This window comes from Squalius cephalus, assembly GCF_949319135.1.
Source record: "Squalius cephalus genome assembly, chromosome: 14".
Taxonomy (NCBI): Eukaryota; Metazoa; Chordata; class Actinopteri; order Cypriniformes; family Leuciscidae; genus Squalius; species Squalius cephalus.
The window spans coordinates 1,852,905-1,924,993 of NC_137135.1; the positions used below are offsets into that span (position 1 = coordinate 1,852,905).

General features: G+C 39.5%; 3 protein-coding genes and 2 long non-coding RNA genes across 12 annotated transcripts in view; 4 read left to right on the forward strand and 1 right to left on the reverse strand.

Moving 5' to 3' along the window:
- Positions 1-3,584, forward strand: part of commd5 (COMM domain containing 5) — a 12,390-nt gene extending 8,806 nt beyond the window's left edge. The window contains exons 3-7 of the mRNA XM_079892433.1: positions 742-770; positions 897-947; positions 1,021-1,110; positions 2,452-2,527; positions 3,132-3,584. Coding sequence (XP_079748559.1) covers positions 742-770; positions 897-947; positions 1,021-1,110; positions 2,452-2,527; positions 3,132-3,233 — 348 coding nt within the window. The 3' untranslated portion in view covers positions 3,234-3,584. The remainder of the gene's footprint in view (positions 1-741; positions 771-896; positions 948-1,020; positions 1,111-2,451; positions 2,528-3,131) is intronic.
- A 20,745-nt stretch (positions 3,585-24,329) lies between these two features.
- Positions 24,330-30,134, forward strand: LOC307170960 (G2/M phase-specific E3 ubiquitin-protein ligase-like). 6 transcript variants are annotated; one of them, XM_079892288.1, is made up of 10 exons: positions 24,882-24,993; positions 25,101-25,140; positions 25,326-25,374; positions 25,472-25,562; positions 25,700-25,761; positions 26,110-26,426; positions 26,502-26,683; positions 29,031-29,192; positions 29,358-29,572; positions 29,658-30,134. In XM_079892288.1, exons 7-10 carry the CDS (start codon positions 26,670-26,672, stop codon positions 29,891-29,893), a joined length of 627 nt encoding a protein of 208 aa, XP_079748414.1. In that variant the 5' UTR covers positions 24,882-24,993; positions 25,101-25,140; positions 25,326-25,374; positions 25,472-25,562; positions 25,700-25,761; positions 26,110-26,426; positions 26,502-26,669; the 3' UTR covers positions 29,894-30,134. The 6 variants fall into 6 exon arrangements, with proteins under 6 accessions (XP_079748412.1, XP_079748416.1, XP_079748413.1 ...); XM_079892290.1 differs by having other exon boundaries at positions 24,661-25,140; positions 25,472-25,524; positions 29,658-30,124; XM_079892291.1 differs by lacking the exon at positions 25,101-25,140 and having other exon boundaries at positions 24,925-24,993.
- A 465-nt stretch (positions 30,135-30,599) lies between these two features.
- On the reverse strand, positions 30,600-35,391 carry LOC307170858 (uncharacterized protein; the record flags this gene model as incomplete). Its single annotated transcript, XM_079892171.1, has 3 exons — positions 30,600-30,769; positions 30,884-31,102; positions 34,763-35,391. 3 exons carry the CDS (start codon positions 35,389-35,391, stop codon positions 30,682-30,684), a joined length of 936 nt encoding a protein of 311 aa, XP_079748297.1. The 3' UTR covers positions 30,600-30,681.
- A 6,806-nt stretch (positions 35,392-42,197) lies between these two features.
- LOC307171268 lies at positions 42,198-44,407 on the forward strand. The gene is made up of 3 exons (XR_013823521.1): positions 42,198-42,392; positions 43,703-43,882; positions 43,978-44,407. It is a non-coding gene; the product is annotated as an uncharacterized lncRNA (long non-coding RNA).
- Positions 44,408-44,939: 532 nt separating this feature from the next.
- On the forward strand, positions 44,940-46,447 carry LOC307171267. Of its 3 annotated transcripts, none has more exons than XR_013823519.1 (4): positions 44,952-45,009; positions 45,137-45,232; positions 45,417-45,820; positions 46,016-46,447. It is a non-coding gene; the product is annotated as an uncharacterized lncRNA (long non-coding RNA). The 3 variants fall into 3 exon arrangements; XR_013823520.1 differs by having other exon boundaries at positions 45,420-45,820; XR_013823518.1 differs by lacking the exon at positions 45,137-45,232 and having other exon boundaries at positions 44,940-45,009.
- The last annotated feature ends 25,642 nt before the right edge of the window (positions 46,448-72,089 follow it).

A 72,089-nucleotide genomic window follows, 5' to 3' on the forward strand; every position in this document is an offset into this window, starting at 1 on the left:
GATATTCTAGTCTCTGCATGGAAGGATTGTGTGTTTAATGAACCTGGAACACTTTAATAAGGTTTTATAGCCATTAACACTATCCTCAAATCATTAATCGAATCGCATTGAATTTTATTGTGAATCATCTCGAATTGAATCATTCTGAATTTTCAAAAAACCATTGAACCTGTGAATGAATGATGCCCTGTCTACCCAGAAATCATTTGTGACTCTAACGAGAGCAGTCTCAGTACTATGGTATGGTCTAAATCCTGACTGGAAATCCTCGCAGATATCATTTCTTTCTAAAAAGGAACATAGTAGTGAAGACACTGCCTTTTCTAGTATCTTTCTTTTCTGAGGCTTTTTTGTCCAGAGGCGAGAGACTACAGCCAGGTTGAGGAGCTCGCTCCGCATGTGTTCAAGCAAGTGCATTCTGGGAGTTGTCTTTCATCCTCATGAGCCAAAAATACATTTTCTGGCTTTTCTCAGTCTGGAAGGCTCCAACGTCTAGAATAATTTCACATTTCTACTACATAAATGACCCATTTTAAATACACATTCATCTTTCCAGCGGTGAAATATCCCTGAAAGTAAAATTGTGTTAAAATTGTGTTCATTTTTCTATAATAGTGTGTAGAACTGCTGAATTACTGCAATTACAGACTTGTGTTGTGATCATGATACTGTGTGTGAATATGAAAACTGATTTAAACGCATCAATTTAATCAAAATTAATTTGAATTGTCTTTGTTTCAGGTTTTCAATGATGATCTCAGAGCTCTTCGGTAAGAGATGTCTTCTACAGTAAAATGAATTAGTTTATGCTAGAAAAATTCAAATATAAAGTAATATTTTTTCCTTTTTTCGTATGTATCTGATACTTATCTGATGTATTTATCTGTTAATCACAGGATTTCTGAAGAGTTCCTCTCAGACGTGTCCAGTGTGGTCTTTGGAAACAGGTCAGAGCGAAACACACATTGACTGACTGTATTATCCTGGCCGGTTCTTGAATAACCGGTTCTCCTCCTCCAGGCTAACCCCAGTGAGTGTTCGACATCAAGAGCCGAGTCTGGCCAAGATGGAGGAGTTTAAATGGAGAGTTGATGTTGCCATTTCAACCAGGTACAGTAGTACTGATCATTTCATATAGACGTGAAGAACTGAAAAAACTGCATTTAAAGCAATTACTGTCCTTTTACAATTAGAGTTTAGCTAAAGCTTTCTTTAGTGGGCCGGAAGCCATATTCTTCATAACTCTGGGTTCCCAGACGTCCCAGCTGTCCTCCTATGGACCCCTTGTCAGTTGGTAAACACACTGATGTTTTGTGTTAGCTTAGGTGTAGGCAGAACGCTAGTTAGCAAGTTTTGTTAGCTTGTTTTTTTTAACAATGACTGGAGAAAATCCGCTTTTATCTTGATGTGTAAGGTCACTCACTGTCCAGGACCGCGATTGTTATTTAAAAAAGTACATTTTAATGGACGGAGCCAGATTGGCCGACCCGTACACGCTCGCTCACTGACGGAGGATCAGACAGGATTAACGTTCAAATTAGCCGAGTCTGTGCTGGTTTGTATTGGCCTCCTCCAGTTTTCCCTTAGATTAGCCTCCTGCTAACGCTGTGATGTAACTGTTACGCCGGCGCTAAAAGGGTCTATAGGGTCTAATATTCCAGACCTGGAGAATAACGGGGAAATGTTCCTGTATTTCTCTGTAGCTGAGAGGAACACTTAACCGCTGACTGAAAAGGTTAGTTCACCCAAAAATAAAAACTCTTGTCAGTAATTACTCTCCCTCATGTTGTTCCAACCCCGTAAGACCTTCGTTCATCTGTGGAACACAAATTAAGATATTTTTGATTAAATCTGAGAGCTGGATCTCTCCTCCATAGGCTTCTAAGGGACTGATACTTGATGACCCAGAAAATGCATTAAAGAGATCGTTAATATAGTCCAAGTGACTCCAGTGGCTCAATCTTAAGTTTATAAAGCGACGAGAATACTTTTTGTGCTAAAAACAAAACAAAAATAACGACTTTATTCCACTATTCATTTCCTTCTCTCTGGGCCCAGCGCTTCTGGGTTATACGTCACACGTAGGCTCACTATTGGCCGGCGCTGGTCGTGTGTGATGACGTATAACGCAGAAGCGCTGCGCAGTTACACTACGTGAAAAAACTCGAGGTCACGGTTATGCGCCAATGTTCAGTGTTCCCAACATTCTAGTCTTTCGGTCTTTAAATCTCGTCTTAAAGCGTATCTGTTCAGGCAGGCTTTAATGTGATTTAATGTTTGTTGCTGTACTGGTTTTACTGTTTAATGTCTGGTTAAATTACTTTTATGGATTTTGTGTCCTTGAGTGCCATGAAAGACGCCTATAATTAAAATGTATAATAATAATGTTTTTAATGTGAACAGAAGCAGATATGATTGATACTGGTGTGTGTGTGTGTGTGTGTGTTTCAGTTCTCTGGCTCGAGCTCTTCAGCCCTCGATCCTCATGCAGATCAAGCTCTCCGATGGACACGTGCATCGCTTCCAGGTCTTTATCATTATTATTACTGCATTATTCATTTATCTGAGATTTAACGCATCAAAAACAGATGCTCACACATTCTTAGCAGCTTTATTTTTATTTTCATATTGTCTGATGTGTAACAAAAAGAGTCGACTTTATTAGGTCTGCTTATTTTCTGTAAACTGTACTTTCCTCCAAAAAATACAGAACAGAACATTTAAAGTATACAAATTTGTCTCTTATGATATCTCAAAATAATTACAGGTGTTTTGCTGGATCAACATGAATACGTTGGTTGGCCATAAATAAACAGTTCTTCCATTTACGATCCCTCTTGGCAATATTGCAGTTTCATCCATTAAACACAATTATAGGATCTTCCAGAAGCATCAGCTGAACTCAGAACACCTGGAATTATGAACACAATCATGAGAGATGCTTTAATATACCGTAAAATAACTGTGTGCGTTATTCCAAGTGTTCTCAGTTCAGGTGATGTTTCTCTGTAGAAAACTGTGTGTGTGTGTGTGTGTGTGTGTGTGTGTGTGTGTGTGTGTGAGAGTGTGAGTGAGAGAGTGAGTGTGTGAGTGATTGATTGATTGATTGATTTTCTCTCTTTCTTTTCTAGGTTCCAGTTGCCAAGTTCCAGGAACTACGCTACAACGTTTCTCTAATTTTAAAGGAGATGAATGATATAGAGAAGAGAAGTATTCTCAAAATACAAGACTGATCGATCATTCAGATCAAATAATTAAAGTATGCTATTGCAAGACACGAGATCAGATGTTTTGTTTAACGTGTCCGTGTGTAAAAGATGATACTGGTGAATGTCTGCAGTGAGAAAAACACTTGATGAAAATCTGTCCGAATCTGTCTAGTCTTTTCTAATATTTGGTAAAATGTATGTAATATTTTGTATTTTTATGAACCGTTTGTGTGAATTATTATATTTTGTACTTGGTCAGCAAAGCTTAATTGTGTTAAACTGATTCTTGTTTGTCAGTGTTTGGACAAGAAACACAGTTTAACACATTCTGTTGATCTGTAAAAATAAAGACATCTCTGTCTCCAGATCTGCGTTAGATTCAGTGTGTGTGTGTGTCCGTGTTCAGCGTGTGTGTGTGTGTCCGTGTTCAGCGTGTGTGTGTCTACGAGGTGTGATTTGTGCACCTTTTGGCGATCGCTAAGCAAACTGAGAGGTGAACTAGCGTGTATACTCTCGGCAGCCGTCTGGCCAAAATCCCATAGTAATCAGGCGTTAGATATGAGCCGCTAGACGTCACGGTCACGTGTTGGAGCTGCGCTCAAAGTGTGCGGCGGCGGAGCTGAGGAAGGAGTTTGCCTCTACTTGGCCTCTATGGTGCTCAATGTTCCATTCGGCGACGAGAATGACAAGCACGACAGATAACAAAGGGTCAAATCGTGAGAATCTGTCTTGTAAACACATTCTCAGGCGGTGATGGTTCCACTGATTAACAAAAAGATTTAAGTCCCGGTTTATTCGAGGAAGGTAGATGTAAAGGAGTGCACAAAGATGCCTCTCATTGTTGCAATCTACTACTCCATCCTCCTTCCCCCTGTCAGAACCTCGAAACACCTCCATGAAGAGACAGGCGGCATTGTTCTGTCCACCTTGGTCACAGCGGACTCTTGATGGCACACCATACTTGTATAAAAGGCTCTGACATTTCTGGGTGCCTGCCGCTTTAAGACTCTTCTTCTGTGGTTACGGTAGAGGAAGTGTGTAGTTAGTGGCTGAGTCCCAATTCGCCTACTTATACTACGATCCATACTTTTGAGTGTGTAGCAAAAGAGTATGCACGTTCTGGGACATACTTCGATGACGTCATGCAACGTGAACGTGGTTGCCTAGTTACGCACACCGCGACTGTTAACAAAACATTTTACATTTCATTCATTCTTATATGTCCAATATAATTTTATTTATACCATGGGCTGTTTAAATACTCGATTCTGATTGGCTGGAAGGTGTGCAGTAAAACCGTTTAATGCACAGGTAGTTCCAGTCAGTTTGATTAAAGTTCGAAATTAATCCGCTACATTGGTAACCATAGTAACACAGATACACTTGCAAGCAGAGTGAGAGACGCATATGGAAACGTTTAGGTAGGCTAAATGGATGATTTTTGAATATCGTTTAATTTGTATCAGTGTTGCCTGTCATTCATAAATAATTGTAATAAATCCATTAAAGAATCATTAAGTTAGCTATATGCTTAAGCAACGAGGGGACTGTAGCTGCTAGACTTTAAAGAAGTAGGCGGCGAGCTACATAGGCCTACCGTGCACCCCCCCCACCTCCCAACAAAACCATACTTTTTTGAAAGGTCTGGATGTGTAGAATATGAATCTGAATGTTAACATTGAAAATTTTGGGTTGCACTACCTGTTTTAGCCCTGTGAATAGGGAAACCCTAAAAAACGATTTTAAGCGATTTTAACACATCGAGATTGTCCTAGTCAATCAGAACAGCTTTTAGGTGACCCAATACACACTCAAACTTAACATATGATGACTTAGGTCAAATACCTACCATGCTGCTTATTGGTAGGTGTCTAAAATTAACATAGGTAAGGCTTTATGTCGATATAATGAGCCCATTTCAAGGCCACGACCTAGATTCGCCTATCATGCACCCCAACCCCCTCCCCTTAAAAAAAATCATGCTTTTCTGAAAGGTCTGTATGTGTAGAATATGAATCTGAATGTTAACATTGACATTGTTGGGATACACTAACTGTTTTAGCCCTGTGAATAGGGAAACCCTAATAAACGATTTTAACACGTCGAGATTGGCCTAGTCAATCAGAACAGCTTTTAGGTGACCCAATACTCTTACTACACTAAATTGATAATTACTTTAAATAGTTGTTTTTAATTATTTTTAATTTAATATAGTTAAGGCCTTGTATGGATATAATCGATCAAGGACCATTTCCATAGCATCAGTTAATATGCTAACGTGCTAACATTCCAACATCCCAACATTCAAACTCCTCACCCTCCCCATCTTTATTTAATATAATTGACCCCTCTTACTACATTGATAGTTACTTTAAATAGTTGTTTTTAATTATTTTTAATTTAATATAGTTAAGGCCTTGTATGGATATAAAATAATATCCTTTATAAAATATATTATGGATATAATGCAAGATTAGCCAGAATGAAAGAAATACGTGACAAGAGATTAACTGAACCACTGGAATCTGCTCACAGAATGAATGTAACCTGTGAACTTATACCAGACACCATTACAGAAGGTGATGGATATCACAGAGAATGCTACCAAATATTTGATACAGAAAATAAATACAGTGGGGCAAAAAAGTAATTAGTCAGCCACCAATTGTGCAAGTTCTCCCACTTAAAAAGATGAGAGAGGCATGTAATTTTCATCATAGATACACTTCAACTATGAGAGACAAATTGAGAGAAAAAAAGTCCAGAAAATCACATTGTAGGATTTTTAAAGAATTTATTTGCAAATTATGGTGGAAAATAAGTATTTGGTCAATAACAAAAGTTAATCTCAATACTTTGTTATATACCCTTTGTTGGCAATGACAGAGGTCAAACGTTTTCTGTAAGTCTTCACAAGGTTTTCACACACTGTTGCTGGTATTTTGGCCCATTTCTCCATACAGATCTCCTCAGCAGTGATGTTTTGGGGCAGTCTCTGGGCAACACGGACTTTCAACTCCCTCCAAAGATTTTTTTATGGGGTTGAGATCTGGAGACTGGCTAGGCCACTCCAGGACCTTTAAATGCTTCTTACAAAACCACTCCTTTGTTGCCCGGGCGGTGTGTTTGGGATCATTGTCTTGCTGAAAGACCCAGCCACGTTTCATCTTCAATGCCCTTGATGATGGAAGGATGTTTTCACTCAAAATCTCACGATACATGGCCCCATTCATTCTTTCCTTTACATGGATCAGTCGTCCTGGTACCTTTGCAGAAAAACAGCCCCAAAGCATGATGTTTCCACCCCCATGCTTCACAGTAGGTATGGTGTTCTTTCTCCTCCAAACACGACTTGAGTTTTTACCAAAAAGTTCTATTTTGGTTTCATCTGACCATATGACATTCTCTCAATCCTCTTCTGGATCATCCAAATGCTCTCTAGCAAACTTCAGACTGGCCTGGACATGTACTGGCTTAAGCAGGGGGACACGTCTGGCACTGCAGGATTTGAGTCCCTGGCGGCGTAGTGTGTTACTGATGGTAGCCTTTGTTACTTTGGTCCCAGCTCTCTGCAGGTCATTCACTAGGTCCCCCCGTGTGGTTCTGGAATTTTTGCTCACCGTTCTTGTGATAATTTTGACCCCACGGGGTGAGATCTTGCGTGGAGCCCCAGATCGAGGGAGATTATCAGTGGTCTTGTATGTCTTCCATTTTCTAATATTTGCTCCCACAGTTGATTTCTTCACACCAAGCTGCTTACCTATTGCAGATTCCGTCTTCCCAGCCTGGTGCAGGTCTACAATTTTGTTTCTGGTGTCCTTTGACAGCTCTTTGGTCTTGGCCATAGTGGAGTTTGGAGTGTGACTGTTTGAGGTTGTGGACAGGTGTCTTTTATACTGATAACAAGTTCAAACAGGTGCCATTAATACAGGTAACGAGTGGAGGACAGAGGAGCCTCTTAAAGAAGAAGTTACAGGTCTGTGAGAACCAGAAATCTTGCTTGTTTGTAGGTGACCAAATACTTATTTTACAGAGGAATTTACCAATTAATTCATTAAAAATCCTACTATGTGATTTTCTGGATTTTTTTTCTCATTTTGTCTCTCATAGTTGAAGTGTACCTATGATGAAAATTACAGGCCTCTCTCATCTTTTTAAGTGGGAGAACTTGGACAATTGGTGGCTGACTAAATACTTTTTTGCCCCACTGTACCACAAATCCTGTAGAGTCCAATATACACAAAATTTAGAAAAATTGAGAAGTGCAAGCACAGAAAACAAGGCCAAACAAATCCAAATAGTAGAAGCTCACGGTGAGACATTTGGTGCTGTATCTCGAGTTATTGACAAGGAAATCATCGGCAGCAACAAAATGATGAAATTGACTGATCTGACCAAAATCTACATAGCTCATCTAGGATGCACAAACTTGCCTCAGCACCAAATGCCTCACCGTGAGCTTCTACTAGTTGGATTTGTTTGCTTGCACTTCTCCATTTTTCTAAATTTTGTGTATATTGGACTCTACAGGATTTGTGGTATTTAGCTTCTGTAGCAAATAGATCCTTTCCTCTAATTCTGCGAAGCAAATTTTCATCAAATTTTTGTTCTGCAACTTTGAGGACTGTTCTCCACCCATCACACTCAAACTCTCTTAACCCCTCATTCGTCCATATCCCTTTCTTTTGTACCTTCTTCCGTGTAATTGAGTTGCAGAATATACAGTCAGGTGTGAAGAGCACCTTGTCACCAGTTGAGGCCCTCTGACTTTGCCTTGAACTTGCTGCTAATAGTTCAGGCTTCTGGTCGAGTCTTTTGAGATTCATGGTGAATCTTTGGTAGCATTCTCTGTGATATCCATCACCTTCTGTAATAGTGTCTGGTATAAGTTCACAGGTTACAGTCATTCTGTGAGCAGATTCCAGTGGTTCAGCTAATCTCTTGTCACGTATTTCTTTCATTCTGGCTAATCTTGCATCAGAATCTACGTTTGCCCATAATTGCAAGAGTGGTCTATATACAAGACCAGGGACATGCACAATGCATCTGGACTTTGGTTTTGTCCCATGACATACCCTATGCCTTGAAGGACCTGCAGTCACTTGGCCCACTGACTCATGTCTTTACTCAGGCATAACTGAGCAGTTCAACTATGTTGAAGAAACCAACTACATAACCGACTAGATTATCTATGTGTGTGAGGTGTGTGTGTGTGTGTGTGTGTGTGTGTGTGTGTGTGTGTGTGTGTGTATAAGCTACTGGACGTCTAAAATTTCCCTTTGGGATGAATAAAGTATATATCTATCAATCTATCAAATGTAATCTAAAATAATTAAAAACAAATATTTAAAGTAAGCATCAATGTAGTGTAGTAAGAGGGGTCAATTATATTAAATTGTAAACTAAAATATTCAAACATCGAGCAATTCAGTGAAACAAATTTCTTGCTGTATAGGCAGAGGATGCAGACTTGGGGTATCTGTCTGTGTGAGTAAGAACAGTCTTTCAGGACAGTCTGCCTGACACAGAGGAAACTGTTAATGAAAATTAAAAAAATATCTTATTTTGTCATTGGATGAACAACCCAGACAGGTTTCTGATTTGTCAATGAAATTACTTCGATGGAAAGGGTAATGAGGGTTGGAATGTTAGCACGTTAGCATATTAACTGATGCTATGGAAATGGTCCTTGATTGATTATATCCATACAAGGCCTTAACCATATTAAATTAAAAATAATTAAAAACAACTATTTAAAGTAATTATCAATTTAGTGTAGTAAGAGTATTGGGTCACCTAAAAGCTGTTCTGATTGACTAGGCCAATCTCGACGTGTTAAAATCGTTTATTAGGGTTTCCCTATTCACAGGGCTAAAACAGTTAGTGTATCCCAACAATGTCAATGTTAACATTCAGATTCATATTCTACACATACAGACCTTTCAGAAAAGCATGATTTTTTTTCAGGGGAGGGGGTTGGGGTGCATGATAGGCGAATCTAGGTCGTGGCCTATACATGAAATGGGCTCATTATATCGACATAAAGCCTTACCTATGTTAATTTTAGACACCTACCAATAAGCAGCATGGTAGGTATTTGACCTAAGTCATCATATGTTAAGTTTGAGTGTGTATTGGGTCACCTAAAAGCTGTTCTGATTGACTAGGACAATCTCGATGTGTTAAAATTGCTTAAAATCGTTTTTTTAGGGTTTCCCTATTCACAGGGCTAAAACAGGTAGTGCAACCCAAAATTTTCAATGTTAACATTCAGATTCATATTCTACACATCCAGACCTTTCAAAAAAGTATGGTTTTGTTGGGAGGTGGGGGGGGTGCACGGTAGGCCTATGTAGCTCGCCGCCTAAAGAGATCGACGCACACAGGTAACTCGCGCACGCATCTCTCTCTCTCTCTCTGTTCCTTCTCCTTCAGTTCTCTGTCTCTCTCTTTTAATAATGAATTTAAATAAATGTGAATTCATTCAAATAAAAGCAATCTGATGGCTCTACTTTATTTAAAGCGGACGGAGTGCAAGAACTGACGAGCCTTAACTTAAGAAATAACCGTAATTTTTACACGTCTGTTAAAAAATTACACTGTAAACATCAGTTACAGCTTTAACTTATTTTTAACTTGGCAAATAACCAAGGTATAAGCGGGATAATCCACGGCTAGCCATGCATTAAAGAATTAATGCACTTCGTAGAGACTCCGCTTCGCGTCGGGTGGTTCTTCGCCTCTACGTCGTGCATTAAAATCCTTTAATGCATGGCTAGCCGTGGATTATCCCTTACTTACTATTCCCATCTTTTTTTCCTCATCGTTTTTCCACAATACATATACAATGTGTTCTACCAAACTGAGGAGTGAAGCAGGGCGTCGTCGTAGATCAACAAAACGCAGGTCATTTGTGAGGCGGCTGGTTCTGACGTTCATATGCAATGTGTGAAAGCTACTTATTTTCTAAGTTAAAATATTTAACTATTGTTTAACGTATTTTATACTTAATGTTATACTTATGTATAATACTGATGAAACTGAACCATGCCTTTACTATAGTAAAAGTGTAGTAATCATGTTTCTTTGGTTGGACTGATAAAGTTGACATTTGTACAGCCACAGTATTACTACAAATAAGTCGGCGTGGTTAAACTATGGTTAGTGTAGTAAAAGGTGTTTATTTTCGTAAGGGTTTATAGTAAGGCATAAATCTAAGACAGAAACATCAAAAGAAATACATAAAAAAGACACTTGCATGACACTGTACTAGAGCCTTTTTATTTATTGTTTTGTAGCCTGATAACCCCACACCATACTGTCAGCTGAATGCAACGGCCCCATCCTGAGGATGTTTCTGGACAGGGAGTCTGACCTCTGCGCCTGACCTGTGCCCCTGACCTCCGCCCCTATCTGCCCCTGACCTCCGCTCCTATCTGCCCCTGACCTCCGCCCCTATCTGCCCCTGACCTCCGCCCCTATCTGCGCCTGACCTCCGCCCCTATCTGCCCCTGACCTCCGCCCCTATCTGCCCCTGACCTCCGCCCCTATCTGCCCCTGACCTCCGCTCCTATCTGCGCCTGACCTCCGCCCCTATCCTCCGCCCTATCTGCCCCTGACCTCCACCCCTATCTGCGCCTGACCTCCGCCCCTATCTGCGCCTGACCTCTGCCCCTGACCTCCGCTCCTATCTGCGCCTGACCTCCGCCCCTATCCTCCGCCCCTATCCTCCGCCCTATCTGCCCCTGACCTCCACCCCTATCTGCGCCTGACCTCCGCCCCTATCTGCGCCTGACCTCCGCCCTATCTGCCCCTGACCTCCGCCCCTATCTGCGCCTGACCTCCGCCCCTATCTGCGCCTGACCTCCGCCCCTATCTGCGCCTGACCTCCGCCCCTATCTGCGCCTGACCTCCGCCCCTATCTGCGCCTGACCTCTGCCCCTGACCTCCGCTCCTATCTGCGCCTGACCTCCGCCCCTATCCTCCGCCCCTATCTGCCCCTGACCTCCACCCCTATCTGCGCCTGACCTCCGCCCCTATCTGCCCCTGACCTCCGCCCCTATCTGCCCCTGACCTCCGCCCCTATCTGCCCCTGACCTCCACCCCTATCTGCGCCTGACCTCCGCCCCTATCTGCGCCTGACCTCCGCCCCTGTCTGACCTCCGCCCCTATCTGCCCCTAACCTCCGCCCCTATCTGCGCCTGACCTCCGCCCCTGCCTGACCTTCTCCCCTATCTGCCCCTGACCTCCGCCCCTATCTGCGCCTGACCTCCGCCCCTATCTGCGCCTGACCTCCGCCCCTATCTGCGCCTGACCTCCGCCCCTGCCTGACCTTCTCCCCTATCTGCCCCTGACCTCCGCCCCTATCTGCGCCTGACCTCCGCCCCTATCTGCGCCTGACCTCCGCCCCTGTCTGACCTCCGCCCCATCTGCCCCTGACCTCCGCCCCTATCTGCGCCTGACCTCCGCCCCTGCCTGACCTTCTCCCCTATCTGCCCCTGACCTCCGCCCCTATCTGCGCCTGACCTCCGCCCCTATCTGCGCCTGACCTCCGCCCCTGTCTGACCTCCGCCCCATCTGCCCCTGACCTCCGCCCCTATCTGCGCCTGACCTCCGCCCCTATCTGCGCCTGACCTCCGCCCCTGTCTGACCTCCGCCCCATCTGCCCCTGACCTCCGCCCCTCTCTGCGCCTGACCTCCGCCCCTCTCTGCGCCTGACCTCCGCCCCTCTCTGCGCCTGCCCTCCGCCCCTCTCTGCGCCTGCCCTCCGCCCCTCTCTGCGCCTGCCCTCCGCCCCTCTCTGCGCCTGCCCTCCGCCCCTCTCTGCGCCTGCCCTCCGCCCCCCGCCTACTAAAAATGATGGTGTTTTAACTGGAAATGATTCCATTCAGTCCAGCTCCAGGCTGTGTGAGACCACAGAGGAAAGTTCCTAGACATCTGTGTCGGCTTTCCTGGATCTGTTCATGATGCAAGGACCATAAAGAACAGCACCATTTACAGCAGGCAGTTATACCCACCCGAAGGCTGGTGCATCCTGGGAGATGGAGGGAACCCCTGCCTGACCATCATGACCCCCTACCATTCCAGGGCCGGTGCGTGATCGAGAGGGCCTCTGGCATGCTGAAGACCCGCTGGAGGGCCATCTTTTTTAAAGCCCTTGAGGTGAGCCCAGACTACACCCCCATCATTGTTACATGCTGTGTCATTTTACACAACATGTGCTTTGCCACCGGTGACATCATGGAAGCAGATGTGGGCGATGATGATGATGTCAACAACGAGGACAACGCTGACACCAACAGAGAAGTTGTGTGCAGTGATTTCGTGAGGAACAGTTTCCGCACCCGACGTCCACGTTCCTGCACTAATGGAACATGACTATGTTTAGTCGTCCATCTTTATTCTCCTTTGTTATAAAGTTTATATTGTATTGTTTTAAATTTCTATAGAAGTTATATTTTATTAAACCACATATTCTCAGTTAAACAATTAATTCATGATAGTAGTAATAAGCACTTTTGTATTGTTAATATTAAAAATATTCCAATTAACATACAATGTGCCATGGGTTTTCATTATATTACAGTAACACAGGTTAACATCTGTTTATAGCTCTAAAATCGTCTGCAGAATTGTAGCCAGGAAGAAAAATTTAATCCTATGGAATTGGGAGAATTTAGAAAATGACTCCACAAATAATCACTACCTCCTGCTGTCCTGGCTGCTTCTCCAACCCCGACTCAACCCTTGATTTCAGATGTTTACTATATATGAAAAACAAGACTCTGTGTAGTGTGTCAATCAAATTTGTTCATAAATGCTATACTGATTTTCATAAACTCAGTCAATTGTCAACAACTGAATACAGTGGCAATTAATTTATATATTAACCCTTTCAGATTCTGCATTCATTCCAATGGACATAATTAACTGATATTAACTATGGTGGACTGTGACAGCGGGTATAACTAAATATATGTCATAATAAATATATATATATATATAAATTACAGAAACGTCTGTTTGTACCGCTAGTCTGAGGGATTTCAAACTTGACTGGTGTCTTGCTACGGGCACGAGTAAGTGCAGTGCCAAGTTTGAGATGGCATTGTTTGGATGAGAAATGCAAATGATATCGTTAAATATATCATTTTTAGAGGGTTGTGGTTTAAAATAAACATTCTGACATAAAGACTCTGTCAGCTGAACATTAAGTCAGCTATACTGTTTACTTATGAATATTATATTATTCATTATATTTAGTGGTGGGCCGTTATCGGCGTTAACGCAGCGAGACTCTTATCGCGCGATAAAAAAAATATCGCCGTTAATCTATTCTCCAAGTTGGGTTGGGAGCTGGCTCAAGCTACACAAGCTATGATGACGCAATCTACCCGCGGCCGCGAGGAACACCCGGCTGCAACGCATCATATTCGTCGTCATCTTAAGTAAACACGGCTGAAAGTGAAAGCTGGTGTAAAAGATCCGTGCAACATCTATTATTTGGACTTGGTTCGGATTTAAGCCGTCCGACGTAGACTGTGTGGTGTAACAGTTCGGTAAGTTAACACACGACTAATCCGTTCTACCACCAGGGTTGCCAGGTGCCAGCAAGGTTTTCCAGCCCAAAACCTCGTCAAAAACCGCCCAAAAAACCGCCCAATTTTTTGTGTGGCTTGTTTCTCGTTTAACACATTAAAATCATTAACAAGCTTTAAAATGACCCATTTTTCGACTTAGCCTATCCAATTTTAGAAACAATATTCAATCAAATGAACGCAAAAGTAGGCTACTGACCTCAATCAGAATATTCTACTAAACTAGAAGCTTATGTTACGGAAAATAATGCGATCAACTTATCGATGAGACTCTTTATTGTCAATAAAAGTCACTTGGAAAAAAAGCATTCAGTAACATAAAAACAGTGGATATATGGACATAAAAAATAACCCACTTTAACATTTCAGTTATTTCAAATGGCAACATAAAACATGCATATTAGGGCTTGGGAAAATAAAATCGATTTTTTTTTTTTGATTTTAAAATCGATTTTTTTTTATTACAGATATTAATTCAAATTAAATTGCTTTTTTTTTTTGCCCTTGCTTATAGATGAGGTTGACCGAAGTTATAGCCACTTTCGTTTCAACAGGATGAAATGTGTCGTTACAGAGCTGCTGCACCATTCTTTAAAAGTCTGTGATCTCGATTCAAACACTCACGCGTTCTTCTTCCATTTCGTCTGTCTATTAAACCTTTGACAAAATCATATCGCAACATTCAAATCTGTGTTGGCGTGCGTGCGTCACTTTAAGGTAGCGGGAGGGAGTGTTGTGAGGTTAGGGGGCACATCAGCCAGAGTTGTAGTGTGTGTGTGTGTGTGTGTGTGTGTATGTGCGTGCGTGTGTGAGACTGCTGCCTGCTGAACATTGGGTCGCAGGAATAAGGATCTGAAGTGCCGGTGTTTCGAGTAGTATGAAGCAGACTCGGAGCCTGCAGCTACAGTCCCGCACCCAGAGTCCCGCATTCTCAGACCCCTCGTTTTTAGAGACAGCGCCTATCAAATTCCTATCAAATTTTATTTTATTTAGCGAATCATACTCATTCGATTTCTTTTTTAATCAAACTACTTTATAGCTCATCGATACACCAACATATGAATAGTCCATTTAATATTTGTAAAGATAGTTAAATTTGAGCCGTTAAAGGAGCTGTATGTAAGATTGTGGCCAAAACTGGTACTGCAATCACTTTCAAATTACTGTAGAGCAGTGTATCCGCTCCCCCTCCCCCCTGACTCGAGGTTGCCAGATAGGCTGCAGGATCCAGCACAAACGTAGGCTGCTACAAGGAGCTGCAGCTGTGGTAACTAGAGCAGAGCTGGCAACCCGGATGCCGAAACACTACTGACTTCGTGATTGGTAGATAGGTGGAGGGTGGTGCTTCAGGCCAAAACACAACATGACAACATCAACATCAGTTGAGGGCTGCAACTGCACTTTTTAAATGACAATATCCTGGCCGGACTACTGTTGTCAGCGATATAAGTATTTGAAATGAACATGATTTCTTAATGTCTAGTGACATATCAGGGCCATTTTATGATTAATTGAAATACATTTCTTACATACAGCTCCTTTAATGTATGTTTTTTCGCCTTTTTTCCCCGAAAATATTTTGAAAGTTATCCTTTAACCTTGGACTTTTTGTAGACAAGCATGTTGTAAAAATCTGATTAAAATTAGTTGACATTAAAGTAGACCAATTAAATACATTAAGTGTGTTAATATCAAAGAATGTCATCATTAATTATTTAATCAGATTTACCGTTTGACCTTTTTTTTTTTTTAAACTATAAATTGAATTAGCCTAATTAATGTCGGAGTAATTATTTTACTTTAGGCCTATATAATTTATGTAGACTACTTAAATTAGTTCTTATAAAACGTAAGTATTAAAATTACTTTCGTTCATCTGCATTCATCGGCATTCATCTTTTATTTTAGTGACGTCGAGGAATTTGACAGAGCGATTGCAAAAAGAATGAAAAAAGAAGGAACATTCGCCTACCAGAAAGTAATTATTTTACCTTATGCATTTCCATTTTATTTTACATTTATTCATTTAGCAGACGCTTTTATCCAAAACGACTTATAAATGAGTTTTTTTTTAATGCAATTGAAGACGAAAAGTAAAGTCACTAACATAATTCTTTCTTCCTTTTTGCTGTTTACACTGTAAACAGCAAAAACTTTACAGCAAGATGATCGTTTAGGTCAATCAAGTTTAGGTGATCGTTAAATAAAGTACAGAATTGTTTATTATTGGTGTTTTGTCTATTCTTATTTGAGTTTTGCTTCGCATTCAAAATATCAAAAAACAGGTTTTGTAATGTTAGCATGGTATAATGTTAATTAGACCATTATAGGTTGAACTGAAAGAAAATAGGAATTTGAATAAATAAATAAAAACATTGTAGCAATATAATATCACATAATATTTTTCAGAAGATAGTTCAATCTGTAATTGTATCCCTTCCATCAGTAATTTTCTTTCAATTACACCCACGCTCAAAAAATAACTACTGGGTAATTTGTTAGTCAGAGAACACAATGAGTTTTTTTGGCACATGCATTAAGCAGGGAACGCAAATATTTATTTGGATAACTTTAAATAAAACAAGACCGTAATATTGCATCCTATTGTCTTCAGTGGCATTTGGATAAGGGTGTTATACGATCTTTCGGACAGCAGGAGGCGCTGACTCGAAAAACGAGGGGTCTGAGAATGCGGGACTCTGGGTGCGGGACTGTAGCTGCAGGCTCCGAGTCTGCAGCTTTATAATGTTGGGTGTTTCGGGAACAAAAACCCGCCGAACTGATCCGAAACCAGCCCAACTTTTATCCACCCGCCCAAACCCATTTTTGCCCGCAAAATAGATTGCAAAACCACCCAATCTGGCAAACCCTGTCTACCACCTCAAATTCAAAACGAAACATATCACTGAATACCAGCGCGCGCTTATTATTCCCAATATATCTTAGTGAGTGGTGTAGCACATAATCTCTTTTTATTAAAAGCGCCCGATTTTAAGAATCGTTGTTGTTTTTCTTTTTAACTGAAAAGACATCAGTTATACAATATTCTAATTTTAAATTTGGGGTTTCATAAGCTCCAAGCCATAATAAACATTAGACCTACTTAAGTCTCTGCAGCTAGTGTACTTAAATTTTATTTATCTGCAAAATTATGTTGTATACTTACAGTTTTGCACAATATATGTTCTCAAAACTACATACACCCTTTCAAAAAAACAAAAAAAAAACATTTAGCAGTTGTTTAGCAGGGTCTGTGTAACCTGTTCTGAAATGGTTTTATTATAATATCGTTATCGCAAGAGGCTGCAATGTATATCACAATATGGATTTTAGGCCATATCGCCCATCCCTAATTGATAGCCTATAGTAGTTGATAATAACATAGGCCTACCTAATGTTGCCTACGGACGGTAACAGTACAGTAGTAACCTTTTACAGTCTATGAGTAGAACAGCTTTCTCAAGCAGTTTGTGATGCATTTTGGAAACAGGAGATGAGCCCCTGGTCTAATGCGCCACCTGGCTTGAGAAACCCGTTCTCAAAGACTTACTTTTATGAATGAGGCATTTGAATGAATGAATGAGGCAATGATTTATAGTCATTATTTGGGTAGCACACATATTCTGAATGCCTTCGTCAGAATTCAAATGAGCCATTTTAATCTAGATTAATCTAGATTAAAAAAAATAATCTATGCCCACCTCTAATTATATTATATTTTATTATTATTATATTTTACTCAATTTTCCACATTTATTGTATGTCATTATGTCAGGATCAGTATTTGCTTTCTACCATGCACAAATAAAAATGTCACAGAACTTTTGCTGTGTAATTGTAACAATGAGCTCTCAAACACACCAAACCAACAATTACTAAAAACACACACAAAAAAAATGATTTTGCACTAGTATATATAAAATGTATATTATCAATGGATTTTACATTTACTGTAGAAATAAAGAATGGTCATATTTTTGTTCCTGGAATATAATTTAAGACAGAACGAATTAATACTATAATCACTCAAACAGAATGAAAAAAATCATACCAGAGATGGTCTTAATTTACAATTTGATTAATTTATTAATTCATTATAATAATTGATTAATTCATTATACAAAATGATTAATTAATTAAATTTATTAATTAAAGATTTTGTCAGGACCTCCATCAGATTAAGGAGCCTCTCTTCCCTACAGTAGCTGCTACCTCTCTTCTCATCTCCTCATCCCTCATCTCCATTCTCTCTCTAAATTATTCTTCTTCTCTCTTCCTCTTTTATTCTCTCCCTCTCTTCAAACTCTCTTTATCTTCTTTCCTCTCGCAGCTGTGCCTCTTCCTCTCTCTTAGCCTCCCTTTCCTCCAGCTCTCTCAAATAGGAAAGAAGCTCACTCTCTCCTGACCCTCTCTTCCCTTGTGTGCCTCCAATGTTAGAAGGGCCAGGAACAGAGGGAGAGGAACCAACCGCCTCATCCTGGTCACCGGACTGCATTAACACTGGTGGGGTGATGGATGGATGGCTTTGAGCCTAATGCAGCATCCGTCACCCCATCCCACTTCCAGTTCCCCTCCCGCTGTGCCGACCCCTGACGGTGGACACTTAAGATCCTATAACATTTGTGGGAAAAAGACTCACAATTACTCACATTTTATTTAACTAATTATTTATATTTATGGCAAAATAGAAGGCAACATACAACATCACATTTACTTACTTTGTGCTTTTGCTTAAGATTTTCCCACTTTTTCTTCACCCATGCCGCTGAAGCCTTTCCCAGCGGGTCGCTTATACGCTTTGATGAACGGAGACTCTTGTGGACCCAGAAGAGAACACAGCAAGCACATATAAGTTATTCACAACAATATCAAGTTTTTGAATTTATAAAGCAAACACAGAACATGTGTTAAGTTAAACCCTATGAGTATCACTTGTAGACCGTAAAATAGTAATAAAACAGACATTAAATGAGAGTGTTTAGAGCTCCAATAATTCTCACACTAACTTACTCCTTTCTAAAGCTATTGAAGTAAACACATGTCCATATCATTTCTCCTACTGAGCACACTTTTGGACTTAAAAACCCAGAGGAACATTTTACAGGAGTTGTAGAGTGGATGTATATTTAATTACTCACTATAATATTTCTATAACAAATCAGAGGGACAGACATTGGTTGGGACAGACTTTTCCTACATCCTCCGAGAACATTCTACACAAGATAACAGCAAATATATAAGCCTATGACACATAACAAATAAAGTAAAATACCAATTACTACAGCATCTACAAAAGCATACAAATGTCAATGAGCGCTACTTGCTCAAACCTTTGATTGCCGTGTTTCTTTTCCCAGTGAAAAGGGCATCATTGGCAATGCGCCAGTTAATGAGGCGCTCAGTATCTTCATCGGACCCTACAAGATAAACACAGTACTTTTTTGGCACTAAACCCATTAATATTACGAGACAATAAAATATAACTTTAATTAGGGTTAAACATTTGAATTCTTACACTTAAAAGCTGAGGGCGCATCTCCGCTGCTGCATCCGGCTGCCATGTGTACATCACCACCATCACCGCAAAGCTCCTCCCTCCCGCATGCAGTGGGTTGTGGGCAATATTAGCGTTAGAGTGTGCATCGATCTGCACTTCGAGTTCTAACCGGAAATAGTAGACCATCCGGGTATCTTTGGAATACTCATTTCAACATGCTACGATTTGGGACTTACTAATTCTAGTTTCGCATACTATTTAGGACGGATAGTATGTGAATTGGGACTCAGCCAGTGTGTTGGCTATAGTGGGTACGGAAACGTGTTCAAGTTCAACAGCATATTTTAGCCTACATACCTGTGTTGTGTAGCTTCTTTAGTCCCTTCTGAATGATCCAGCTTCCAATATTCATGTGTTGAGTTAATGACGAAAAGTAAGTGACTGTCACTTTGTTGTGTTAGTGTTTCTATATTGTAGAATTACCATGCATTAACATGTGCCCAGCGTGATGAGTGAGATTTATAGTGACAGAACAATGTTTATGCTGTAAAACACTGTAGGAAATAATTTAACTGGTGTGAGCCTTCTGATGTCTAAGTTACGTAGTAACGTTTATAAGATTGAGTTAAGAAGAGTTAATATCGTGCTCAGGAGATCATGTGCGGACGCTGTTGTGCAGGAGCCTTGTCTGGCCAGAGGATGTCGCCATTGCTCCTTCTGTAAACCCCTTTAATACAGTTTCATGTGAACTGGTCAGTGAGATAGGTGAAGCTCCTTATATTTCTCCAAAGAGTAATATCCTCGTTTATGTAATTGTAGATTATGATTAAAGGGGCATAGCAATGTTTATTGAGATATTTATGTTTGATGATCCTGATTTGTATTATGTGTGTGGATTTATTATTTACGCTGCATAGTAATTTAAGTACTGTAACTGTTTAAATGACAGTACCTAATGGTGATTTAATTGTTTTTTATCAGACTATAATGACAATACTGGATATTGGAATGTTCTGATGAGTAACTGCTGGAGCTCAATACAGTTAATAGAAGAAATTACATCTCCTCGTCTTTATTCCTGTGTCCTGACCGATACACCATCCTGTTTACTGGCTGAAACCCTTGATGAACTGGCCCAACTAGAATACCTCACTAACAATACTGGTCGACAGCCTCAACAAGCTTCTCCATCACAGCGCTGCTTCGGCTGATGTGTGATGCTTGCAGAAATGTAACCAGTCAGCTAAAGATACTAGTAAAACCATTACTACAGTCATGGTTACTATGGTTTTACTGTATTACTACAATATAACTGTAGTAAAACTGTGTTTTTTGTTTAAAAAAACCCACAGTTATAGCCTACAGTCATGGTTAACTACAGTTTTACTATAGTAAATATACTATAGTACTATAGTAAAACTGTGTTATATTCTGGGGCTGTCTGTCATCTATCTATATATCTATTTATCTTTAGTTATTAATTGTGTTATTCATATTCAGTTTATAATTAAGTTTATAATAACTATATATTTTTTTGTCATTGTATGTGATTATTGTTGGGCCATCAGCTGCATTTTATCCTCTTTGAAACTGAGCCAGACAATGTTTATGTATTTAACCCAGTCTATAATTGCTGGAGGTGTGTCAGTTTATAAAGGCATTAACACCATAAACTCCGTGTTCTACTACCAATAAACCCCATTTTTTTCTTTTAAGGACTTTAATTATTTTTTTTTACATAATTGATATCGATTGTTTAATTATCTTGTAAATACCAAACAAATGTCATCTCTGGGGGATAAAATGAGATTAAATGGGTTAAGACATACGACATTCACTTAGCCAAATGTAACATTATAACTCGCTGTTAACAGACATATTACAGGGAATGACCAAATATGTAAGTCGAAGATAATTCATAACTCTGAAACAACATCAACTCTTACTGATTCCAGCTGCAACGGTATTTTGATTCATTGCATATGGCAGGCTGTCGCGCTAATCGCGAAGCAACAAATAAATAACTCTTTCAACGTATAGGCTACAACCCACCGTAATATGTTTAACAAGTGCTTATTAAAACCGAAAGTAGGCTATGTTTTGTGCGGTTTGTTTTCACAGTTACCTGGAAAGAAGTTCCTATAACTTGGAAAGAATGATTTGGACTATGGATTCCCGTCTCTGTATTTCGGCATCACGGGCGCACCCAAAGATGCCAGGTGACGTCGGCTCATCGTATCCATTCGGTCAGCGCTCGTTCACAATCTCATGAATAAGCACAATACAACGAAGGTGTGCATCACCACATTAATAGTCATGAGAATGATTACAAACAGTTACGACAGGCCGTGTCAACATGACACAACACCTTTATTTTATGTGAGTTATTCATGATAGAGTGACCCGAGCATACGCTGGGCTAACCTCATCCGCCATCATCAGCCAACGCCACTGCTGGAAGGGCAACTTGCAGGAAACTGAATAGATAATAGCACTCCAAATCTATCCAACATTTTGGCGAGAATATAGCTCTTGTTCTGTGTAGTATTATTAAAATATATTTTAATATATTGGTATATTTAATATTCATTGTATGATTTCACATTTGAATATCCATTGTAAAATGCCATTATAGCTAAGGCAGAAGTTCTGTCTGATTTCAATTATTAATAATTCAAGCCACTCTTGTTTTAGATTATTATTAATATTGCAGACGTTTGTACGGTGGCCGAGAAGGGTCACAACACATACAAACGCCACAACAACTACATATTCAGAAAACAACTTCGTCGATTTCACATCACGTACTCTGCAAATATTCACAGCACGAGCAAATAGGGAAACAAACTACAAACTGCAAAGACACAACAGAAATGTTTCCAGGGGGCCAATAATCAGTGACGGACCCGCATCCATCCGGTTGTCTTCGCGCTATCTGAATGTGCGCTTTTGTTGTTTATGGCTACAAGAGGTAAGTGTTTCTCTTTTATTATGACAGACTTGTCGATGTGCTCTGATACCGTGTTTTCAACATATTATCCCCATAACGTATTAGTCCACTGCCAACGTTGTTAGCTGGAAACTAGCTGGCTAGCTCGCTTCTGGTCACTAAATAGATGCATTACTGGCGTTTGTACATTGTTGTCCTGATATCTGAACTATTTATTTATTTTTCAGATTGAAATGTTCTGTCCGTTTTGTGTTGTGCAACCGGGGGACGCTCCCAAGTTTTGGCCGTCGTGTGGTCTGAACGTGGGGTTCCTTACGGAGCGTCCATCCACTTACGGCCGCGGGCCTACAGGTAACATCCCCTTACTGTGCTCCTATTCCACTGTGCTGCATTGAATTGTCCCGTGGTTTTAGCTGTCAGAAAGGCGACAATTTATCAACCAATCACAAATCATAGCTATAATGAATCAGTGTGTGTGTGTGTGTGTGTGTGTGTTAGTGAATGAGACAAGTATCCAAAGAAGAGCAGCTCAATTCATGAGGTTCAGGGAAGTTAAAGAGGCTGAGAGGAGGACCTTTTCAAAGGCTAAAAAAACAAAAACATTATGGTCAAGGTAAGCTAATATGGAGGTTTAAGGTCGCAATGTGACTATTACACACAGTCTTAATCATGTTTGTTTTTCTTTTTTCTCTTCTTTTCTTATTTCTGTAGATTTCGATTGGCATAATGACCAGAACAAAATATGGGTTAAAACCTATAAGAGGGAAAACCTTGCCATAAAATGTTGAACCCCTGTGGTCATCAAAACAAATTTTGCCAGCTGCTATAAAAAAACCAGTGAGATTTTAATCAAGACATCATGTACGATGGAGAATATGTCCTGGTCTATCCTGATGGCTCTTGTTGGAGATTTTCCTTTGCCTCATGTAAAAGTCTGTATTGCTTTGTCTCAGTCAGAACCCAGGTTAAATCAGGATACATCAGGTTAAATTAGGTCAAGTGGTCTGTGAGGATGAAAGAGTACCTAACAAGCTCAGAGAGAAGATGTGTATAGGTAGCTGATAAGATGGTACTAAAAATGTTAATTAAAAATTATGGATGGTATTACAACACTGCAGGTGCAGAGAATCATGTGACCAAAGATATTCTTTAAAAATGGGTATGACCAAAGATTTTTCCACCAATAGAAAAATGTCTCCGGGAAAGATGATGCTAACGGTAGCGAGATCTTGAGGCAGCCGCGGCGCTACCATTGGGCCCGGGTGGGCTTGGGCCCACCCATTTTAGGTCCGGGCCCACCCATTTTGTTTTGTACGTTTCTTCATTCGGATCTATTTGCGATCCATTCCATTCTAAACAAACAACGCAGTTTAGCCTACATGCTTCGTCCTTGTTACATTATTCATTAAGATAATAATTAATAAATGCACGCATAATTATCAGTGGACTTGATAAATGTTGCAGATATGTTTTACTATGCATGCACAAACAAATGCCTTTTAACTTATGTGTGCAAAATTCAGAATAAAATTAATGTGCAGCAATTTGTACAAATAGAGAGTCTGTAGGCCTACTATATGTGTTTTAGCCATCAAGCTCATTTAGTTTCATATTTGTTAAAATATTATAATGTTATTTTTTCATCTAAGTTGATTATGAAAAGTGAACCGCACGAGTAAGATAGGATACGCAATATCGAGAGACATGGAGCGGGTCAGACATGATTTTGACCACTTAATTCAGTTAGAAAGCCATTTTTAAAGTGAATTTCGTTTTGTATAAATTGTATCTTAATTTTAATATTTTTTTTTTATCAACCAATTGCCTGTATTTAATGAAGCAAATAGGAGACAATATAAGAGGTGCGCCCGCGCGGTCACTTGCATTGCTCGTGAACAGGAGCGCATCTCATCCTAACTTAACGAAACTCAGCATATGCCTCACAGACATGAAATCTATCTTAAAGCTTGAAATGTCTTTTTAACAATTTAAAACGAAAAGAAAAAGGCTAGGCCTACTCTCTGATTATGCAATCCATGATGTGCATTTCTCTCTATAGGCGCGTTCACGGAGTTGACGATCGACAACTTCATCTTTACAGCTGTTGCTGTTGTTAATAAACTAAAAATAATAGGCCTATAATTTTATTAAACAATACATTAAATGAAATTGTAATTTTTTTTAAAAGAAACAAAAAATTCCTTTTTAAGTTTTTCTTTTCTTTTTTACCCGTGCTAATTACGCATTAAATAGGCTATGAGTCGCTGTCCTCAGTGCCGCAGAAAAGCGCTGAAACGGAGCTGAAGGGGAACCCGTTTTTTTTTTTTTTTTTTTTTTTTGGCTTATTTTAACTGGCCCATCCAGTTTTCTGGAGGCCCACCTACAATCAAAATCCTGGCGCCGCTAGTGTCTTGAGGTGGAGCAAGAAGAGAAAAATAGCTGATTGGCTACCTAGTGATAAGAAAAGGTATAAGACCTGAGGTTCTGACCATTGCAGATCAGATGAACAGCTGCATCTCACTTTGTTGCTTGTCAATAAAGTTACTTCTGAGACCTGGAACTTCGACTCTTGAGAGATTTCTTCGAGACCCGATTTGAGGACTTAGAATTTGCCACAACACTCTCAGGTACAAAATATACCAGGCACAGACAGACCCTTTGTCCTTGAACATTATAAAGAGGCCATTGGAAAGGCTTACCAGAGGATCGTACCGTACATCTGCCCCCTGCAGGATTTGAGTAAGTATTGAAGTACATGTATGTAAAATAATAATAATAATAATTGCTAATGGTTGGTAATTGAGTGAGTCCTTAATTTATACGTAATGGAGATGACTCATCTTCAGAATCCGATGATGAAGCATTTGCTACGCTTCCAATGAAAATGTAAGTTTCTCCCGCCATTTTGAGACCTGTGCTAGCGATTTTTAAATATCCACGTACTTCACAGCATTCTTTTTTTTTAAATTGCTATAAGGAATAGATCGAGCATGTTGTGCTCTTTAAATCATATTAACAATTACGTATATTATGATTTAAATTAAATGATTCAAATGATTTGTTTGTTTTAGTTTACCAAAACAATGTCCACCAACAATGTCCAGGCCATCTGATGGGCAAGTATGTATTATTCTGTAATGTTATTAAGTTTATGTTAATGATGAGGTGGTGTAATTATTGTTAATTTGTTTGGTGTTATCTCTACTTTCATCAACAGGCCAACGGAGCAGGAGCAGGACCCAAAAGCACCACATCATGTGACTTCTACAAGCAAGTCACAATGGATTAAAATTGTTCTCTTCATTGCAGTAATACTTTTGGCTCTGGGTTTAGCATGAAATATTGACTGCTGAATGTAATGGATTACAGTACCAAGTATAACAATTTTTTACTGTAATTTCACAACCATCTTGTTTTAGTATTTCATTGTTCCTTTAATCCACAGCACATATAGTTGTCATTGACAGCAGTTGCTCTGATGTTGAGAAGTTTTCAGGAGGAAGACAGGTACTTTGATAGAAATAATGCTGTCAACCTTTGTTTTGTTTTTTTCTTCTTTCCCTCTAATGACATATTAAATAGTTCAAGCTACATTGGGCATTTATTTACCTGGTTTCTGTTGCCATACAATTATTAAAGTAAATATTTAAATTGTATATATTTTTTTACTTACCCCTTAACAGAAAAAAAATCTGGCAGAAATGATTTAAAGCTTGCAATGTGTGCTTCATGCTTATGCCCATCACATTTCATCACACTCATATGGTGTTCTCACTGTAATGGGCCCATAAAAGATTTATATTTTAATTAGCCGCATAAAAGGCAGTGTTAATGTTTCTCTTTCTTGTGTTGCAGAGACACAGATATTGGACTGACGGCTGCAGACATTCTGTCAAATCTGTCATTCAACATAAACACAAAAAGCTGTAGCAGGTTAAATATAAACCGTGCTAATGTCTAGGATGGTGCTCTGAGGGGATGCAAACGTTCCTCATTTGACCCCACCTGTAGCCTTTTGGTCAAATTCACTGATGACATCGGGCAAACAGGGGAGGCTGTGGACACAGGAGGGCCTACGCGGGAATTTCTGACACTCTTGATGGACGCCATTAAAACCAGTCGATTTTTTGAAGGCAAAGATGATGGCAAATACCTGTCATTTGATAGCAAAGGTAATTCGCTTTTTGTCACATTTTGACAGTATTATAAATCAATTTGAACTAACCGTGGAACATTGCCATTGTTAGCTGCAGAAGGTGATGAGTATTTCCATGTTGGAAGAATGGTTGCGGTCTCCATTGTACATGGTGGTCCAGGGCCTTGATGCTTTTCCCCAAGCTTCTACCAGTACCTGGTTGGTAAAGTGAAGACCATTGAGGCCCCAACTGAGGATATACCTGATACTGAAGTCAGGAATGTTCTTCTTGAGGTAATTATGTGTTTCTAAGCATATTCAAGAAAAAATATTTTTTTAAAGGTCCCGTTCTTCGTGATCCCATGTTTCAAACTTTAGTTAGTGTGTAATGTTGTTGTTAGAGTATAAATAATATCTGTAAAATTATACAGCTCAAAGTTCAATGCCAAGCGAGATATTTTATTTAACAGAAGTCGCCTACAGTGAACGGTTGATTTGGACTACATCCCTCTACTTCCTTCTTTAATGACGTCACTAGAACCGTTTCTTGACTAACCTCAGCCCACAGGAATACACAAAAAAGGAATACACGTTTGTCGCCATGTCGTTGAGACGCTGTTATTTTCATCCCAAGTCAAATCACCTTTGTTTTGACCCGCCCTGATCGAGTTCACAGCCATAGATGAGAATGTCTCCTCGTTGTAGGTGTTGTGTGGCTGGATGTATTAATCCACATAGCTCTCTCTATTTACTCCCGAAATCTGAGGCAGCCGCTGAAGACGAGGTGGAATTATTTTGTTTTTAAAGAAAATGCTCCCTCAAATCTACTGAAATTCGTTTATGTACTTGCGCAAGTAAAACTGACGCTTCATCTTTTGTGTGATGTACAATAAACTTTATTAAACTCATCAGTATATGTTTGATCATCATTCGGACCTGGTCCGAAACAGCAGACTTGTAGGCTATTAATAATGGATACATACAAGCAGATGACAAATACGTTATAACCGTAATTAAACTACTAAACTATACCTGTTCCATCTCTATACAGCACTCTGACTCTGTAGGCATTATTGTCCGACTCCGGGTCGAAATGAACACCGTTACTGAGAGTTTCTGATATTATCATCATTCTGTGAGATGAGATTGTCCTGAGAGACTGAGCGCGAGCTCATGAAGCTCCGCCCCCTGGGTCGTCCAGCAGCAGCTCATTTGCATTTAAAGGGCACACACTAAAACAGCGCGTTTTTCTGAGCCCCAAAAAATGACAATTTAAACATTCGATAAAAAATTATGTGTTGGGTATTTTGAGCTAAAACTTCACATACACACTCTGGGGACATCAGAGACTCATTTTACATCTTGTGAAAAGGGGCATAATATGGGACCTTTAATATTTTGATGAACAATCAACAATATTGACACCCCAGTAGCTTGAAAAACCAGTGTGATACTGGAATAAAGCCAGTGACTTCCATGCTTTTTCACTAATATGTACAGTCTAAAATTCAACCAATACAGACTCCTGTCAAAGAGAAATTTAAAATATTCTATAGTCTCATCCTTTGTGACATGTATAATGTAATTTTGTCTATTGACCATTCGCAAAACCCCGCCCTCGAACGCTCCTCGTCCAATCCTAGCTCAGCAACTGTAACTAAGGAGAAGGACCTCCGTCAAACATTGCGATTTCAGCACATGGTGAAACGATGCACCTATGGCACCTGCAAGTCTGACACTATAGGTACCCCAAAAGTTTAGAGGGAGGGGTCTTTTTTTCGCCTTTCCAAAACCCAAGACCCAAGCGGAAAGATGCCGACAATGGATTAAGCAGTGTGGGAGACCTCACTCACAGCTAAATGCCTCGAAGATTAATAAGCATATGTCAGCGTATATAATATATAAGCGTCAGTCACGCCCGTTTCACATATACTCCGTAGTCCGTTTACAGTGCGTTTGCAGTGCGGTTTTTTTTTTTCACCCATGTTAACAGGTAACGTTAACTCTATTTTAGCTGTGCTGCACGCGCTGAATTAAAGTGACAGCGCATGGTTCTTGGTCAAAACGAACACAGATTGACATGAAAATATAATAATCTCACCATAAATGCATTTAATCAAATAAAATGTAGTAAACTCACCATAGACTAAATGTATTTTTGGACTTGCAGACTTGGAGGATTTCCGTTTGCACACAAGCACACACACACACACACACACACACACACGACTTGTTTAAATACATTTATATTGTTAATAAATAACAATAAATTGTTGTTGTACCAGCAATATCTTCAAGTTTTGTTTTTCACTGTATTAATCTCAAATGTCATGATCTGCCAATGCAAGAGAGTAACAGTTAGCCTACCGGCACCTCCCCCCCCCACCCCCACCCCCCACTTCAAGCACTGGCCTCGATTGTTGTAATATTACCGTCTTTGCTTATTTTAACATTTTGAACATATCCCTCCACTGCATATTGTAGCCCTTTCTGTTGTGCCCTGGAGGATATGTCTGCTGCATTACTATGGAGCTCAACCCAGACATGTGTCTGTTTCTCAATTGTTTGACGGGCGTAGTAACAATAACTAGGGGGCGTGGCTTTTGCGAACGGTCAATTCAGTGTTTTTATTTTACTCTAGATTAAGAATGCTAGAACTCGTGGAACTCGCAGATAAGCACTCCAGCATGCTTCAGACAGCAGGATGCTCTCGATGCCTGAGGACACTGGAGGATAAGGAAAAAGTTGTGGATGGTTACATCCAGTGGTACTTCACCAACCGCAACCATGTTTCCTTCCAGAGGTAGGTCACTCTGACTACTTTGTAAGAATTCAAACGAGAATTTGAATGAAACTTAAATGAGTGTCTAACAAATGGTTAAGTCAAAAGTGAGTCCTACTGGCAATAGCATTAAGAACTTACCATGATCTGCCTCTTCCCCTCACCCACAACCCAACCCGGTTATAGGTTCAAGGATGGCCTGGCTACCCTCAACTTTTTCAACGCTCTGGAACAGCATCCCTCCATTTTCCTGACCTACATGTGTTACAGTGTGGAAGACCTGACAGCCGAGAGTGTACAGTCACTGTTCCGTCCACAAATGAGCCCAACTGGTAGCTCAAATCGCCATGAGGAGGAGAGAGTGCTTGGCTACTGGCTGGACTACTTAATCGCTGTAAAAGGTATAATTTACTTTATGTTGTTTAAAGTGAAGTCCACAAATGGATGATAAATCTTGATGTGTTTCATTACTCCCAACCCCCACAGAGGAAGGGTCAGGGATGTCCCTGGAGGACATTCTGATGTTTGCAACAGGCCTGAAAGAAATCCCAGCAGCAAAATTAATACCACAGCCTCAACTCACATTCCAGAAACACTTAAGGTTTCCTGAGGCTAATGTCTGCGCTAACACAATAAAACTCCCGATCTTACCCTCATATGAAATCTTTGAGGAAGCCATGAATTATGGAATCAAGAACGCCCCTGGATTTGGGCTCCATTGAGGTGTCAATCAGAAATTAACATTCGGTGGCAAATTTGCATTACTGTTGTTACTGCTTGCATTGCACTTTGCTGTTAGTACTGTTACATACAGAAATCCAATGATTTTTTTATAAGAAAAGGTGCAAGTTTCTCTATTTGGAAACTTTTTGTGGCAGATTTGCATTGCTGTTACTGTTCGCACTTTACTGTTTGTCAGTACTGTCAGTTTAAAGAAATAAAATTATTTTTATAAGAAAATGTAAGTTTGTCTATTCTGAAACATTTTGCAAGGGCCGTCAGAATGAAGTTTATTTGTTGTTGCATAAATTGGTCATGAAATGTTACCGATCTAGCATGAAAGTCACCATTAGCTTCAGCATACCGTATTTATCAACACTAGGTTAACCCCAAAAACATACATTGTGATGGTGGAAAAAGTAAGGGAAAGTCATTGCAATCGATTAATGTCTTTGCTTTTAATTTAACCATGTGTCAAACATTAAAGGTGTCCATATCAGTACACCACACTGGAGGCAATGCTGTCTGAAAGAAAATAACCTGGCTACACGTCAGTCAGTCCTCTCTCTGTCAGTCCTCCCTCTCTCTCTCTCTCTCTGTTAGTCCTCTCTCTGTCTCTGTCTGTCTCTCTCTCTGTCTCTCTCTCTCTGTCAGTCCTCCCTCTCTCTCTCTCTCTCTGTTAGTCCTCTCTCTGTCTCTGTCTCTAATGTAGTTGTCAACAGCAGCTGGCCAGTTGATGGGTGGAGCGAGATGGCTCTGTCTCTCCAAGTTGGCAAAATATGCTTGGAGGTTAGCATCTCCACACAAACTGTTTGTGGGTGGCAGAAGGTCTTTGAACTCCTGTAACACTTGGGGATCCACAATCCCTTCCACCAAACCTAAGGCCGCACAGAAAACACAACAGTGAACTCATTATGAATAGTATTTAAATCTCAAAGTGAAAACAACCAAACATTTAGTAAAAAATGACAATACAGGTGCTACATACAAACCTGTGAGGCAGGTGGAACATGGTCTCCGGTTTCCCAGATGGACAGAGAGACTGACGGACAGGCCTGATTGTATGGTTATTCCAAAGCTCTCGGTGCTCATCAAGCTCTTTCTGAAAGATGCCCAGGAACACATACCGTACAAGGCACTTGTGTTCATGGGTGCCGTTGAAGTAGTGTCTCTCTCTCAGGTCACTGAATAAATCCATCCAGAACTGTGTCCTAATAATGGAGTTAAAGTATACACAGTGATTTCAGTTTTGTATAAATGTTTCTAACACAAATACTTTAAAAATTATGTGACAGTCTTGGAAAACAACATTCTGCACTGCATTCACCAGCAGAATGTTGGACTGTCAACACTTGGTTTCTCCTTATTACAATTTGAAACAACCACGCACACTAATCCTTTTACTTGTCATAACTATTGCACAATCGACAGTACACAGCCTAATCCATGTATGATGCTTATATAAATAAGCTTACATTTACAAAGTCAGCATTGTATGGTGCCAACCCCACATAATATTACGAAAAGATTACAGAAATATCATACAGTATTGAAAAATATGTATGTGTGTGTGTGTGTGTGTGTATGTGTGTAAGTCTTCTATTTAACGGATCTTCTATCGCCCTATAATCCATCGCGCTCTTTAAGGTCACTAAATTCTAGGCTTTTGGTCATACCTAGGATATCCAGATCCACCAAAGGAGGGAGAGCATTTTCACATTTAGCTCCAAAACTCTGGAATAGTCTACCGGATACTGTTCGTTGCTCAGACTCGCTCTCCCAGTTTAAAACTAGATTAAAGACGCATCTCTTCAGCCAGGCATTCATATAATACTTTTAATCTTACAGTTAAAGCTGCAGTCGGCAAGTCTGGCAGATTGAGTGGACTTAGCCAAAATTTTGAATGTTTACAACTCTCATGCCCCTCCCCCACTACCAACGAGCACCCGCCCATCGTCAGTGCGTGTGTACCTGATTTTCTGTGAACGCGCGCGTCTCTTCAGCATCGATCAACACCATGGACTCGGAGGTAGGCTGGCCTGGCTAATCTATCGCAATAACCGAGGAATTGGAAGCTTGTTAGTAGATTTTCTCTCCGCCATCACGCTTCGTACAATCTTCAGGCGAACTTCAGGCGTGTCGTGTGCATGTGATATTGTAATGTGCGCGTCTGCGCGAGGGAGGGGGGATCTGTGGCGTGTGCACGACCTGTGATTGACAGTCAGATCTCACACCCCCCTGCGCTGATTGGACCCGATGAGACGGGAGCGGTGGATTTTTGCAAAACAAATAACACGCTCCAGGTGGAGTTAGAAGCTCGGGTTTTTTTCTAAAACCACCTTATTTATGTTGTTCTGTCGGATTATAGTGTTAATTTCACTGAATTTGATCAAAAAAATGTTGCCGACGGCAGCTTTAAATCCGACCTCTAGTTCATAAACGCCAGAGGAGAACTGGCCCCCGACTGAGCCCGGGTTCTCCCAAGGTTTTTTTTTCTCCATTAGGTCTTGATGGAGTTTTTCGGTTCCTTGCCACTGTTGCCTTTGGCTTGCTCAGTTGGGGATATTTTGGGGATATTTAATTTGATTTTATCAATCAATAAATTCCACTAGAAACAAACCTTGTTGTATTATTTTAATTTAATACTGTGAAGCTGCTTTGATACAATCTGTATTGTGAAAAGCGCTATACAAATATACTTGACTTGACTTCTATTTCACACCCTCTATAACTATGAAGGTAAAACAGTAGCAAAACTCGAGAGCATGTAAATGTGAATTTGAGAACTTGTACAATAAATATTCGTACTTGTACATGAACATTTACACTCACAGCTCCAATGTGAAAACCTGTAATATAAAAATCTGAAGTTGAATGTTGAAATTTGCACTCGCAGACAATAGTCACAAACCTGTATTCTGAATCTGAAGCTGCAGACGAGTAGACACAAATGTGTAAAATGCCATTCACAGAACTACAACGACAGACACAAACTTGTAATATATATTTTGCGTTTAATCTTACGTTCACATTCGCGGTACTTCCTCAATTAGGCACTTGCAGCTTCTCAAATCTGTCACTGCAATTTCAAATTTCGCGCCTTGACTTTTGCTACTCTTTTCGCGATATATCAGGTGCAAAACTAACTTGTGCACTTGAAACTCAGAGCGGTGAGAGAGAAAGGGGGGCGGGAGGAGGGGGGGTCAAAGGAGCCGTTTTATTGGTTGGCACCTAGCCAATGAAATGGGAGTTCGATGATGTCACGAAACCCGCGTGCACTGAAACACTAACATGGCTTAATGCATTAGACTGATATTAAAATAAATAAACGAAATTATCAAACTCAGTAGACACAATGCTAATGCATACTACAGAAAAGCAGATGAGCACAGAATATGACGTAAAACATATGACGTATGCCATATATATATATGCCCTATATATATATGGTATACCATAGACTGTAAAAGACACACACACACACACACGTACGTATATATATATATAATTTATTTATGTTTTGTTTGTTTTTGTGTGTCCAACAGTTAGGCTAGGGTGAATATTTAAAACATTTACATTTTTCCAAAGCGACTTACATTGCATATTAAGGTATACATTTTACATTCTTATCAGATAATTTAGGTGCATTTTCATATTGCAATGGAATTGGCACATATATATATATATATATATATATATATATATATATATATATATATATATGAAGAGTTCAGATGCAAAAGCCTCTAAATGCCATCTGAAATTTTCTTATAGAATGATCATTTTTATCAAGCTTGTATATTTAAGTTCAGTAATTTCACTTAAATGATAATTAATAGGTAATCTTCACTGCCATTTAAGTGAAATTATTGAATTTAAATATACGAGCATCTGAACTCTTCATATATATATATATATATATATTATATATATATATATATATATATATATATATATATATATATATATAAGCAAATGTGTGTTCAGTGCAAATAAACTTGCTGCCTAGTGTTTTATTAATAAAGTAACAAATTATGTGTTTTTTTTTATTGTTTTTAATTTTTATTTTATAACTGTTGGTCCATTAAGCCTCATTGAGCGTTTTCTTGGGTTTCGAGGAAAACGTACAATTAAACGCGTTGCGTTCATATTCTGTGCTCATTTTATTTCTGTATAGGCTGTGCTTTATGGTGTTTCCTGTTTGGTCTTTTAATACCACTGTCTCAATTAAACGCGTTGCGTTCATATTCTGTAAAACTATTCCAGTAAAACTAATGATATTTCATAAAAATATTTTCCAAGCGTTTTAAAAAATAGCTGATACATATGCATACAAATGTTTGCATTGTGGCTTGCGTTGTTCATTGGTGAGGCATCGACCAATAAAATGACTTCATTCCGACCCCAGCCCCGCCCCCGACTCTGCTCTCTCAAGTCTGCATTTACAAGTGCACGAGTGAGTTTTGCTACAGGCATATCGCAAAAAGAGTAGCAAAAGTCAAAGCGCTAGGATTTGAAGTTGTACTGCCAGATATGAGAGGTTGTGAGTGCCGACTTGTGGTTGTACAACGAAACTGAACTAAAGCACAAAGATAAATGTGTAGTACACAATTGTGCCTGTCATTTTGTTTATGTAAATGACACTTTACACATTTGTAACTATTAATCTGCAACTTCGAATTCAAAACACAGGTGTTCTGAGTATTGTCTGTGTGTGCAAATCGATAGATGCAGCTTTTCACATCAGAGCTGCAAGTATAAATTTCAACTTACAAATACAAATATTAATTTTACAAGTTCTCACATTCAAATTAGCAAGCTCTCGAGTTTTGCTACTGTTTTACCTTCATATATAACATCTAAAAACGTACCTCTGTTTCCTGAAAAAGGACCACCAGCTTTCAATCCTTTGATTGGCAGTTGAAGTGCCATACATGTGGCTGAGAGAACCCGCAAATTCATCAGTGTGGTCCTCTCTTAAAGAACAGTGGATGGCAGCCATGTCTCCGTTTTCTGTCCCACAGTCTGTCCGAAGACGAGCCGGAAGGCCACAGCTCGAAACACACTGCAGGTAATGGTGAGCTATTACTGCAGGGTTGTTGTTGGTGCTGCCACTACTGAGCCACATAACCCGCCTTGAATACCCATCGATGCAGCCACTGATGGCAATCTCAAAGGGCTTGAGCTTGTCATAGCCATCCACGTGCCACACCTGATTGGGTCCTGCGGCGCAATAGGATCGCCTAACAAATCTGCGCCTATGACGGAGAGATACTCCTGTTGGATTTAATAATCTGAGGGCTTGCATGACATTGTCTCGTTTTACTGTCAGTGAATGCTTCTGTCGCAGGGTCTGCCACATAGCCCTGTAGCCCAACAGCTGTCCTGAGCCATTCAATTCAGTAGTGATGGCAGCATTCACAGTCTCCAGTGGAGTGTAATTTGCTCTCCGACTTAGGTTTAGCCGTTTCAGCCTTCTTTGTAGAGTTTTCAGGCTCATTACAATCCCATGCTTTGACTCCAAAAAATCTCTAATATCCTCGTTGGAGTGGTCCTTTCTGAAGTAGGCACGTATTAGGTCATCCTCTGAGGGTTCACCTAAAGTTATGGACACACACACACACACACACACAGATTCATTATAATAACTAATATGCTTTAATGGGGTTGATAAATTGATAAATAGGAGCACAGTAAGGGGATGTTACAGGCTGACGCTCCGTAAGGAACCCCACGTTCAGACCACACGACGGGCAAAACTTGGGAGCGTCCCCCAGTTGCACAACACAAAACGGACAGAACATTTCAATCTGAAAAAAAAATAAATAGTTCAGATATCAGGACAACAATGTACAAACGCCAGTAATGCATCTATTTAGTGACCAGAAGCGAGCTAGCCAGCTAGTTTCCAGCTAACAACGTTGGCAGTGGACTAATACGTTATGGGGATAATATGTTGAAAACACGGTATCAGAGCACATTGACAAGTCTGTCATAATAAAAGAGAAACACTTACCTCTTGTAGCCATAAACAACAAAAGCGCACATTCAGATAGCGCGAAGACATCCGGATGGATGCGGGTCCGTCACTGATTATGGCCCCCTGGAAACATTTCCGTTGTGTCTTTGCAGTTCGTACTTCGTTTCCCTATTTGCTCGTGCTGTGAATGTTTGCAGAGTACGTGATGTGAAATCGACGAAGTTGTTTTCTGAATATGTAGTTGTTGTGGCGTTTGTATGTGTTGTGACCCTTCTCGGCCACCGTATGTTTGTCCTTCACAGATTATACACCCAGTCTTGATTCACAAGCATGACAGATGCTGATTTGGATGACCAAATAACGAACAGTGACCGAGAGGCCGTATGCCTGTTGAGAGAATGTGTATTCTTGAACAAAGTTGTTTCCTCTACATGCATGCTTATTCTGTCTTCTATATTGTTGTAAAATATGATATATATATATATATATATATATATATATATATATATATATATATATTAGGGCTGTCAAAATTAGCGCGTTAATAACGCATTAACTCAAATTTATTTTAACAGCACTCATTTTTTTAACGCGCGATTAACGCAGCGCGCATTATCTGTTTGACCCGTGGCCTAGCCCGTAGTTGGAGAGATAGAGATGCACGTAAAGAGATAGACGTAAAGAATAGGGGAGGGGGGGCTTGCACAGAGAGATAAACCAGTGACAGCTGAGCCACCTAAGAAGATATCATGTCTCATGTCTGTGCCAGAGTCTTCATCTGATGATGATGAAGAGGAATGTATTGAGAAATGTGTGGAGCGCTACAAGGCAGAGCCCTCTATTGGCATAGAGGACTGTCCCCTGCAGTGGTGGTCCAAACATGAAGGGGCACACAGTGAGATGGCCTACCTTGCACGCATATACTTATCAACACCTGCCACATCCAAACCTTGTGAAAGATTGTTTTCACTGTCAGGACATGTTGTTCAGAAAAAGCGAGCTGCCCTGTCATCTGAACATGTAAACAGTAATGGTAATGCGGTCACGACGCGAAGCGAAGCGGAGTTACACCTCGGGTGTGCATTATTTTTCTAATAATTCAACGGCCTGAAGTCAATTATTCCGCTTATACTACAGTTACCACACCTCGAAACATTGTTCAGATTATGTATTTCAAGACGTTTGTTAAGCTTTTGTCATTAAAACGCTCTTGTATGTAGGACTAATTTCTTACGCATCTAATCCACTGCCTCCGTTGCTAATTCCAAAACGTCATTTTAGAGTTAGTAACGGAGGGTTGAGCCACTGATAGCAGACTAATGCTGGGACACACGACTAGCTGACACATTCTCTGACTGTTTTCATCGCAGCAGATTTTAAACACCGACTTTGAACCGCTTTGAACACAGACTGAACGCGCTGAACACGCGTTTGGGCATGATCAGTCATACGTATCAAATTACATTCATAACCGGCCTTAAAGTGTGTCCCCGGCTTTATGCAGTTATTAATGCAGTTATTAGAGAGAGAGATGTTGCAATAATGAGACAGAAAAGCATGTGCGTCAATATTATTATTTATTTATTAAATAAATTTAATTCATTCTTTTTTTTCTATTATTGACAGATGACAGTAGACTAGCCAAATAAATGAAACACAAAACCCTTTTAACAAGTAGGCCTATCAATAATTATTTATTTGTTATATATTATCTGCAATAATAATCCGTGCTGCAGGACTATCCATTTATTTAGCCTATATTCAGTTGAATTTTCTATTGATTATAGATAGGACTATATACTTTATTTATTCAAATTAAACTGCATGTTTCCATTGATTGTGAAGCTAGACATTGAAAATTCCAGATCAAGCGCATGCGGCTTAATGTTTTTTCTTGTTATGAATTGTATCCTATTTTCCGTTATTACCGTTAACTACGCGAAGTGATATGGAACTGTAATGCGGTCAAGACCTGCCTGGAACTACTTTAGTTGTGCGTTTCCCTGAAAATAATGCACACCTTAGAACGTTCGTCAACCAATCAGATTCAAGCATTCAGTGGCCCTGTAGTATAAAGTGTATTAAAGTACTCTAAAATCTTTACATTGTAACACTAATAGAATCTGACTATTTAAAATGTGCATTCTAAAATAAAAAAACACACTGAAAATTGCTTGCAAACAAATGGCTAAAACAAAAGATGACCTTAAAACATGCTTTTATTAAAGCTAATACCTTTAAGTAATATTCAATTTTCTGTTATGTGGATTACAAAAGAGAACAACACAACACTAGATAAACGTTCAGATTTATTCTCATACAACATTAGATAGACTTTTACCATATGCCTTAAAACAGGCATACATAATTACATACTCATACATACATACATAACCTGTTCATAAAATACAAATATACTCTTAAGTCAGGCTTCAGTGAACACTAGCCAATTATTTTATATCAAAACAAATTGTTTATAAAATATATATCAGCATTTTATACTTTTGGACTGATGGTTAAAGTCTTTTTCTGCACAGTTTTCCCAGTTATTTTTACACACCTCTTTTCTCTGTACAGCTTTGGTCCTCTTTTCTGGATTTATTCCAATAAAGTATCTGAAAAATAAGAGGAGAAAATTTTCAGTTAAAATGATTTGCAGTGTATAATTTTGATCATCTAAAAAATTAACCAAAAACTACTGGATATTTCACTGAAGACTTGGAATTAACTGCAGAGTTCATACAGAGTTATAGTCAGTAGATTCTAGCATGAGGCACATAAATGTGGATCTTCTACTGATAAACGAAAGTTATGTGTCAGTCTGGAGTGTGAATTTTGTTTTAAAGAAACAAAATGCAGACATGTATAATATGAAATACTTACCAGGAAGGATCAAACAAGGAGACACAGGCAAGCATTTTCTCAAGGTCAGCAGGTTTGGCAGACATCTTTTGGTAAAGAAAACAATTTAAGATGACTGACAGTATCTGCAAATAAAACATTAAAAACGTAATGTGCTACTTGTTGCTTATATTCTACAGAGGCAATAGGCCTAACATATTCAGAATATGAATGGTTATGTAAAAATTAGAATTTTCTCATTTACTCACCCTTATGCAGATTTAAACTCCAATGATGAAAAAGAGGATATTTTAATGGAAATGAAATGTCTGTTTGTCCCTACAATGGAAAAGAAGAGAATGGGGATCAATAATGGGGAACACCAATAGTCATAGTAAATGAAAGATAAAACTAGCCTAATTTATATGGGTCACATGTTTTTACCAGTTTTCTGAAGTGATTCAATTTGTTTCACCGTACATCTAGCAATTGGAGTCTAGTTTTTGATCCTTTGGTCTCATATCTTTGATATTACATGAAACGACTGGTGACTTAGATTAAAGGGATAGTTCACCCAAAAATTAAAATTAGCCCATGATTTACTCACCCTGAAGTCATCCTAGGAGTATATGACATTTTTCTTTTAGACGAATACAATTGGAGTTATATATACAGTATATATATATATATTAAAAAAAAATCCTGGCTCTTCCAAGCTTTATAATGGGAGTGAATGGCAAGTCCATACAAGTGGATCTATCCATCAGAAAAGTGCCCCAAACTGCTTTGAGGGGTTAATAAAGGCCTTCTGAAGCGAAGTGATGCATTGGTGTAAGAAAAATATCCATATTTATAACTTTATAGACTAAAATAACTAGTTTCTGCCATGCGGCCATACGCACAGATTTACGGCGAAAGAGTAACACTTGAACTTCACGCACGATGTAATGACGAACGCGGTAGCTGCTCAGCCCTGTTTGTTTGAACTGGCATAAGTCAACTTGCGTATAGCCATTTCCCGGAAGCTAGTTATTTTAGTCGATAAAGTTTTAAATATGAACATTTTTCTTACAAGAATGCAATGCTTTGCTTCAGAAGGCCTTTATTAACCCCCCATAGTCATTTGGGACACTTTTATGATGGATAGATGCACTTCGATGGACTTCAAAAATCAAAAAAAAAAAAAAAATGGTGCCCATTCACTCCATTATAAAGCTTGGAAGAGCCAGGACATTTTTTAATATAACTCTGATTGTATTTGTCTGACAGAAGAATGTCATATACTCCTAGGATGACTTCAGGTTGAGTAAATCATGGGGTAATTTTCATTTTTGGGTGAACTATCCCTTTATTGGTACTGTACCTTTATGTTCCTTTTGGAGCTTGAAGGTTTGGTCCCCATTCGTCTTCCATTGTTTGGGCAAACAGACATCATTTCTCCACAACAATATCTTAATTTTTCCTCCAAGAGAAAGAGACAATATAAGGTGAAGTAAATGATGAGAGAACTACCATCTTTAGGTGAACAACTATACAGGTGTTAATAGAACAAACAATAGGTAAACTCAGTTCTTTAAAGAATGAGTCCTTGCTTCTCTACAAAGTTAGCCTTCAGGAGTTTATCTATAATGACAAGGAAAACATAATGTAAAGAAGCGATACCTAAAAAAATATCTCAATTAAAAAGAAAAATCTGAAAATTATCGATATTCCGCTCATCCATCTGTTATGCTGCTATTTCTGCAGCGGTTTGAACACGCACGTTCACAGTAATCACACAAGATTTATGAATTTTTATCATACCTCACCTATCTTTTGCTTCGATAAAGATTGGGACATGTGTCCGTTGCATATGCATAAACTGTGCATGACGGTAGCAAATGCAAACCAAATGCAGTCTGAGTGTATGTTAACAAGCTCACAAGCATGCTATCGTTTTACTCTGTTACATTTCCATGATTAAAACACGCTATCCTGTCATCTAATTACACTTCACTGGATCTTTATACTGTACATTAATATTTAGACGTAGGCCTACTTGGTAACTTACATATCAAATCAAAGAGTACCGGTAGTTGCAAATAACAGCAGCAGATGGACGGTTTGAATCTCACGTTAAAAATGTAACCACATAAGAAAAAAAAAACCCCACCATTTCACTCGGATTTTTACTCGGATAAGTTAAAGTGTGTATGTCAGGTTAAATTATTATTTTTTTTATATATTAAATAAGGTTTAGATGTCTGAGTGAAAATGTAATTATCATTAAAATTAAAATTGCCCTACAGTAAACTTTATAGCCATTTCTGTCAAGATCATATTTTTAAAACACAGCTGAGCTGTGACGTCAGAAGAGGGAGACGTGCCAAAAAAGTTCTATTCAAGTATGGAGAGTTTTGAGTCTGAGGAGATCCAAAATCCCCCTCAAACCTACGATGGCCCAAAGCCATACAATTTTGAGCCTCCCAGGCGTGAGACAGATGAGGAGCCAAACAGAAATTTAAATAATTCCTATCGAAGAAACATAAATATCACCTGCGTGAAGTTGGCCCCCCACCCAACGCAAAACGTCGTCAAACTATGCTCAGTCGTTTGTGCTCCGTTTGTGCTGGTTTGTGCTGTAAAAATTTTCGTTTGTGCTGTTTCGGTTTTTTAGATATTAAAAAAATATTTTTAGGTCACTCTGAGGTCACTCAGCCCCCCCCACATGCTATAAATTCACCCAAAATAGTCTCATTCGTTTGTGCTTCGTTTGTGCTGGTTTGTGCTGTAAAAAGTTTCGTTTGTGCTGCTCCGGTTTTTTAGATATTAAAATAATATTAGGTGGTCACTCTGAGGTCACTCAGCCCCCCACATGCTCCAAATTCACCCAAAATAGGCTCGTTCGTTTGTGCTTCGTTTGTGCTGGTTTGTGCCGGTAAAAGTTTCGTTTGTGCTGCGTTGGGTTTTAAAATATTATACATTAAATTATTGTTGATGACGTCACCAGCCCCCCCACATGCTCCAAATTTACCCAAAATAGGCTCGTTCGTTTGTGCTCCGTTTGTGCTGGTTTGTGCTGTAAAAAGTTTCGTTTGTGCTGTTTCGGTTTTTTAGATATTAAAAGAATATTTTTAGGTCACTCTGAGGTCACTCAGCCCCCCCCCACATGCTCCAAATTCACCCAAAATAGTCTCGTTCGTTTGTGCTTCGTTTGTGCTGGTTTGTGCCGGTAAAAGTTTCGTTTGTGCTGCGTTGGGTTTTAAAATATTAGACATTAAATTATTGTTGATGACGTCACCAGCCCCCCCACATGCTCCAAATTTACCCAAAATAGTCTCGTTCGTTTGTGCTTCGTTTGTGCTGGTTTGTGCCGGTAAAAGTTTCGTTTGTGCTGCGTCGGGTTTTAAAATATTAGACATTAAATTATTGTTGATGACGTCACCAACCCAAAATAGTCTCGTTCGTTTGTGCTCCGTTTGTGCACAACTGAATGGGAGAGACACTGAATGAGAGAGAATTCTAGACGGTGCACCAGCCCACTTTTTTTAACAGTAGACTAGTTAAAGTAACAAGGTAAGACCTAAAGAATCGGCAAACCAAATCATAATATTCACTTAGGTTATTATGTTGTCCTGTGCGTTTTCAACTTTTAACGAACACTGCGGATCACAGGATGTGGATGCAACACAAACTTCAAGGTAAGTGTTTTTACTTGCTGTATCTTGTGTTTTGTTAATAACATATGAAAATTGTCACAAATACATGCACCATAATCTGTTTGCTGCGTTTATACTCGTGTGTAAAGGTCTATAGGCTACAGGTTAACAGTTTGGATTCTTCTTTTTTTATGTCTCTTAAGCTCACTAAGGCTAATTTTTATTTTTTTATTTTTTTGATGAAACGTACACTGATATTGTGAAATATTATTACAATTTAAAGTAGCTATTTTCGGTTTTAATATAATTACAATGTCATTTATTCCTGTGATGTAAAAGCTGAATTTTCTGTATCATTAGACCTACTCCAGTTTTCAATTTCACATGATACTTTAGAAATCATAGTAAAATGTTGATTGTATGCTCAATAATTATTGGTGCTCAGTTAAGAAAGGCTCTTAATTTTGATCAATGTTGATCATCCTTTTTTTTTTTTTTATTATGTCCTTGCTAAATAAAAGTATTATTTTTCATATTACTTAACCAAAATCTTTGAATTGCTGTTTATATTGGTTTTCAGAAGAAGAAAAGAACAACAAGCAGCACAACTGTTTTCAACATTGATGTTTCTTGAGCATCAAATTCTTAACATCAGTAGCTATATTAGAATGTTTTCTGAAGGATCATGTGACACTGAACTAATGATGCTAAAATTCAGCTTTGATTACAAGAATAAATTACTTTACTATATATTCACATATAAAACTGCAGTATTACATTGGAATAATATTTCACAATATTACTGTATTTTTGATAAAATAAATATAGCCTTAGTGAGCATAAGGGAAAATTAAACTTTGAGAAACATTAGAAAATAAACTTTTTAAATCTTTTGACTGGTAGGCTACTACTGTGTGTGTATCTATGTGTCTGTGTGTATATATCATTTAATTACTATTATTATTATTATTATTATGTATGTGGAAACTCATGACTCAATTAAATCAAAATGATTTAACTTTTGAAATTTAATTATGTACTATCGAACATCCATTAACAAAAAAAAAAACTTAAAAAACTTAAACTTAAAAACACTTAATACTGACAAGTTACAATCTGTCTTTAAACCAAAGATACCACACAAAATAATAGACTTGAGTGCAAACTTACATAAAATAGCACACTACTTCTCCTAAGAGTAAGAAAACCAGGGTGTGTGGCATACAAAAAGTTCAACAAAAATAATTTAACTTGTGAAATAAATATAAATAGTGCAATCAGTCTTTTGTGTATAATACAGCATGTGGGCATATTTTGTTTTTATCTGACACTCCTGTCACTCCACTTCTCAGGTCGTCATACATCTCCCAGACACATGGAGACCTCCTGCAATAGGCCACATAATGTCCAAGAGCATCCTGGGTTAAGCCTCCTCTAAAAGCAATGACTGCCCGTAAAGTAAATCTCTTTCCCTGGAGCATCAGATCGGAGGGAAATTCACTCAAAGGAAATTCTGTGGAGTTGCTTCCCAGGTCAGTGTCAATCCACATAAGTTCTCCCAGACTGTAACAGTGAGAAACTTTCCCTGCACAGAGCACTTTTTCTGAGGTATCTGGCTTGATTGCAGAGGGACACTGTGACGGACTTTGGATCGGCCTGAGGCAGGGGGACTCCGGAAGGTCAAGGCCTTCTTCCACTGCGGTCTGAAGATGAGCCATGCCAGAAGCCTGCAGTACAGCAACAGAAGTACAAACAAATGCAATTTCCCTTGTGACTTGTTTGCTGAGACCACAATACTGTGAAGAGCACTGTTTTGATAATGAAACACAAGTGCGTTTTGTCATTGACTTTTCAATGATAGTGGAGATGTGGCATTGTGCATCGATTTGGAGGGCACCAGACTTCAGTCGGACAGCTTTGAATATTTCGCTTAGCAGTTCTGCCCTCTGTATGTAGGCCTGTGCATTCAGACCCTTTGTGGTGATGGATTTCACTAGCTGGAGGAGGTTGTTGGAATCCTCATTGCAAACAATATTTTCAAAAGTGACACTATCACAGTAAGCACAACATAAACATTGACAAAAAGCATCAAATGCACACGTGTTCAGCACAGAGATTCTTGATTTCCTGAGTTTAACAGGCTGTTGATTGTTTCCATTTTTCAACAGGTCCACTTTGAGTCTTTTCCCTCTCACAGATGGATCTGCATGGAGCCATTCAGGACAAGGAGAGAGGTATGAACTCCTCTTCCTCTTTTTGGGTGGAACTGCTAAGCCTCTCCAGTTTTCAACAGCTTCTTCATCTGTTGGATGGATGTTTGTGACAGTGTCAGACTTCCCAGAGCAGGAAGCATCCATTTCTGGCCTTCCATCTACACTGGAGGTTGTGGTTGGTAGTGGATCGACTCCTGTGTCGATCACTGTCGCAACAGCCTCATCCTCTTCACCTTTTTCCACACTCTTTTGTTTTGCAGAAAAAATACGCATGTTGCCTTCAATGAAGGACAGATGTCGAGCAATGAATCGATCCACTCGAATAGGCAAGTGTTCATGCTTGAAAAGGCCGCGTTTAATGTTTTTAAACTCGGCTTCGACATTGGCTGAACTTGCGGTGATTTTGGAGCTCCGGAAGTGAGGGATCATTACCCCTGTCCAGAGAGGTAAGTAATTTGCAAGCCAGATTATATTTGGAATAATCTCAGGGAGGAAGTGCATATTGTCATGATCACCATTAGATGTGGCAAGTGACCTGCTCTCCTCACATATATCTGTTACCCACTGCTGCAGGTCTGTCTGTGTTTGGTCACATGGATCCACTTCCTCCAGGTCCGCACCCTCAACATCTGGAATGATGACACACTCTTCTGCAATTCGGGCTTTTAGGTATTTCTTGCACCTTTCTGAAATGAGGGGGGCTCCAGAGCTGTCACTGCCCTCTGTTTCGCTGAGAGCCACAATAGTAATGCATCTTAGTAGCTCTCTTGCATCGTCCATGGATTGTGACATGAGAAGCTGAGCTATGGACCTAACAAAGAAATCTTTAATGCGATGTGGTTTTTTTTTCAAGCAGTCCCACCGGCAGATCATCTTGATGCAGTGTGCAACATCAACCCGCACAAAACAAGGTGGGATTTTTGCTGACTGTCTACCGAGTAAGACACCACAACACTCATTGATGTAGGTCTTAAGATCAGGATGAGAAGTAAAAGCCTTGACCAAAGCTCCGAGCAAAGCCAGAGAAAAGTCACTCACAACCTCTTTTGGAGTAGGTGCACCTGCGCGTATCCATTCTGTCAGCCAATGTGTTATGGCATTAATATCATGTCTCTCTGACAGCATTTGCACCACTGGGACACTTGAGCTCTCACCCCCTGCCACAACACCCTGATATAGGAATATATGGCCAGACTTGCCATTTGGTCTCTGTAGTTTCCTCACCACTGAGCCAGTTGCATCAAAACTCACAGTGGGGTTAGTAGATGTCTTTGATAATGTCTTGTACATATACATTTGTGTTTGACTCCAATAGTGACAGAAAAACTTGTCTAGTCCAATGTCTTTAATGCTACCACTGTGAGGTGCACTGTATTTTAACATCTGCAATGATAAAATAGGATCCTTGTCGCCTAATTCTAAATCATTTCTCTCTTGCTTTGCTTTGCGCAGGGTGGCCAAATTTGGCAGATGACTTGGCTCAGGATCTCCAAAATCCATCAGCTTTGTTGCCTCTGATGCCCTCCATACATGGGGTTCCTTTCTTCCCTCACACAGTTCTTTGGATATCTGCACACGCAAATTACCAGACATCGCACGCTTGGAACAGCCAGTATGCAGGGAGTCATCAGTGTTTTTCAGCGAACACCTGAACATCATTGTGCTGTTTATTTCAGGCTTTTTGTCACATTTTATGTGAATGTGGCCACGACACTCCTTACAGTTGCCTCTGATAACAATATATTTGTCTGTGACTGATGGATAGACCTTGGCTCTTTTAAAAGCAAATGTGCAGGGGCATTTCACTTCTTGCCAAATGTGATGATTTATCACATGCGTCCAGATACCAGGCTTCAAAACTGTGTATTCCCTTTTTTTTTGTTTTAGAGAACTTGTTTTTGTATGTTACTGTTTCAGGCATAAATTCAATCCATTTCTGAAATGGAACTTCAAAATCAAAAGTGCAGCAATCTTTTGGACTGGAGGAAAGGGACCCTGGCTCAAAATCAGTGTCATCACTACTGCCACTTGTTTCATGATCACTTTCATGAGTAAACCCTAAAGCATTCCAGATGTTGTGTCTGTTTAATTTAACAAAAGTGTATAGTGCCTTTGCAGTGATCTTGTTGTCTAGCTGTTTACTAAGCTCTGTCCAGATGATCTGATTAGGAGTAGCTATGTTGCCATTTTGGACTATGGCCTCTTTCGATGAACACAGGACTGTGAAAATGGAATCCCTATCGACTGCTGGTTTCTTGGGCATCTGGCATAAGCAAAACATAATTACCCTCAATTATCCTGACTCCAAAAAATATCATGTACAGCATAAATTTGTTTTAATATTACTGTATTGGTCTGAATATAAGGATAATATAATATAGTAAGGATAATGTAGATGGATAATGTATCTTATATTAGGACCAATATGGTAATGTTGTTGACCCAGATTGTCAGTGTTTATTAAACCGAAAACTCATTGCTAACACTAATATCACTAATGTAGATATGAAATGTTAAATACAGTTGCACATGTGAGCCATGGTCGTTTTTTAATACTAAAAGGCAACTTTGTGCAACTGTAATCAGCATTTCATGGCTAAATTAGTAACATAAGTGTTATTAATTAGGTTTCTGTTCAATAACAAGTCTTGGCTTTCTTGAATTTTTCTACAATTTTTCTTGAAGCTACTAATATTGTAACTGACAGTTTTAAAACAATGTATACTTACATTGGCCAGAAATGTGGATTAGTAACGACTTTTGTTGTTTGATTTATATCGACCTTTTCTCCACTAACTTTACACCATTTTTATATAAGAGCATTCTTGAACAGAAGTGTCACTTGGCCCTAGTGGTGGGAGTGAAGTGTAGCAGATGAGACTCGTAAAAATAAAAATAAAATACAACCAGGAGAGACTGAAGTGAAGATAATTGTTTATTGAACACATTATGTGATGACAGAATGTCTTCGTCAATTCTACTTCAAAAGTGTGCTCACCTCGAGGATAGGTTTGCTGTTCTCTTGCCCAAAAATGCTGAAGTTACATTAAACTACGACTTGATGGCACACGCGCACAAATTTTGCTCAGAGAGAAAGAGAGTGGCAGAAAAAGAAAGTCTGACATGATGTCTGAACAACATGACGTTTTTAATAAACACTACAGGGGCTACAAAAACACTAAGAAGTTGATGTTCTATTTTATTCAGTTAGCCTTGTATAGGCCTAATAAATATCAACATTTAATTTGATTTAATATCTGATATTTTATAACCCAACGCACCACAAACTAAAATTTTACCGGCACAAACGGAGCACAAACGAACGAGACTATTTTGGGTTGGTGACGTCATCAACAATAATTTAATGTCTAATATTTTAAAACCCGACGCAGCACAAACGAAACTTTTACCGGCACAAACCAGCACAAACGAAGCACAAACAAACGAGACTATTTTGGGTAAATTTGGAGCATGTGGGGGGGCTGGTGACGTCATCAACAATAATTTAATGTCTAATATTTTAAAACCCAACGCAGCACAAACGAAACTTTTACCGGCACAAACCAGCACAAACGAAGCACAAACGAACGAGACTATTTTGGGTGAATTTGGAGCATGTGGGGGGGCTGAGTGACCTCAGAGTGACCTAAAAATATTCTTTTAATATCTAAAAAACCGAAACAGCACAAACGAAACTTTTTACAGCACAAACCAGCACAAACGAAGCACAAACGAACGAGACTATTTTGGGTGAATTTGGAGCATGTGGGGGGCTGAGTGACCTCAGAGTGACCTAAAAATATTCTTTTAATATCTAAAAAACCGAAACAGCACAAACGAAACTTTTTACAGCACAAACCAGCACAAACGGAGCACAAACGAACGAGCCTATTTTGGGTAAATTTGGAGCATGTGGGGGGGCTGGTGACGTCATCAACAATAATTTAATGTATAATATTTTAAAACCCAACGCAGCACAAACGAAACTTTTACCGGCACAAACCAGCACAAACGAAGCACAAACGAATGAGCCTATTTTGGGTGAATTTGGAGCATGTGGGGGGGGCTGAGTGACCTCAGAGTGACCACCTAATATTATTTTAATATCTAAAAAACCGGAGCAGCACAAACGAAACTTTTTACAGCACAAACCAGCACAAACGAAGCACAAACGAACGAGACTATTTTGGGTGAATTTGGAGCATGTGGGGGGGCTGGTGACGTCATCGTCTATAATTCAATTTCTGATATTTTAAAACCCAACGCAGCACAAACGAAAATTTCACCGGCACAAACCAGCACAAACGAAGCACAAACGAACGAGACTATTTTGGGTGAATTTATAGCATGTGGGGGGGGCTGAGTGACCTCAGAGTGACCTAAAAATATTTTTTTAATATCTAAAAAACCGAAACAGCACAAACGAAAATTTTTACAGCACAAACCAGCACAAACGGAGCACAAACGACTGAGCATAGTTTGACGACGTTTTGCGTTGGGTGGGGGGCCAACTTCACGCAGGTATAAATATCTGGTGTGAAGAGAACCAGTGGAGAGTTGGTCAGGTGTCTTGGTAAGTATAGGCATAACTTAGGGGTGGAACGGTATATGTATTCGTATTGAACCGAAACGGTACGGGCGTCACAGTTCGGTGCATGAATATACACGGAGAATACACGGTATAAAAATAAATAAAACTTGCATGCAAATTAATTAATGCGGAACTACTGTTAGATACGCGGGTTATTTAGGGACACCTAATCTGTAGCTCCGCCTTAGCTCTAAAGCTCCGTGGCTATAATGAACAGGCTGCAATGTCAAGATTGCAATGCTGGAATATGTTGGTGTGTGTGTGTGTGTGTGTGTGTGTGTGTGTGTGAGAGAGAGAGAGAGAGAGAGAGAGAGAGAGAGAGAGAGAGAGAGAGAGAGAGAGACGCGGGCGCGATCGAACAGTGGAAACATAAAAACATACCTCAGCTACCAGTCTCACTTGGGTTTTAAATCCCATTTTATAACTCATGAGATCTCCAACAGCTTAGTCCTTCTCAGTGAAATGGGCGCTGCAAATGACCGAAGTCTTGGATACCGAAGCAGCACTGAAGTCAGTGCGTTTGGTCCGAACAAAGTTGACCCAGGCACGGAACGCAGACCTGCTTTTTGGGAAAAAGTGGACTCTGTGACCGGTTTTAATGGTGTTTTTGCACACCCAGCACAAACGCAGTAATTCACCATCATGAAAATACGCCTGCGTATACCTAACTAACTACCTAACTTAGATAACTAACTAACTAAATAAATAAATGTCCTAATCACTAATTCTCTCGCTCTATCACTCGTACAAGTATCAACACAGCTCACAAACTTAACAGCTGTGGTAGCCTACAACTTTTTTTTTTTTTTTTTTAGCCAACAACTCAGCTCCTACATTTTTCTCAGCGACTGGGGAGACGTCTCCCTCTTATGACGTCAAGCGATTCGTTTGGGGGGAGGAGCAGTTTTTAGTGACTACTGAAAATAACAAACTTTTTCATCTTATATTCTGCCTTTAGGTATCGAAAAACATACAAAACAATACATCAACTTGTCAAACGTGTATTTCCCCTAACTATTTTGTGTTAATCATAATTACAAATTTAACCTGACATACACACTTTAAGGAAAATGTGCAAGTTGAATAAAAGTTGCTTACCTGTTTGAATGTGATGTGATGACAGTCTGTACAATGGGCTCACATTCCTGTGGTATCTTAAAACAAAGTCGCTTCATCCGATTTAAATCGCAAAAACATCACTGGATGCTTAAAATGTAATATTTAAAAGTAATAGGTAGTTTACATATAAAATAATACTAGGCAGAGCTGCAAAATGACCTCATGCAGATAAACTAAAATGTCTTCCTAAACTCACACGTGCATGGAAAAATATGGTATTATACTGTTAAATAACAGTGTCATACTGTTGCTGGTCAACACGCAATTTGAAGCGACCAAGTTCTCCCATAATGCATTGCAAAAAAATGTAACAGTTATTACATGAAAACAGCATTTTGCTGTTAAATTTTCATGTAAATTTACAGGAATTTTTTACAGTGTATGCTCGCCAGTCGTCTGGCCAAAATCCCATAGTAATCAGGCGTCAGACGTAAGATATGAGACGTTAGACGTCACGGCCACGTGTTGGAGCTGTGCTCAAAGTGCGGTGTGGGGGCGACGGAGCTGAGGAAGGATTTTTTTTACTTTGCGACTGAATAACGTACGTGTGGATAAACGTCTGGATAACGTACGTGTGGATAAATGTCTGGATAACGTACGTGTGGATAAACGTCTGGATAACGTACGTGTGGATAAACGTCTGGATAACGTACGTGTGGATAAACGTCTGGATAACGTACGTGTGGATAAACGTCTGGATAAAGTACGTGTGGATAAACGTCTGGATAACGTACGTGTGGATAAACGTCTGGATAACGTACGTGTGGATAAACGTCTGGATAACGTACGTGTGGATAAACGTCTGGATAAAGTACGTGTGGATAAACGTCTGGATAACGTACGTGTGGATAAACGTCTGGATAACGTACGTGTGGATAAACGTCTGGATAAAGTACGTGTGGATAAACGTCTGGATAACGTACGTGTGGATAAACGTCTGGATAACGTACGTGTGGATAAACGTCTGGATAACGTACGTGTGGATAAATGTCTGGATAACGTACGTGTGGATAAACGTCTGGATAAAGTACGTGTGGATAAACGTCTGGATAACGTACGTGTGGATAAACGTCTGGATAACGTACGTGTGGATAAACGTCTGGATAACGTACGTGTGGAAAAATGTCTGGATAACGTACGTGTGGATAAACGTCTGGATAAAGTACGTGTGGATAAACGTCTGGATAACGTACGTGTGGATAAACGTCTGGATAAAGTACGTGTGGATAAACGTCTGGATAACGTACGTGTGGATAAACGTCTGGATAACGTACGTGTGGATAAACGTCTGGATAAAGTACGTGTGGATAAACGTTTGAATAACGTTCGTGTAGATAAACGTACGTGTGGATAAACGTCTGGATAAACGTCTGGATAACGTGCGTGTGGATAAACGTTTGGATAATGTACGCCTGGATAAATGTCTGGATAACGTATGTGTGGATAAATGTTTGAATAAAGTACGTGTAGATAAACGTACGTGTAGATAAACATCTGGATAACGTACGTGTGGATAAATGTTTGAATAACTTACGTGTAGATAAACGTACGTGTGGATAAACGTTTGGATAATGTACGCCTGGATAAATGTCTGGATAACGTATGTGTGGATAAATGTCTGGATAACGTATGAGTGGATAAACGTGTGGATAACGTACGTGTAGATAAACGTACGTGTGAATAAACGTTTGGATAATGTACGCCTGGATAAATGTTTGAATAACGTACGTGTGGATAAACGTCTGGATAACGTATGTGTGGATAAAGGTCTGGATAACGTATGTGTGGATAAACGTCTGGATAACGTACGTGTGGATAAACGTCTGGATAACGTACGTGTGGATAAACGTCTGGATAACGTACGTGTGGATAAACGTCTGGATAAAGTACGTGTGGATAAACGTTTGAATAACGTTCGTGTAGATAAACGTACGTGTGGATAAACGTCTGGATAAACGTCTGGATAACGTGCGTGTGGATAAACGTTTGGATAATGTACGCCTGGATAAATGTTTGAATAACGTACGTGTGGATAAACGTCTGGATAACGTATGTGTGGATAAAGGTCTGGATAACGTACGTGTGGATAAACGTCTGGATAACGTACGTGTGGATAAACGTCTGGATAAAGTACGTGTGGATAAACGTTTGAATAACGTTCGTGTAGATAAACGTACGTGTGGATAAACGTCTGGATAAACGTCTGGATAACGTGCGTGTGGATAAACGTTTGGATAATGTACGCCTGGATAAATGTCTGGATAACGTATGTGTGGATAAATGTTTGAATAAAGTACGTGTAGATAAACGTACGTGTAGATAAACATCTGGATAACGTACGTGTGGATAAATGTTTGAATAACTTACGTGTAGATAAACGTACGTGTGGATAAACGTTTGGATAATGTACGCCTGGATAAATGTCTGGATAACGTATGTGTGGATAAATGTCTGGATAACGTATGAGTGGATAAACGTGTGGATAACGTACGTGTAGATAAACGTACGTGTGAATAAACGTTTGGATAATGTACGCCTGGATAAATGTTTGAATAACGTACGTGTGGATAAACGTCTGGATAACGTAAGTGTGGATAAATGTCTGGATAACGTACGTGTGGATAAACGTCTGGATAGCATACATGTGGATAATGTGCACACGTACATTATCCAGGCATTTATCCACACGCACGATATCATGCGTCATTGGTCATGGCAAGGTATGCGATGATCGACGCGATGATTATGGAAGCGGTTTTGTCTCAATTATAATTCACGCAAAAAACATGATTCACACATGCGAAGACAATTTCACATGCATGAAACCTAATTCAAGTACACACAAAATAAATTCACGTGCGTGAAAAAAATATATTCACAAAAAGCAATTCACATGCGCAAAATAAAATTATATATTCATAAAATACATTTCACAAATGCAAAACACAATTGGTAGATATACAACTGTGCACGAAAACCTTTGAATGTTTAAAATGTACGAGTTTAACCTTGAATGTGAATGTGCAAATTGTCATTCACGTGTGAATCGCCTCGGATTTGTGTGTGTGTGTGTGTGTGTGTGTGTGTGTTTGAGATTTCCCTGGCAGCGAACTCCTCCTACACAGATGAGTCGTACTCTTTAGTAGTGTTGTCACGATACTAGAATTTCTAATTTCAAAACGATACCTTGAAAAATATCGATATCCGATACCATTTTCGATACCACGGAGAAAAAAACTGCCACAATATTAAGGGGGATTTTTTTTTATTTAAAGCTAAATATAACAAGTCTAGAACATGACAATGAGGTATATTTTACATGAACAAAAATGTCCTAAGGTAATGCACTTGTTCAAAAGCATAAATGCTGGTTAATACATTAATGTTATTTGATGAGCAGATTTAAACGCAAACGTGCGTGCATCACACACGAAAACAATGCTCACTGGATCGACATCAAGTCAAGTCAAGTTACCTTTATTTAATGCTTTTAACAATACAGACTTATGTCAAAGCACTTAGTAGGCTATCAAATTGGAGGATAGAGTGTCAGTAACATATAATAATAAGATTAAACATTCAATTTTCTGTTAAAGGCATTTCATTATTGAATTCAGAGATGTCATTAGCTATGTTTCCATCCACATGTGTTTATCTGAATTAAGTGATATCGAATGAAAAATGCCTTATGGAAACAGTAAAATTCGATTGAATTTCCTGAATATCGTCTCAAATGAAAATACGTTCGGTCTCATCGGATTTTATCTTGATCGATATACGGCTTATGCGATAAACGCTGATGGAAACGTTATTTGCCGAATAAATAATGAATTGCGATTAAGTTTTAGGTCATTTTATGGTTGCAACCCGCCACAAAACATAGAAGAAGTTTTAGTTCATTTTCGCCCAGTATTTCAGCTCTGTTTGCACCTCTTATATACTGTCTATGGTTTGCACACATGGCGGGTGTCAACAAAGACACATGTTTTGTATCCGCCAGTTTGTAGAGCGCAATGGCGATACGCTTCTCGGTTGGAACCGGAGGGCGAGAGCTTGCGACATCTGGGGAAAGGGACGGGCCAATAAAATTACACAACAGGTCAAATGTTGTCTTGGTCATCCGAAAATGCTTTAACCAAAGGGTTTCCGTGAAGTGTCTCTGAACCACGATCTCCCAGAACTGTTTGCGCTGTCGTTCCCACACCAGGCCATCCTTAAAAATATTTTGGTTTGCCGTAAGAGCCCAAAAAGGGTCGGTAGGTCGGACTATATTTTTTTTTTCAAGATTCAATGTAAAAAAATACAAATTAGCATATCGGGACTTCACTGACAGTTTTCCAGAACTTCGTGCCAAGTTAAAGAGGTGTCGAGAGAAACAAAAGAGAGATTTTGATAAAACAATAAAATAAAATAAAATAAAAATACATTTATAGCTGTCACAAAGAACTGGGAAAAGTCTTGATTATTAATATGTCAAATACATCAAGGAGACATTTCAATTGTTTGTTAAGAATCAAGTGTTTTCTGTGTCAAAGTTTAAGTTGACGATGCTGACTTGCGATCTTAGCAGTAGTGAACGTGCCAGAGAGAAATTCACATTTCATACAGATTAGGCTACATTAAAGGGATACTCCACCGTTTTTTCATATTAAACTATGTTATTCCCTTAACTAAGATGAGTTGATACATACCTCTCTCGTCTCAGTGCGTGCACTAAATCGCTCTGTCTTGCGGCGAAACTTTGTTAGCCCAGTTCATTCAATATGGGCCAAGCAGAGAAGCTACCAAACACCTCCACCTTTTCCCTATTTAAATACAGTTACTTGCATAGTGTAACTCGACCTAGGACGGTGACACAAAACAAAACATTGCGCTTTTCTAAGCGTGTAAAATGGATAACTATATTGTATGGCGGAATACCATAGCAAGTGCTTGTGAGCACTTCGACTTCGGCGCAGTAATATCTTCACTAGAGGGAGCGGGGGCCAGTGAGAGGATTTTTCACGAGTGAAGATATTACTGCGCCGAAGTCGAAGTGCTTCCAAGCACTTGCTAAGTTAATTTACATTTGACCACAGTTAAAATATTTACTTGTCTAAGATTCCTCAGTCAGATTATATTAACTTGAAGAATTACGGTGAAAAAACGAGACAACACACACTCATATCAACAACAATACTAGGCCATCTTGGTTAATGTTTCAGAAATGTTAAAATGAGAAGAGTTACCAACCTCTCGAAATTCTTTAGGCTATATAGATCCGGGTGTCGGTCTTTCAGATGCTTTGCTATATTAGAGCCTTTTGTTAGCACTGCTCTGTAGCATCTCTTGCATATCGGCTTGCTTGTGTCCTTCGGCTTTCCATGTTCATTTGCTTCATATCCAAAATATTTCCAGATAGCACTCCTGCTGTATTCTTTATCAACCAAAGCCGGTCGCGCGGGCGCCGCACTCGCCATCTTTCCATTCACTTCACTTTTGCTATTTAACCAGAGCGAATGAGACGAGTGTGCGTGTGGTGTTTGTCAACGCGCCTTTGGAGAGAAGTGAAAGTGACAGCTCGGCTAGTATCGATACTTCGGGAAATTAGTATTGCTACCATTCAGATATTTCAGAATCGATATTTTTGACAACACTACTCTTTAGCCAATCAGATTTAAGCTTATCAATCGACCAATCAGTATCACGTGAGGGCGGGCCTACCTGCATGTTACATCATCAGCTTTCGACCAGTTTGTGGCTGAGCAGAGGTGTGTGCAGTTGATCGTTAATATCTGTGTTTATTGAAGTTAAAGAAGTTCAAGATCCGTTGAAGCAAGTTTATGAACTATTAACTGATGTAAGCAAGTGCTGTGGTAATCAGATGTCCCATATCGTGTCAGACATGAAGAAGAATGACGCTTGTTTTGTTGTATTTTAGCTGCAGGTACAGACAGCTCTCACAGCTTCAACAATCACGCTAATGAGTGCAAAACAATCCTCTGTGGCCAAAACCCATCCTTGCTCTCAGCACTGGCCTCATCGAGATTGTTCTTTAAATACTGAATAGACCTATTTTAATGAGCACCCAGTGTTTATTTGCCATTTGTGCAATTTGTGTGTTGTTAAATTATTAAACGCTTATTGTTTAGGTACATCCGTGCCTCGGAATGTTTCACAAAGTGGTGGGGACAATATCGACCTTGAGAAAAAGTGGTGGGGACATGTCCCACTCGACCCACCCGAAATTTACGCCTATGCATTTACTGTTATAGACATCATCATAGATTATCTTATTTTGGAACAGTTTATGTAGGACTACATTTGATATACTTATTTCCACGGGCGTCAGTTTGGTTTGAAATGTGCTGGGTACAATGACGCATTCATTTTTTTTTTTCTCTCTCTTTCGCGCAGGTTATGTTTTGAAAGACGATGTCCTGTAGCTCTATCCACTTTTCAACAGGCCCACCCAAAACTTTCTCAAAAAAAGAAAAAACAAACTTTTACTATATTCTAATTTTGTCAATAATTATAAAAAAATCACCAATAAGCTCATAATTTGTGCTAAAATAGTGTTTAGTTTTAAAAACCATTTTAAAAAGCTGGTTATATTTTGATGTTTCTGCGCAAGTTCAGCAGACAGTGAGGTTCGGGTTTGTTCCGATCAGAGTTCGTGAGTGGAGAGCGCATTTCTGAATATTCCGCTCCGCTCGTTCATTCCGCAGGGTCGCTCGCTCAACACAGATGGTCCTGTTGCCTGGTTCGAAAATATGTGGAATACGGGCTGCTTCCGACTAAAAGTTTTTTTTTCTAGTCGACTAGTAGGCTAGTTGTTCATTTAAGTCATTTGTGGACAAATCGCCCCTTTATATTAATTTAATTACTTATATAGCCTACAGGATAATGAGCGTTTACGTAATATAGCCGCACTCAAGTGCACGACCGCACGCATAAAGCTTGCCACAAAGAACCGGTAAAAGTAATGATTATGAATGCGTCTAAATGTGTCTAAATACGCTGTGAATGTGAATGTGCATTATACGCTGAGTTTCGGTTCATTTATGAGACTAACTCCAGTTCACTCACCGGCGCCTCCATGTCGTGATTCTGCTATATTTACTTCTTATTTATTAAATCCAGGCAACTGGTTCATGAAACATTGATTAAAATTAAGATATAATTAATACAAAACGAAATTCAATTTAAAGAAAGGCAGCTGTTCTGTTTGAGGTCTCCGTGATAGTTTTAAAGCAGTCTTAGTGCCGCTTTCAGAGCGCTCATGTCCGTAACCGAGAACTGTACGTTGTTTTTTCCCTCATAAATGTGAACACGAAAAATAAAATAAAATGAATATTATAATGTTTTTTTGTTGGGTCAGACAATGATTACCAAATTTCTCTCTCATATTGCTCCTCATAACCACTGAAAACGGTAAAAAAAATCGAACCAAAAGTCAAATTAATATGGACGGAAGTTAAAAGGGGTGGGTACAAAATGACTCATGACGAAATCTGGTGGGTACGCGTATCCACCGTCCCCACCGAAATCGACACCTATGCTTATTTCTATAATGATGAATGTCTATTAATGTACCATACATTTGGTATCCCAATGATAGATGTAACTTTGTAATAAAAGTCTATTGTCATGTATTTTGACTATATGATCTTATGAGAGACAAATAAAATGCGCTTGTAAAATTCAGAAAAAGTGGGTTATCATTATCATTATTTGTTAGTGTAATGATAACCAGCAGGAGTGCCCTTGAAAGCCTCTAGAGGGCACTCCACACCAGACTATCATGTTTCACTCACAAACTACATTTCCCATAACTCACTGCCCGGACTCATCACTTATCACTGATCACATTCACCTGTACCTCATTCACTGATTGCATTCACCTGTGTCTCATCCTGTTAGTCTGTCTATTTATACCATGTTCATTCATTCATTCACCGCGAAGTCTTGTTGTACTGTTAGTCTGCATTTCCGAGCATTTTCCCTGGTTTCATGTTTCTTGGTTTTCTGGATATCTTGCCTTGTTCCCTGGATTACTCTCTTGCCTCTGGTCCCTGCCTGTTTTGTTTGTTTGTTTATTTGCTTGTTTGGACTGCTTACCTGTGTTTTGACCATTGCCTGTTTTTGGATTACGATTCTGGATAACCCTTAAAATAAAGCTGCATTTGGATCTCTCCCTTCGTGTCTCCGAGCAGTTCGTAACAGAAGACTTCGCCACTTCAGATCCAGCAGCCGAGAAAGAACCGAGACCCACCATGGACCTACTAATCAGTCTCTTCCGCCTCCGCCAAGGTAACCGATCTATAGAGGAATATGTTGGAGAATTTTGTGAGCTCTGCCATGGGGTAGACTTGGACGATGCCGTCTTAAAGGATAGTTTCCGATATGGGCTTGAGGACATGTTAAATTATCTCATGCCAGACAACACCCCTCAATGGACTTTATGTCAATATATTGAATTCGCCCTGAGGATAAGCGGCTCATCCTTTTCTGTGGGCCCTGTGGATGAGGGGGCGTTTCCAGAGACCGTGCCCGTCACGTCTGCTGAGCCTGAGCCTCTTCACGCCAGTCCAGCCGAGCCTGAGCCTCTTCACGCCAGTCCAGCCGAGCCTGAGCCTCTTCACACCAGTCCAGCCGAGCCTGCACTTCACGTCAGTCCAGCCGAGCCCGCACTTCACGCCAAATCTGCCGAAGCCAAGGCAGTATGCGTCATGCCCGCCGCCCCTGAGACTGAGAGCGTCATGCCCGCCGCACCTGAGACAGCAAGCGACATGCCCGCCAAGCTAGAGCCTTCACCGCTGGTCCCGTCCAGCACAGAGCCCTCTTCACCGTTGGTCCCGTCCAGCACAGAGCCCTCTTCACCGTTGGTCCCGTCCAGCACAGAGCCCTCTTCACCGCTGGTCTCGTCCAGCACAGAGCCTTCTTCATTGCCGCTGGTCCTGTCCAGCTCAGAGCCCTCTTCATCGCTGGTCCTGTCCAGCTCAGAGTCCTCTTCGCCGCTGGTCCTACCCAGCTCAAAGCCCTCGCCGCCGCTGGTCCCGTCAAGCTCAGAGTGCGCTGATCCTGATCCAGAGACTGAGCTTCACGTCACTTCTGCCGATCCAGAGACTGAGCTTCACGTCACTTCTGCCGATCCAGAGACTGAGCTTCACGTCACCTCTGCCGATCCAGAGACTGAGCTTCACGTCACTTCTGCCGATCCAGAGACTGAGCTTCACGTCACTTCTGCCGATCCAGAGACTGAGCTTCACGTCACGTCAGCCGATCCAGAGACTGAGCTTCACGTCACGTCCACCCGTCAGGAGTCTCGTCCCGCCGAGACTGAATCTGTTCCTGAGCCTGAAACTGATCCTGATACTGAGCCTGAATCTGTTCCTCTTCCTCTTTCTACGCCTGTGTCTTCGGACAAGATGGCCGAACCCACGCCTGTGTCTTCGGACAAGATGGCCGACTCCACGCCTGTGTCTTTGGACAAGATGGCCGACTCCACGCCTGTGTCTTCGGACAAGATGGCCGACTCCACGCCTGTGTCTTCGGACAAGATGGCCGACTCCACGCCTGTGTCTTCGGACAAGATGGCCGAATCCACGCCTGTGTCTTCGGACAAGATGGCCGACTCCACGCCTGTGTCTTCGGACAAGATGGCCGAATCCACGCCTGTGTCTTTGGACATGATGACCGACTCCACGCCTGTGTCTTCGGACAAGATGGCCGACTCCACGCCTGTGTCTTCGGACAAGATGGCCGACTCCACGCCTGTGTCTTCGGACAAGATGGCCGACTCCACGCCTGTGTCTTTGGACAAGATGGCCACCGCCGAACCAGTGTCTCCGGACAAGATGGTCTCCGCTGAGCCGGTGTCTGTTCCTGTTCCTGAGCCGGTGTCTGTTCCTGTGCCCTGGCCGCCTGAAGGGTCGTCTCCGCCCTGGCCGCCTGAAGGGTCATCTCCGCCTTGGCCGCCTGAAGGGTCGCCTGCACAGCCTGCTCCGCCCTGGTCGCCTGCACAGCCTGATCCGCTCTGGTTGCCTGCTCCGCCCTGGTCGCCTGCACTACCTGCTCCATCCTGGCCTCCTGTATTACTGCAGTCTCAAGGTCCTCTTCCGCTCCACGGACCTGGCCCTCCATCCCGCCCCCGGATCCACCTCCGGGCCACCTCCCACCTGGACAGTTTTGGAGCGTCTGGAAGCCGCTCTTTGGGGAGGGGCTATGTAATGATAACCAGCAGGAGTGCCCTTGAAAGCCTCTAGAGGGCACTCCACACCAGACTATCATGTTTCACTCACAAACTACATTTCCCATAACTCACTGCCCGGACTCATCACTTATCACTGATCACATTCACCTGTACCTCATTCACTGATTGCATTCACCTGTGTCTCATCCTGTTAGTCTGTCTATTTATACCATGTTCATTCATTCATTCACCGCGAAGTCTTGTTGTACTGTTAGTCTGCATTTCCGAGCATTTTCCCTGGTTTCATGTTTCTTGGTTTTCTGGATATCTTGCCTTGTTCCCTGGATTACTCTCTTGCCTCTGGTCCCTGCCTGTTTTGTTTGTTTGTTTATTTGCTTGTTTGGACTGCTTACCTGTGTTTTGACCATTGCCTGTTTTTGGATTACGATTCTGGATAACCCTTAAAATAAAGCTGCATTTGGATCTCTCCCTTCGTGTCTCCGAGCAGTTCGTAACAGTTAGTTTGTTTAATATGTGTTAATGCTCTGCGGCAGATGGTCTGCATGTCTCAAGTTCCAAGAAATATTTTCCACCACTGTTTGAAATGTTGGTTTCGGTATATTGATGATGTGTTTTTCATTTTTAGTGGAACAGTTGAAAAACTTAATTTCATGAATTCTTAAATTCCAGACTTGACTCCATACGATTTTCCTTGGAATACAGTATGTCTTCTATATCCTTTCTTGACGTTAAGGTTTTTAGATCTACTGGACAGGCGCTACAGACGACAGTATTTCGTAAATCCACAGATAAGAATAATTTGTTACATTCTAAAAGTTACCATCCTCCATCTATGAAAAAAGCCTCCCGTATAGTCAGTTTTTGCGTATAAGGAGGATTTGTAGTACTGATGAAGAATTTGAAAACCAGGTGAAAATCGCATATGACCGTTTCCTTTCTAAAGGTTACGATAATACAAATCTCGACTCAAGTTTGGATAGGGTACGTGGCGTTGAACGAGAATCACTTTAAGAAAAAAACAGCCATTTCAGATAATCGAGTTGTCTTATCTACAACATTTTCTCGCCTTTCGGGTGAGATTAAATCAATAGTGAATAAGCATTGGCATGTTTTAATGACACACAGATCGGCCAGTCGTTTCAAAACCCTCCACTTTTTGCCTATAAGAGGTTGCATAATTTGAGAGATATGCTGGTTAGAGCTGATTCCTATAATCCGCCTACCAATTGGCTTGCAGCCCTTGATCCGGGCAATTTCCCTTGTAGGAGTTGCGAGAATTGTAATGCGATAATTTTAGGTAATTCTTTTTCCACATCCACGGACTGGCAAGACATTCTCTGTGAGAGGGAGAATTACTTGCCGTATGTCCTTTGTTGTTTACTTACTCAAATGCCCATGTGGGCTTTATGTTGGTAAAACAAAAAGAGTTAAGAATGAGATTACATGAACACAAAGGTAACATACGTAATCACGACATTAAGTCACCTGTGGCTAGACATTTTAATGAATTTGGGCATGATATTCGTACTTTGAAATTTCAAGGCATCGAGTTAAATCTCTTCAATGGGGTGGAGAGAGGGAGCGCTATCTCCTTCAACGAGAGGCTTTTTGGATTTATACGCTTCAAACAATATACCCCAATGGTTTAAATGAAGAATTGGCTTTAAATTGTTTCTTGTGAAACAATTTAATCTGAAATTAATTTAATTTTTATGTTTAATTTGTGTTCAATTTATTAAATTTGTTAATTTTTTTTCTTTTCTTGTTATTTTCTTATTTTTTTACTCTTATCTTTATATTTTTGGTAATTGTTCATAAGGGTTACATGTGAGCATTATCTATGGCTTGTTTTGTTGTGTTATTTCTTGTGTGTTACAATGTTGGTAACCTGATGCACCTGACGGTGCAGATGATTTGATGACGTTAATGAGGTTCACCTGTGATGTTTAAAAAGCAATCCTTTTGGTGTTTCACACCACACACTGATGATGGCTTAGGCTGAAACGCATCTTTCTTTTTCTTTTCTTTTCATTTATTTATAAAGCACATTTAAAACAGTTGCGATGCTGACCAAAGTGCTGTACAAGCGTAAGATAAGAGTTAAAGTAGAAGCAGCTAAGAGATTACATGTATAGATCGAACCAAAAATGAAGGCAATTTAGAACAAAACAAACTTTAAAACATATAGGCTAACATAGAAGAGACTAAGAGATTACATGTATAGATCGAACCAAAGAAAAAAAATGGAGGCAATTAGACAAACCAAGTTTAAAACATATCGGCTACATAGAAGAGACATTAACAAGTATTGAAAGCTAAGGAAAACAAATGAGTTTTCAGCAGTGATTTAAAAACTGATAGAGAAGGAGCTGCTCTTAAGTTGTGCTGGCAAGTTGTTCCATAAGCTAGGCCCCACCACCGAAAAGGCTCTATCTCCTCTACGCTTTAGCCTAGTGCGAGGGACATTGAGAGTATTAAGATTACTAGATCTTAAGACACGGGATGGGCTATAAGAGTGCAAAAGTTCGGACAGATAGCTTGGAGCAAGATGATGCAGGCATTTGTACACAAGTAGGAGAATTTTGTAGTCAATTCTATATTGGACAGGTAGCCAATGTAGAGCTCGCAGTGGACATGGTATAAATAAATATGAGGTATAACTAGAGAGTGCGTTTTTCATCTTTATTTGTCTCAAGTTCACTTATAGATGCTGCATTTAGCATTAATTTAACCATTCAGAAACCATTTTCGAGCTTATTGGATTTTAAACTAAAATTAGTTAGCCTACTTCTGATTGCTTGGACTAGGCTACTGCTATACTTATGTTGAACAAGTAATTAATCATTCAATTTAAAATTGTTTAACATAAATGCACTGTTTAACCCTCTGGGGTCTGAGGTGTTTTCTGGCCCTGGAGGTGTTCTGACATGCTCTGACATTTGTGCTTATTTCTGTTACTTGTGACATTTTAATGGCTAAAGTCTGATTACACTGTATTCAGCACAAACTCTGCTACAATAATATATCAGCAGCATGTATGGAAAAGTTTGTAGTTTTGAGATAATGAAATTTATGCATGGTTTGTGAAAAAAATAAATAAAATTGTCACTGAAATAAGGTCATGAAACCCATATTGATTATTTCTTCACACAACTTTTGAAAATTGTATCACGTAGCCTAGAATATTTGCTTCAAAACTAGTGGTCGACCGATATATCGTCAAGGCTGATATATCAGCCGATATTTGGCACTTTTAAAATAAGTTTTTCTGATTGGCCGATGTGTTGGAAGTGGGACTTTTATTTTGACGGCGCTCCGGACTTTTATTTTGACGGGCGGCGCTGAGAACACCAGTGCCTGAGAAGAGAACGGCAGAGCCTGATCACACAGCGCTCACTCACATTCTCCATCTTCATTACTTTACGATCTTTGTCAGTTATATCTAATACTTTGTTAGAACTGGTAAACAAAGAAAGTAAATGGTATGCGAAAAAGTAAAGTGTTGCTTTTATAAAAGAAAAGGCAAACAATCAGGCTAAAATACTTTCTCATTTAGTGTCAATTTCAGCAAATGCACATCTACATTTAAACCAGTGTTTCCCAACCTTTTTTCAGTCAAGGCACCCTTTGAAAATTTAAAAATGGTGTGGCGCCCTACACTAGTGTTGTCACGATACTACTTTAATACTATACCTTGAAATGTATCAATTTTCAATACCACAGGGAAGAACTGCTGTATAGGCCTACTGTCATATAGGTATTTTTTAATATTATCATTTTTTTGTCCATCCATTTAAAGTCTAGGAAATCATTCATTTCTTCTGAAGAGATCACTTTACATGATGATATATTTAATTAAGGCTTTTATTCATATATATAAATATTGCTCAATTACCATTGCAAATCTCACCTAAATGTTTGCTCACTCAGTGTATTTGTGTTTTTATATTGGGATAATTTTGTTATAATTGCACAAGATAACTTGTTTTTAATATATTTTATAATAATTTCACAGTTAATCTCCAAATTAATGTAGAAACAACAAAGACAGTATATTTCAAATGATTGTTTAATGGCATCTTTTTATGAATGAAGTGATCTGATGTCACTGCTGCACATGTGGATCCCACATGCGTCCCATTTTCTCACAACCCTTAACGTTCATTTAAGACTTTATTTAACTAATTTAAGACTGCTCTCATGAGGATACTCAAAGCGAAAGCGTGAAAGAGAAGTCGATTCCGGCGCGCATCGTTCTGTGTGTCAGCATCACAGACAGCGCATTCTCTTTGTATTTTCTCGCTTGCATGGTTTAAAAGCATTCGCAAGAAGAATGTGATAATGTCACACTAGCAAACGGATGACAGAAACAAAAACGTATGCTGCTTTAATTGCGTTAAATATTTTTAACGCGTTAAACTGAAAAACATTAATTGCACGTGTTACCGTTGACAACAGCACAGACATAACCGATGTGTTTATGTGAATACGCGGCAAGACGGACGTTGTGACAATGTTTTCGTGTGTATTTGACCGTAAGCGCAACAATGAAAAATAGGCAGCTTTATGTGGACGCACTGGGAATGAGGCACGGGAACCCCGGTTGGGAAACGCTGATTTAAACAAATCTCTGAATATCTAACAAACATTTAATTTTACAAACCTTGCAGAGTTAATGGAATCCAGCTGTGATATCTTGTGAAGTGTGCATTTAGCCTGATAAACGTGTTACTGGTCCGTGTGAAGTGAGTGAATGCGAACAGAAGATCAGCTTCACAGGAGACGCGATCGAAAAACTTTTAAAAATATGCTGCGATATATCCAGTTGCACACTGTCATATTCATATCGTTTTCACTGTGTGCTGTATGTAATATTACCGTTACCTTGTCTTTATTTCAAAAAATGTGATTACCAGTGCGCACAATATTACCAGATTACTGAGTGCAATGTAACAGTGTTTACTGTACTTCCTTTTTATTCACATATTCATATATTTTTAAACGATTACTTTATTTGTGAAAAATAGTATAAAAGGATTGCAGATTCAAGAAGTTGCCATCTAAAGTATAAGCATGTTTATTTTAAAGATTGTTTTCTAATTTATTTAAAATGTATAAAATATTGATTAAAATAATAAAAATATCGGCTTTATATCGGCCATCGGCCATCCTGCTCTCTAAGATATCGGCATCGGCCATCAAAAAAACAATATCGGTCGACCAATATTCAAAACAATGTGAAAATCATCCTGACTGCTCATTCAGATAAGACAATATATTGAGTTAAAATTTGTAAGTCTATCCTTCCCTTTATCATATCCCCCGACCAAACTGGGTTTACAAAGGGACGCCACTCATTTTATAATGTCTGCCGGTTAATGAACATTTTATATTCCCCTAAGAATACTGAATCAGAATGCCTCGCTTCTATGGATGCTGAAAAAGCATTTGATAGAGTAGAATGGAATTATTTATTTTTTACCCTTGAAAAATTTGGTCTGGGTCCTGTTTTCACTTCTTGAGTTAAACTATTATATGCATGCCCTTCGGCCTCAGTATTAACAAACAGCCGTTACTCGAGTAGTTTTGATTTGTATCGTGGGACCCGGCAGGGTTGTCCTTTTTGTTATTGCAATTGAACCACTTGCAATTGCCATTCGCAGTAACGAACGGATACAGTGGATATGGAGAGGAGGAAGCGAGCATAAGGTATCATTATACGCCGATGACTTACTTTTGTTTGTCTCAAAGCCAACCACCTCCCTACCGGAGGCACTTTCTGTGTTGGAGGTCTTTAGTCAGTTTTCAGGCTATAAACTTAATTTGAGTAAGAGCGAACTCTTTCCGATTAACACAGAAGCACTTAAACTCAAGTATACTGCTCTTCCTCTCATGGTGGTGACAGATCATCTGAGCTACCTTGGGGTATGTTTTACCAGGAAATTTAAAAATCTACTTAAATCGAACTTCCTCAAATTATTGGATCAGGCAAAGCAAATATTATCGAAGTGGTCTCCTCTGTCTTTTTCTCTTATAGGTAGAATAAATTCAATTAGAATGACACTTCTCCCAAAGTTCCTATATCTTTTCCAATGCCTCCCCATTTTTCTCCCTAAATCCTTTTTTCAGGCCCTTGACTCTTTAATGATAAATTATATTTGGAATGGTAAGCATCCTCGATTACGTAAAGCTTTTCTTCAAAGACCCAAACAAACAGGTGGAATGGCCCTCCCTAACTTCCAATACTATTACTGGGCTGCTAATATTCGTTCTTTAGTGTATTGGGTGCATTTTCACCTCGATGACTCAGCCCCAGTCTGGGTAACAATGGAGTCCAGCGCTATTAGCCCATTGTCTCTATCTGCCCTCTTAAGCGCCGCACTCCCACTCTCTTCTGCTATTCCCAACGGTAATCCCACGATTAAGCACTCCCTTCGAATCTGGACCCAATTTAGGAAAAATGTTGGACTACAGACTTTTTCACTTCTCAGCCCAATTGCAGCTAATCATTTGTTTGCTCCCTCATTGGTTGGATGGTGCATTTAAGATCTGGCATAAAAAAGGCTTAAAATGCATCAGAGATTTATTTATCAATGATTTATTTGTTAGTTTTTCTCAATTGACAAAAAACTTTGGTCTAGTAAAGACACATTTTTTCAGATTTCTACAAATCAGGCATTATATACTGAAGTTAATTCCCCAATTCCCTAATAAACCCCAAGCCAATCTTGTCGATATGTTTCTTTCCATTAACCCCACATTAAAAGGCACAATTTCTGCCTTTTACAACCTTATTTCGAAATTGCATAGCCCTTCATTAGCAGCTATAAGAACCATGTGGGAACAGGACCTAGGTTCTGCCTTCTCTGATCACATGTGGGATTCTGTCCTGGATCGGATACACTCCACCTCCATGTGTGCCCGACATGCTTTCGTGCAATTTAAAGTAGTACGTCGTATCCACATATCTAAAACCAAACTAGCTCCTATGTTCCCTAATGTCGACCCGACCTGTGATAGCTGTAAGAGCGCACCTGCGTCACTCTTTCACATGTACTGGATGTGTCCCACCTTGAATGAGTTCTGGACGTCAGTCTTTCAAACGATGTCTGAAGTTCTTCATCATCAAATTGAGCCAAACCCTTGCTCCAAATTTGGGCTTGCCTAAAGTTAAGCTGAAAGTATTAGCCTTTACCTCTTAACCTGTTAAGCTGCAACCCCACTTTTGAAAAATCCCCAGAAATGACATACCCAAACTGAAACAGATACAGTTCATGAACCCTTTGTACTAAAAGCACAAGTATGATCTCATTTGAAAGCTGACACCTGGCAGTTTATTGTAAATGTAGAATTAAAAATTATCATAATGACAAAAATTGTTATAAATAGCTTCAAAGTTTTGTAAAGTTATTAGAAATTAATTTTTATGAAACATCCTCATGAAAATAAAATTGAAGTTGGCACTGGAGCAATCTAGAAATGCACTACAGCTAAAGCCACATGTCTAAACATTTTATGTTTAAAATCTGAAGATAATAAGTCCAAAACTTATGTATTTAGTTAAATGTTTTTCAAGACCATGTCAGTTGACTTTATTTTGATTTGACGCTAAGATGCTTCTGATGTTTATTGTCATCTTCTAACCATCTATCCAGTATATTGTCTCTATTGTTTTGTGGTGCAAACGAGCCCCATTCAGTCTCAGTCTCCCCCTACACACATTCACACCTCTCCAGCCTGGTTATGGCTCGAAATATGCATTTCTTTTGTCTGCATTATAGTTACTAACGACTGGCTATTCACAGGCTATTCATAGGGTTTCAATCCCTAAATTCTTTTCTCAAAGTTCACCTCACATTTTAAATAAAGAATAAAGAACATTCTTGAATAAAGAAACTTTCAGTAAGCATTCAAAAAAACATAAAAGTATAACTTCTAGGTTGCAGGTGCACCTAGGGCTAGCTAGCATGTTAGCTTAGCACACCATCAATACACGACCATTTATGAGATTAAAACCATGTTTGTGCTCCAAACTTACTTTTATAACGCAAGTGGAGTATTAAATAATCTTCTGTGATCTAATTTGGCTTCAGATAAAAAAATCAGACAGAAAATATACTATTGTATACTGTTCTGCACAATGATAGTCTATATAGATTAGCATTACATTATAAATATAATCTATTATTATGAAAATACCTGGCATGTCTTGAAAAATACAGGTAACTCAAATATCATTGCAATCATGTTTATTATCTTCAAAACCTCTTTATCTGCATTTTACAGCGCGAACTCTGTAGCTTTGTGTGTATCAGTGACGTCCTGGAATGTCACATGATTATGGCTCTTCTTCATGTTCCATATATGGACAATTATTGTGCATATAGCGCCCTCAGGCTGTTGGTATGGATTGAAAACACAGTATCAGAGTATGCAAGCGCTCATAATGATTACATCGACGCATTTGGGTATAAATTCAATAAATATTATTCCTGTCTATAGAAATATGATGTGAATCTATGAGAATATATCAATATTTCTCCAAATCTGCACATTTTTGAGCTAAAGCCCTGAGGGACGTTGTTTTGTGTATCGCTGTCATGACGACAGCACGGGAGTTTTTTATGAATGAAAGTGGCTGACGCACATAATTCATATTAAAGGTATCGACTCATTTTTTCATTTCATAACTCCTGACACAAATTAAGACATAACTGTCGCTATAAGTTTCTCAGAATACAATAGTGGTCAAATACTGAAACTTGAGTCTTATATCTTTTTAATGATGTATAGTTTGTCGAAGTATAACATTAAATCTGATAGTAACTTTGAGCTATATATATAAAAAAACGCTTCAGTGCGCCGACGCACTGGTGAGGCTTAACAGGTTAATTGGCCCGTAGGGCTATCTTACTCAAGTGGAAAGATCCTGCTCCTCCTTCCCACTCACATTGGATTAGGGACATTATGTCCTGTATGAATTTAGAGAAAATGCGTTACACCACCCAGGGATCTGAGAATAAATTTGAAAAAATATGGCGCCCCTTCTTGACATTCTTTGAGAAACCAACTACAACAATATCAGAGTAGCTACCCCTTTCTCCCCTTTTTTTATTTTGTATATTTCCTTATATATATATATATATATATATATATATATATATATATATATATATATATATATATATATATAATTTACTGTTAGGGGTTAACAGTTTAGGACCCATGGACCAGATGTTTGAAAAGAAGACCCGGAGTCAGAATTATAAAAAATTGAAGAAAAGTTTTACCGAAGATAGTTTGCAGTTTCATCAGCAGAAGTCAGCTTCAAGACTCACACAGGAGTTCGTAGGCCGCCCCGCTTACAGTTACAAAGATCACAGAAGTTATACCATTTCCAAGGTCTAAGCTACGTCATTGTTTACAGGCTGAATGATTCTGATTGGCCAAGAAATTGATAAACATAGAAATTTTCCACACATATACAGATAGACAGAAGCATATCTCCATAGATTATGCGGCTGACACTCGGACCCTGAAGTCAGGCACGTCGTGACCTTCCAGGTCGCAAATTTGGGTTGCTGGGTGCCAGCATGTCCCGAACAACAACTCAGTCAATCTCCAACAATGCCAGTGGTTCCTTAATCTGTAAGCAAGAAGACTAATACACACACCCGACACACAGCTTTTCCAAGGTTGGATTTGGCCAGGCTCTAAGAGAATAAAGTACATATGAAATTAAAATAAGAAATACTATAAAACGGTTTAATAAAACAGTTTAATAAAAAAAAAAGAAGTAGATGAAATTAAAAATTAAAGGAATAAGAATACTTTCTGCACTTACCCTAACCCTAAGACCAATCTTATGTGTTGTCTCATTGTCTCATTGTCTCAGACTTTGGCCAATAGCAGTTAAAAACATAATTTCCCTTAGGACTTAAATGACCATCATCTCTTAAAAATAGATCAGGCTCTGCAAACAGTATGCGTGGATGTTGAACAATGCTCCCATTAACACACACGACAAACTGAGCCATCACGTTGTTAACAAATTTTCAATTTTTTTCCACCTTTGCTGGGGGAGCATGCCTCCACTGGCGCCTTTGGTTGATGGAAGAAATAATAATTTTCATCTGTGGAAACTGTCTGTTAATTTCACGTAGGTCCTTCTTCATCGCTTTTACAAGCAACACACTCTTCACACGTCCCAAGTCATTTCCTCCACAGTGAATCACAAGCTCATTTGGAGGAGTTCTTCCTTCAAGGCACTTTTTGAAGAAGGGAAGGAGGTCTCTCCAGCACATGCCACCCCTGCCAAACCACTGGACCTGGGAAGCCAGTCCAAGGTTGGTTCCAATGGTCTCTCTTGCTCGCTGTTGGCCACATCTTATGTAACTATCACCGATAATCCAGACTCTGTGCACACCTGATAAAAAGAATACAATACAAACGATTAACTCATTCAGTAGCCGCATCACTATAAACTTTATACATTTCAAGGCCTTTCTTTAACATGGACAGCCAAAGCTCACAATCTTAAAATCTAGGGCTGGTCCATGATTTAAACATCTACTATTTTTTAACGAACATACAACATTTAAACATTTGTGTATTTTGAAATGAGATTGCAACTACATGCATTATTTGTGTGTTAACGCAAGTGTTAAAATATATTTAAATCAAATATTTCTAAATAGGTTGAGCAGAAACATACCTTTCTTTTGGGTAGTGGATTTTCTGCTGTGTTGAGTGTGAACTTTTGACTTGACTTTGCAAAAATAAAAATAATGTTTAATAGTTGCAACATCTGTAGAATAACTGGTAAAACATTGTTTTCATGCTTGTTAAATTGATCTTTATGAGTTTAAATATGCACAATATAATTGTTTGTACTACAAGTCTTAAAGAAGAATTATGAATTTCAAATTTCGCTCTTCGGTCTCTGCATAGAAGATATTTTAATATTTTATATTTGTCAGTTAAATGGAGTATCAAAAAAAAAAAAAAAATAAGATACTTAAATTAATAGAGTAACCAATTTGAAATTCTGAATTGTAACAGTATTTTTTTTTTATTTCTTTACAAATAGACCAAATCGAAATGCTGAACTTACCTCATGTTAAAGCCAAATGTGGTTTAAGTAGGGAAATCCAATCACGTAATCCCAAGTCACAGGCAAAAGTCAAACACAGGAAGGCAGTCCAAACTCAGGCAAACAAAACAGACAAGGGGCAGAGGCAAAACGGGTAATCCAGTGAACCGAGCTAAATCCAAAAACCAAGAGACGAGAGACAAGTAACCAGTACGCTCAGAAATGCAGTATAAATAAAACAAGACTTCGCAGTGAGTGAGTGTGAAAACCAGCAGGTTTGACCTCATACAATAGTCTGTTGAATTCCTGTAAGGAATTCAGCCGCAGGGCCGATCCAAGGACCTCACTAAACCACCCAATCGGTAGTAGCGACGGGCGGTGTGTACAAAGGGCAAGGACTTAATCAACGCAAGCTTATGACCCGCCCTTACTGGGAATTCCTCGTTGATGGGGAAACGGTTTCAATCCCCAGTCCCGATCACGAGCGGGGTTCAGCGGGTTACCCGCGCCTCTCGCCGCAGGGTAGGCA

What these genes read in the sequence shown, in the direction of transcription:
- LOC307170960 (XM_079892286.1), top strand. An exon ending in AACCATGTTTCCTTCCAGAG is followed by an intron (nt 29,193 to 29,357) that starts GTAGGTCACTCT and finishes ACCCGGTTATAG; the next exon opens with GTTCAAGGATGGCCTGGCTA. An exon ending in CTACTTAATCGCTGTAAAAG is followed by an intron (nt 29,573 to 29,657) that starts GTATAATTTACT and finishes CAACCCCCACAG; the next exon opens with AGGAAGGGTCAGGGATGTCC.